Below are 72089 nucleotides of genomic sequence, written 5' to 3'. Positions count from 1 at the left end.
GTTTTCCATTTTCTCCAATGTACAATTACTATTTTTTCTTCCCTTGAAACTCACACGCAATCTATGAGGAGGCACTTTAAGGGCATGAAGATATCCTGCTCCTCATCAATACTTCCCCCTAGATTTAACATCTATTAATGATTCTTGACTCACACAATTTTTATCATTACCATTGCAAAATAATGATTTTCCAACTCCAGTGTTCCCTTCACATTTACCAGTCAGTCCTCAGAATTCTACTGTAAGCAAGGGCTCTCCTACCCTACCATATATTCATTCATTTTTTTATTTATTATGAGTGTGGACTCATAAATTTCTATTTTTGTCAATGGTTCATTATGGCTCTTATTTATTTTGATGCTCAAATTGTCCTAGATTTGGCCAGTAGGAGCCATGTCAAGTTAGTTCCTATACTCTATGAACTGTCCCATCAATTTTTTTCTTTATTCTTTCTTATTTCAGACATAACAAGGTGCTCCAGGCTCATTTTGTAACTATTAACGTAAAATTAATGTACCTCATTTTGTACCTCATACCTGGAATCAACCATTTCTCCAAGGAGTCCTGACTCTTTCATGAGAAATGGTATTGGAGATCTAGATCCAGGTGCTATGTGTGATCATTGTTCCTGGGATGATTGCTCTTTGACCCTCTTACTGCATAGAACTAGGAAAATATCCCTATATATACTCATATCTAAATATACATCCAAACATACATATGCACCTGCATATACATATGCATATAAAGAAGTATGCACACATATGCATATTTTAGAAATCATGGATCTGCAGTGGCACCTCCAATTTTCATCCATTTCCACAGGGTTCTCTGTTGCCTTCTACACGTTCCATATTCTTATGTCCCTTCTTCCATAGTGAGAACACGGGCTCCCAACAATGTCATCAGATTACTCATAGGTGCAATTCTATAATACATGTAAAATAGTTTAAAAATTGCTTCCTCCATACCCCACTACAATTAATACATCTTTTAAAAAGAAATCAACATTTGTTTGCAAATCTCCTTCTCTCCTCACAACCCTGCCCAAGACTGAGAATATATAGTCAAATGCCTTGTCCCTAAGCTAATTTGATTCCCCTTTCCTTCCTTCCTTCCTTCCTTCCTTCCTTCCTTCCTTCCTTCCTTCCTTCCTTCCTTCCTTCCTTTCTCTTCAGTGTGGATATGATATTCATTTGAAATAAAATTAAGTTCATTTATTTCCATTTGCTTTTACTTTTAGATTTTTTTTCTTCCTTATTCTTGGTGATTTGATTTTATTTTTGACTATGTAAAATATTAACATACATTCAAAAGTAAAAAATATTCAGAAAGATACACTCAAAGACGTGTCATTCCCTTCTATATCCTTTCCACTCTTCTCCTCCATTAGGTGTAACCAACTCATTGTTTTCTGTGTTTCTTTTCGGAAAGATAAGCAGACATATGTATGTTTTCTTATTTCTCCATCTTTCATACACACAAATGATAGCATATGTTTATACTATTTTGTACTTTGCCTTTTTTTACTTAATGTCTTCCCCCTGGAAATCACTCCATGTCAGTTCACAGAGATTTTCCTCATTCTGTTTTACATTTGCATAGTACTCACTTATGCATATGTAACATAGTTAATTCAACCTCCCTCTCAGATTGGTCACTGAGGGTAGCTTCCAATATTTTACAATTACACATAGTACTCCAATAAATAACTTTGATCATATGTATTTTCACATTGTTGGAGCCATGTCTTCAGGGTAAATTCTGAGAAGTGGAACTGCTAAGTTGAAGGGTAAAAATGCCTATGTGGTTTTTTTAGACATCACCAAATTCTCCTCCATTTGATGTTCTATCATTTTGCATTGTCACCAGCAATCTATTTCCCCCAGTCTCTTCATGAAATTTATATGAAAGTTAAGATGATGCTGTTCACATAACATTAGTTTCTAGTTTTCAAAAATCATACTCTATCACAGGCCCTTTTACATGTCATTAAAGCTCTTTGTAAATATGATTGTATACAGTTGCATTATAGTCCATTGAACAACTACTATACCATAGTTAATTTATTCATTTGGGGACATTTAGATTGTTTCTAAATATTAATATTTTACATTAAGTGACAATGAACATTTTTAGTGTATAATCATCTGTGTGTGTAAGACTATATCACTAGAAGAGATTTCTTATTTTTCACTCAGTATCCTCATTTTGTGACATGAAGGACATTGAAGCTTGGACAGAGAGCAAAAAGCTTTACTCACACGTTTGAGAAGTTCATGCATTCTATGAGACAACTTTAGCAGAAATATTTAGGTAAAACTAAACCATTTACACAAATCTATGGGCAGTAAAGTGTTTGTCAAGTATAGTCATTAATGCAGTGTTGAAGAGTGGAAAACTTTAAAAGAATCAACTGAAGCAATCCCTGTGCCCTCCACAAATAATTCAAAATGTCTTCTTTTTTTTTCATCTGAAAGTGCTGGGTTTAGTGAGCTTTAGGGTTTTAATAAAGAGCTTCAGAATGATTGCCAAGTACTTCAAGTGCTCTCCGAGTGCACTTAGTGTTTGCAAGGATTTTCATTTCACAGATTACTTTGTGCAGTAATTTGAGAAACTAAGTGCCTTCCTTTAAGCACCCAAAGTTACGATACAATCTGCATTGAAAATGTGTGGCCTTGTATTGCCTTCCTATCTTAGCATGGGTCACTCTTCTGAGAAGCAAGTTGAATTTTCTATAGAATTTGCATTTTCTCTAGAAACAGCAGGCTTTGAGAGTGGAATGCCTACTTCCATTAAAACTGCAACATAGCTGTGGCGATGGGAGGTTTTCCCTGTGGACACAATCATCTTATAAGCTACAAAATACTGGCATTTACGCTGAAAATATTGTGTCGTTCCTGTTTAACGACATGACTGCCCATCCCTTTGCTGCTGACACATCAGGCCTCCAGCCTCCCTTAGTGTCATGCTTAATAAGGCAGCCCGCATTTAAAACCTGCTGGTGTTTCTGCCTCAAACCTTGCACTGCTGCCTGGCTACCTATCACCTTTGCCCGGGATTTTTCTGGTCTTAAACCCAGGTTTGTTTGACAAAGCACCTGCCAACTTCAGTTCAGGCTGCTTCACCAATCTCACTCCAAGTTGCATATTCCTTGGTATATGTTACTATCCACATCAAGCAACTGAAATGTTTACATTTGGCCATGTCTGGGCCTAGATCAGGCAATTTATACCAATTGCTCACTGCCATGAGATAGAGGAGCTCACATGTCAAACTGCAGACTGCATCCAGCTGGCAAAGAGATTCATAACCTCTGGCTCTAGAACCTCAGAGCAGCTGTCCCAATCAATATTATAGGCTCAAATGTTGACCTGAAGAGGTTTTGACAAGGTTTGGTGCCCAGGCCACATATTTTTAAACCAAAGGGCCAGTTAGTGTGCCTTTACCACCAAGTTAGAGAATATATTCCTACCTCCCCAGATCCTCAACCATCCCCCTCAGTCACAGGCACACAAACACATACAGTTGCACTATAATTTAATTACATTCACATAATTTGTTAATGTGTGCTTCTCCCAGGCTAAACTGTGAACTCCTCGTGGATGAAAAATGAGTCTTATGCATGCTTGTGCCCTTGGGTCTAGCACATAACCTGGAATAAAGTAGTTTCCTAATTACTCTCTTTGAATGATTAAAGCCACAAATACAGGTGTTAATTCCTGTGAAATTTTTGTCACCAAGGTCAAACAGGTGTTCAAGAATTATTTCCAAGCTTGAAGAGTTTTTCAAAGACTGAAGCAGGAGGAAGACAAGTATCAGCAAATCCTGGAGCTCCTATCAACAGGGCTTCAACCTAATAGCAAATAACGACATCCCTTCTTGTAATGTTTATGAACTAGAGAATGGTCCCAATTGGTCAGTTTCACACAGGTCTGAATATACACATTTGAGTTGAATTTGCTCAAGAGAAGATAGCTGTGAAGGTGTTCAATCATATTTTTTAGTGGATCTATATTAAGAACTCATGCATTTAATTGTTCTAGAATTAGAGAGATAAACCTTGGAGTTATTACTGTGGGAAATAGATGAGGGTTTCAATTGCGTATAATATTAGAAGGTAACGCTGAGCAACAATGAGGTTTGAAATCATACATTAATTATGGAGTTCATCAGCCCATGACTATGGAAATCTTGATATATTTGAGCTGCAACAACAATTTGTAAAAACTCTTGAATACTTTCTGTCCTTCTATTTTCTCCTTCAATATAAGCCTACAAAAAGTTAAGGGTTGGGACCATGTCTTTGAATCTTTAATAAAAAACACACTCTCATAGTATGTATCCAAAAAACTATATTATTGATTGTTTCATATGTGGGTTGGAGAAATAAGAGTAAAAAGATTAAGCATGATAGAGATCTTAGTTCCCTGACCAGGGGTTGAACCCAGGCCCTTGGCAGTGAAGGCAGTGAAAGCACAGAGTCCTAACCACTGGACCACCAGAGAATTCCCTAGAACTCTTCATATTTCCATGATGGAGTAGCTGGTATCAGACTTACCTTCTTATCATGAAGTACTGTAACACTTGACAAGTTATTTGAGGCATGTGTCCCTGCATTGAACAAGGTAGCTCAAAACTTTGATACTTAAGAGAAGGGAAACACTTAGGGTGAGCCACTTTTCAATCTGACTTTCTGTCTGGGGGCATTTTCAAGATACAGGACAGGGAGGTGGAGCCCACGTGGACTAAGGGGGGAGAAACAATACAAATAGTGATTGATCTCTTACCAGAAACAATGGTTGTCATAACATTATAGAACAGCATCTTTAAAATACCGGAAGAAAAAGAGAAGGAAAAGACCCTTTCAATTCAGAATTCTAGATCCATTGAAAATATCCTTCAAAAAAGAGGGTGATAAAACATAAGAAAAATATTTGTGATCCTGGATTAGGCAAAGATTTCTCAGATACAACACCAAAAGCATGATATAAAAAAGAGAAAAATGATAAATTGAACTTCATTAAAATTAGGCATGTTTGCTCTTAAAAGACATTGTTAAGACAATGAAATGACAAACCAAAGACTAGGAAAAATAAATGCAAGTCACATATCTGAGAAAGAACTTATATCTAAAATATATTAATCAAAATAAATAAGATGAAAAAAAGCTTTGAACAAATACGTCACCAAAGAAGATATACAGATGGCAAATTAGTATATAAAAAAGATATACAATATATTTAATCATTAGGGATTAATCCAAATTAAAATGATGATGACCTATTAGAATGGCAAAAAAAATTCTAAGTTCTAGCAACGATGTGAAGCAACTGGAAATACATTGCTAGAGTAAATGTTAAATGGTACAGCCACCTTGGAAAATAGTGCAATGGTTTCTCATAAAGTTAAATGTACAAATTTACACAAGTGAAATGAAACTGTATGCTCACACACAAATCTGTTCATGTTTGTCTATGGTGGCTTTATGCATAATCAACAAAATTTGAAACAACACAAATATTTCTCAAATGTGAAATGGATAAACAAATTGTGGTATATCCACAGCATAAATAAATACTATTTAGCATAAAAAAGAATGAATCATTCTTTTAATTTAATTTTTATTTTATATTGGAGTATAGTTGATTTATTACCGTGTTGTTTTAGTTTCGGGTGTATGGCAAAGAGACTCAGTTACACATATACATATATCCATTCTTTTTCAGATTCTTTCCCCATATAGGTTATTAAAGAATATTGAGTACAGTTGCCTCTGTTATACAGTAGGTCCTTGTTGATTATCTATTTTATTTTTTTAATTTTTATTTATTTTACCTCTTTATTGGAGTATAATTGCTTTACAATGGTGTGTTAGTTTCTGCTTTATAACAAAGTGAATCAGTTATACATATACATATGTTCCCATATCTCTTCCCTCTTGCGTCTCCCTCCCTCCCACCCTCCCTATCCCACTCCTCTAGGTGGTCACAAAGCACCGAGCTGATCTCCCTGTGCTATGCGGCTGCTTCCCACTAGCTAGCTATTTTACGTTTGGTAGTGTATATATGTCCATGCCACTCTCTTGCTTTGTCACAGCTTACCCTTCCCCCTGCCCATATCCTCAAGTCCATTCTCTAGTAGGTCTGTGTCTTTATTCCTGTCTTACCCCTAGGTTCTTCATGACATTTTTTTTCTTAAATTCCATATATATGTGTTAGCATACGGTATTTGTCTTTCTCTTTCTGACTTACTTCACTCTGTATGACAGACTCTAGGTCTATCCACCTCATTACAAATAGCTCAATTTTGTTTCTTTTTATGGCTGAGTAATATTCCATTGTATATATATAAAGGGAACACTCTTGCACTGCTGGTGGGAATATGAATTGGTACAGCCACTATGGAGAAAAGTATGGAGGTTCCTTAAAAAACTAAAAATAGAACTACCATATGACCCAGCAATCCCACTACTGGACATATACCCTGAGAAAACCATAATTCAAAAAGAGTCATGTACCAAAATGTTCATTGCAGCTCTATTTACAATAGCCCAGAGATGGAAACAACCTAAGTGTCCATCATCGGATGAATGGATAAAGAAGATGATTATCTATTTTATATATAGCAGTAGGTACATGTCAATCCCATACTCCCTAACTATCCCTTTCCCCCACCCTTCCCCCCTGGTAACCCTAAGTTCATTCTCTTGAATCTGGCTCTATTTTGTAAATAAGTTTATTGGCATCATTTTTGTTTTAGATTCCACATATAAGTGATATCATATGATATTTGTCATTCTCTGTTTGACTTACTTCACTTTGTATGATAATCTCTAGGTCCATCCATGTTGCTGCAAATGGCATTATTTCATTCTTTTTATGGCTGAGTAATATTCCATTATATATATGTACCACATCTCTTTATCCATTCCTCTGTAAATGGACATTTAGGTTGCTTCCATGTCTTGGCTATTGTAAATAGTGCTGCAATGAACATTGGGGTGCATGTATCTTTTTGAAGTATGGTTTTCTCTGGATATATGCCAGGAGTGGGATTGCTGGATCATATGGTACTTCTATTTTTAGGTTTTTTTAAATCTTTATTGGGGTATAATTGCTTTACCATGGTGTGTTAGTTTCTGCTTTATAAGAAAGTGAATCAGCTATACATATATATATATCCCCATATCTCCTCCCTCTTGCATCTCCCTCCCACCCCTCTGAATGAGATCCTTGCTGGGTGAAATAATCTTGTTTGTAGGTTTTTCCCTTTCATCACTTTAAATATGTCCTGCCACTCTTTTCTGGCTTGCAGAGTTTCTGCTGAAAGATCAGCTGTTAACCATATGAGGATTCCCTTGTATGTTATTCCCTTGCTGCTTTTAATATTTTTTTGTATTTAATTTTTGATAGTTTGATTAGTATGTGTCTTGGCGTGTTTCTCCTTGGATTTATCCTGTATGGGACTCTCTGCACTTCCTGGACTTGATTGGCTATTTCCTTTCCCATATTAGGAAAGTTTTCAATAATAATTTCTTCAAATATTTTCTCAGACCCTTTTTTTTCTCTTCTTCTTCTGGGATCCCTATAATTCGAATGTTGGTGCGTTTAATGTTGTCCCAGAGGTCTCTGAGACTGTCCTCAATTCTTTTCTTAAGAATGAATTATTAATGTATACAGTGATTTGGATATATCTCAAAAGTATTATGCTATGTGAAAGAAGCTAGACTCAAAGGGCTACATAGAGCATGATTTTATTTCTTGGTCTTCTGGAAAAGGCAAAACTATAACGACAGAATATAGATCAGTGGTTGCTAGTGGCTGGTAATAGGAGGCTGGGTTAACTTTAAAGGGTTACATGAAAATATGTTTGGGTAATGGCAGTGTTCTATAGCTTGGCTAAGGAGATATTTGACTGTATGAGTTTGTCAAATCTAGCAGAAGTTTACATTAAAAAAGATAAACTTTACTGTATGTAATTTAAAATTTATTAAAAAATGAAAAATAATAGGGTATAATAGCCATGTTGAGATAAACAAAAACTTAGGGAATTTGTTGCCGGCACACCTAACTTCTCAAAGATGATAAAGAAAGTTCTTTTGGCTAAAGAGAAATGATATTAGAGAAAAACTCAGATCTACAGCAAAAAAATGAAAAGTAATGGAAATTGTAAATATGTGGGTGAATATAAAGGTGGTCATTTTCTTTCTTTTTGTTTCTATATTTCTTTAAGAGAAAAAATTTTATAGTATAAATAATATTTTACTGTGGGATGTTTAACATAACGGTGGAAGCTAACTGTTTGACAAAATAGCACAGGTATAGGAGGGAAAATAGAATTATACTCTTTTAAATGTTTTGAATTTTACAGTCAGTGGTATAATATTAATTCTAAGAAGACTGTGGTAAATTAGGGATACATATTATTATCCCAAGAAAAAGTAGGACAAACAGGTATCAATTAAAATCCAATAGAGATTATAAAATAAAAGACTGAAAATATTCAGGTAACACACAAAAAAGCAGTAAATGAGGACAAAAGAAACAATGTATGAGACAAATAGAAAACAAATAGCTTATAAATCAACTATATTCCAATATAAAATAAAAATTAAATTAAAAAAATAAAAATCACATACACAAAAAGAAATTATATAGAAAACAAATAGCTTAGAAGGTAGACTCAAGTTAAACCACAGCAAAAACTGTCATTTCCACAGACCTACTAGAGAATGGAGACTTGAGGATATGGGGAGGGGGAAGGGTAGTAAGCTGTGACAAAGTGAGAGAGTAGCATGGACATATATATACTACCAAATGTAAAATAGATAGCTAGTGCGAAGCAGCTGCATAACACAGGGAGATCAGCTCAGTGCTTTGTGACCACCTAGAGGAGTGGGATAGGGAGGGTGGGAGGGAGGGAGACGCAAGAGGGAAGAGATATGGGAACATATGTATATGTATAACTGATTCACTTTGTTATAAAGCAGAAACTAACACACCATTGTAAAGCAATTATACTCCAATAAAGATGTTAAAAAAAAAAACCCAAAAAAACTGTCATTTCATTAGGAAGACCTCACAGTCCTAAAAGTGAACGCACCAAGTAACAGAGCTACAAAATAGATGAAGTAAAAACTAACAGAACTAAGATAAGAAACACAAAAAGCCACAGTCATAGTTGGTGATTTCATTACCGCTCTCTCAGTAATTGATAAAACAAGTGAACCAAAAAATCATAAGGCTGCAGAATATTTAATCAACATTATCAACCAACTCAACCTTATTGACGTTTCTATATCACCTTAATAACTACTGAACACACTGTTCACATGCACGTGAAATTTCCATCAGGTTAGACCATATGCTGGGCACTAAATATGTACCAATAAATCTGAAAAGACTAAACAAACACTCACAGGGAATATTCTTTGAACATAACAATTAAATTAGAAATTAATAATAGTAAAATATTTAGAAGATGCCCCAAACTTTGGAAATTAATCAGCACTCTTTGAAATAACCCATCGGTCAAAGAATACATCACAAAGGAAATTAGAAAATATACCACACTGAATTCTAATGAAAACATAACATGTCAAAGTTTGTGGGATGCTACTAAAGCAATACTTAGAGGGAAATTTATACCTTTGCATGCTTATTTTATAAATAAGTAAGATTTAAAATCAGTGACTAACTTTCCATTTAAATGCCTTAGACTACCTAATTTCAAGGTTTTCTATGCTACAGTAATTGAGATATTATGGTATTATAAATAGACAAATACCTCAAATGAACAGAATACATCATCCGGAAAAAGACTCACACATACAACCAATTGATTTTCAGGAAAGAACTCAATGCAATTCAAAGGAGAAAGGAAAATATATTCAACAAAGTGGGCTGGATAAACTTAATAAACATGGAAAAAAATAACCTGACTCCTTCCTTACATGGTACACAAGAATTAATTTGAGATGGATTAAGATCTAAATGTTAAAGTTAAAACTATAAAAGTTTTTAAAAGGAAGCATTACAGAATCCTTGTAAACATGGAGTCAGCAAATATTTCTTAGAGCAGCCACAAAAGAAAACATTGAACTTAAAGAAAAACGATATAGTAGACTTCAAAATTTTTAAAAATTCTGTTTTTCAATAATTGTCTTTATGAAAATAAAAATTCATTCCACAAAGAGGTTGAAAATATTAACAACACACATACCTGACAAAGGACTTGTGTCCAGAATATATAAAGATTTCTCAAGAATGACATGTACACACTGCTATATTTAAAATAGATAACCATACTGTATAGCACAGAGAACTCTGCTCAATATTCTGTAATAACCTAAATGGGAAAAGAATTTGAAAAAGAATAGATACATATATGTATATAAGTGAATCAGTTTGCTGTACACCTGAAAATAACACAACATTGTTAATCAACTATATGCCAATATAAAATAAAAATTGAAAAAAGAATAACTAATAAAAAATGGACAAAATACTTGAACACATACTACATGAAAGAAGATAAGTGAATAGTCAATAAGTACATGTAAAGATTGTCAATGTCATTAGGGATCAGGGAAATGAAAATTAAAACCACAGTGATACCACCACTTTGGAAAACTGGTTGGCAATTTCCTCAACAGTTAAATATACACCACCATTATGATCCAGTGATTTCACTCTTTGGTATTTACTTAAATAAAAAGTTTTGTCCAAAGACTTGTATGAGAATGTTTGTAGTAGTTTTATTTGTAATGAGAAAAATCTGGAAATAACCAAAAAGTCTACCAACAAGATAGTAAACTGTGGCATATTCATGTAATGAAATACTATTTACCAATAGAAAATGAACTGTTAAAACACACACCAACATGTATGAATCTCATAGACATAATGTTGACTAAAAGATGACAGACACAAAACACTACCTATTTTATGATTCCATTTAGATGAAGTTCTAGATTTAACCCATGGTGACAGAAATCAGAACAGTGATTGCTTATCTGGGGGTGAGATATGATTGGAATAAGGAAACACCAGCATCTTTTGATTTTATCTTGAGTGGCTATAGATTACACGTGCTTATATTACATGTGAATGTGCACGTATACAATCAAATATCATTGAATTGTACACTTAGAATAATGTTTATTTCACTGTATGTAAATTTAACTTCAGTAGTTAAAAAAGTTACAAGTTAATTCTTTGAGAAAAAATACATAAATTGAATAATACAAGGGGAAGTTTGCTCAGCATGCAACATTGTTTTTCCTTCTCTGATTAGTTTGTTTGAACCACAAATATTTTATGACTTGTACTTGTGAAATCTCAGTGAAAACAACCTTCTGTTCTGTTGCTCTATTGTTAAAAGTTATCCAGGGTCACCAAAGAACATTTATTGATTCCACAGTCAACGTTAGCTTTTAAATAATTATACATAAACCATATAACTACTATTATTCCTGTGAATCTAAGTTATTGCTTTTGCGGGGGGGGAAGATTCTTCAATTTATTTTAATCAGGGATATTGGAGAATAGACCATGCAGGTTATTGAATAAATGCTCCCTAAGATACCTTGTAATCTGCAGTGCTGGATAAAAATCAGAGAAAAATCCTTGAACTATGTTAGTGGTTTGGGTAAAATGAATTCAAACTTATATTTAAATTACTTGCAGAGGGAATTCCTTGGCATTCCAGTGGTTAGGACAGGGCACTCTCACTGCTATGGCCCAGGTTCAATCCCTGGTCAGGGACGTAAGAAAAATTGCTTGGAGAATTATCCCACGCCTCTCCATTTAACATGTCCTGAAGAAGATGTGATAATTTGCAAATGTGGCTGTTTCTGGAGGAAATACCAAGTACTCACAACGATTTGCAGTACTTAGATACAGCAGATCAGAGGATTTTGACACAAATAATATGACTAGGCATGACATCAGTAATTCAGCACGGCAGGTTGCTGAAAATTTAAAGGGGATACCATTTTTTGTCCTGATTAGAATGCCATCATTCATCTGTTCTAGCTAATCTCAACAAGGAAAGGTATGGGGAAACTTAGATGTCTGCAGCTTTCAGAAATTGGTTCATCTGTTTCCAGGCTAAGTGAATTATTTATCAGTGACTCAGCACATCTCTAGTGTTTGAAGGCACATTGCACAAATTTAAAAGGAGTTTTTATTTCTGCAGCCAGGAAACAAATCCAATTAAAATAAACAATTTGGAAAGATTTTTATTTCTGAAAGTTATGAATAATTTCTTCAGTATAAAAATTCAGTGTCTGCATTTTATGAACCACTTTGTACTTGGACTCCAATGCATTTTTAGTACTTGCCTTTTCACATGTTGAATGGCATGAACTACTATTAAATGCCCATGTGTTGTAAATAAAATCTTGAAGATATTATTTTTTATTATTATTATATTTTTTATTTTGGCTGCACCACGCAGCTTCTGGGATCTCAGTTCCCTGACCAGGGATTGAACCCGGGCCACAGCAGTGAAAGCACCAAGTCATAACCAATGGACCACCAGGGAACTCCCTTGAAGATATTAGAATAGAAAATAAAACAGAATGGAAAACAGCTGAAGCCACACTTTCGCTTTCCTAACAGAATCTCAGTTTTGTTTAGGTACCTACTCCATTTCTAGCTCCAGAAGGAGTTACTTTTTGCCAATGGAATAAGAGCAAAGAATTTCTCTTGGTTATTCTTCTTGCTCCATATAGGCCATGTGACCTAAGTTGGACTTATCAGAATAAATTTTATTCCATGTTTTGAGGAGAAGTTACTTTCTTTTGTTTTGGTGAACAATAAGTACCCCTGGTTGCCATTGGCATTCTCTTGAAAAGAAGCTGTTGTTAAGGAGAACAAACTAGAGAGATGGATATTTTATTGAATCATTAAATCACTGATGTTTCTGTACTTGACCCTGCACTAACCTCTAGTCTTCCTGGTATGCGAGGATATACATTTCCTTATTGTTTAGGAAAGTTTAATTTAGTTTTTTTACCAAAAAAAATTTTTTTTCTAAGCAACATGGAAGCATCTCATTATCTGTACTTAGGCCTTGATTCACAGTAAAATACTTTGTCATTACACTGAGTTTCAGGCTAAAATAGGATATGCATAGTTCATGGTTCTTGTCTACATCACAAGCAACAGAAAATAAGTGGATATGTTTTGTTTCATATGCTGTAATCTAATTCTGAAGTGGTTTACCAAACCATCTCCAGGAATATCGGAAGATAGCATTTTTGGTAGCTGAGGGACTCTAAAATCCTCTAAATTATGGAAAACTTCAAGACAAAGAAAAAGCCGCAAATATTAAAATTTCGCACAAGAAACACAACTGTGGATTGAAGAGGGTTGGACTGAAGTATAGCAATTTTAGAATGTTGAGATTCAAGAAGTAATTTCTATTATATCTGCTCTCTGATTTTTGAATGGTCATAGATGGCAATGGCCTTATTGAAGTTTTCTGTACTGTTGGGGAATTATGATTCAGTTTCACTGCAGAGCATGAGATATTGATGAAAAACAGAATGGAGGGCTTCACTGGTGGCGCAGTGGTTGAGAGTCTGCCTGCCAATGCAGGGGACACGGGTTCGTGCCCCGGTCCGGGAGGATCCTACATGCCGTGGAGCGGCTGCGCCCATGAGCCATGGATGCTGAGCCTGCGCGTCCGGAGCCTGTGCTCCGCAAAGGGAGGAGCCACAACAGTGAGAGGCCCGCGTACCGCAAAAAAAACACCAAAAACAGAATGGAGATTTTTTTCTCTTAAATGTGAGAAGTAGGAAAATACAACCTGTGCTTAAAGTATCATCAATACAGAGATAATTTTACAATGTGAACTTAACCTTCCAAGTCAGGAAAATGAAAATCAGTCAATGCTAAATAGGAAAGGATTTAGACTACTGTGAGATGTACAGAAGAATAAAAGATGGGAAAGAAACAAAATCCTGAAGAAATAAAGCACAATCTTTATGATCCATGTAGCAGAATATCAAGACTATTATTAAAGCCATAAGAAGCGTTCCAGTACAGTACAAGATGGTGACGTAGGAGGCTCCTGAACTCACCTCCTCCCATGGACATCGGACATACAAATCTATAGCTACACACGGAGCAATTCTCTCTGCAAGAGATCTGGAAACTAGCTGAACAACTCCTACACACTGGGTAAATGAGAAAATACCCACATCACCCACATTGAAATGTATAGGAAAGGCTGAGACACTCTCGCACAATAAACCCCACCCCTGGCACAGAACCATACAGTCTGGAGGGATCTTCCAACTCCCAGCTTCTCCCTGGGGAGTGAAGGGTTTGGATCCCACACCTAATGCCCCCACTTTTAAGACTCCCGCATGTGGAACAGGCCCCCAAAACACCTAACCCTGAAAACGTGTAGGGCTTGCATCCGTGAGACCCGGAAGACTATAGTCAAAAAGAAGCATTTCTTGACAGGCTTCTGTGAACTTGCCATTGCTGTTTCCCAGGGCTCAGCACAGAGGGAGCAGGCAAAAAAAAAAATCACATTTCCCAGTCTTTCCCTGAAAGAGACCTATTTGCATACTTTAAAAATTGCCCCCTGAGGATCAGGCTTATAATTTAGCACACATCTAGGGGCTGACTACAATCCTCCCTGTTGAACAGGAAGGCCAGAGACACCACCTTTGCCTTATCACTTGTGCTGACAACAAATCACCAATATCCCCCTGAAAGGAGCTTGTACACACATCTGGTACAGCAGCTTTTGTGGCTTCTGCTCAAGAGACAGGCCCCTGGATCACCTATCTCTGATAGCCAATGGGGCTTGCATTCATGACTCGTGCGGAACTGTAGCAGACGAAAAAATTAATGGGTGCAGGAGCACCCCTTCCCACAGCTATACACCTGGGCCTAGTACAGAGGGAGTAGGCAAAAAAGCCTATCTCCCAGTTTCTCCTTGGACTTTACAATGGAAAAACCTGACAAACACTAGCTCAGCCAGGTGTGCAAGATTAACCTCAACAGTGACAAGTCATGTTGATAGTATGTACCCTGGATATAATGTGATGAGAGTGACACTTTACCTCTGTGGCCATCCTTCCAAAAATACATAGCCCTAGCCCTGTTATGAGAAAAACATAAGATAAACCCCAAATGAGGGAAATTCTACAAAGTACCTGATCAGTACTCCTCACACAGTCAAGATCATTGAAAACAAGGAAAATATGAGAAATTGTAACAGACATGAGGAGCCTAAGGAAACATGATGACTAAATGTAACATGGTATTGTGAATGAGCTCCTGGAACAGAAAAAGGACATTAGCAAAAGTCTGAGGAAATATTAATAAAGTACGGATGTTAGTTAATAATAATGTATCAATCTTAGCTCATTAATTATAATAAATGTTCTATACTAATGTAAGATTTTAATAATAGGGGAGACAGTATGTGATGCATGGAAACTGCTATCTCTGCAATGATTTTTATAAATCTAAACCTATTCTAAAATAAAAAAATTATTAAAAATCAGTGGGGTAGTAGAAAAAAGAGAGAAAGAAATAAGATATAGGAGAAATAAATGAAAAGAAAATAGGACAGGGGAGAAATAAGTCATTTAAGTACAACAAAAAGTGTGCTGTGCCCTTTTATTTTAAAAACATTTCAAACATTTGTGTTTAAATAACTTTATGTATCAAAAGCCACATTACTTGTTTTTTAATTCAACCTTCAAATCATGGATTCATTCATTAGCTGTTTTCTTCACACCTTTAGTCACATTTATGTCCCTCTTACACCCAAATTCTTAAAACCCTTGAAAGTCCTACTGAAAAATTCCTTTGCTTTCTTCTGCCTTCCAGTTCTTCTATTTGCACTATTTTACATTGTTTTAACACTCTGCAGAGCACAATGATCATTCTCCCATCTTTTCTGCATTTAAGGTTCTATGCCTTCACCCACTATCTTCTCTTCAATCCAGAAACAACCAACTGTTTTCCTGCAGGCCAAAATTAGTCCACATCATGCTTTAAAATGAATTGAATATAATATCAATACTACTAAGCAATTCAAAGTAGCAAACTACTGATGAATGTAACAACATGGATGAATCTCAAAAATATTATACTGAGCAAAAGGAGCAAAATCCAAATTGGCTGTGTCATTCCATTTTTATTAAATTCTTGAAAAGACCAAATTAAGTTCTGGTGAGTGAAATCAGTCGTTCCCTCTGGGGCAGGGGAATTGACTGAAACGGAGAAAAAGGGAATTTTTTGGGGGTAATGGAAACATTCTATAACTTGTTTGGGGTAAAGGTTACGTGAGTATATACATTTATCAAAATTTATTAAATTATATACTTTAAATATGTATAACTTATGTAAATTATACCTTAAAAATTTGGAGGAATGAGGACTCTAAGGTAAAAACTAAAAGTTATTATAAATTAATGTTTAAGTGATTTTTTAAAATAGCAGCCAACATTTTCAATTTAGAAATCTGTGTTTCTGACTTTTTATAGAAAATGGGAAAACCTAGAAATATTGAACCCACAGTCTTAAATAAGCCTAGAATCCATGACTCTGGTCTTATCCCTTTCATTCATTTAGGGCTTTTTTGTTGTTGTTAGATCCTTTGGTCTAAATTCTAGTCCTTATTCCCAATGTGACTGTTCTTGTATTTGGACAAACTGGCCGTATCCTAAGATTACACATACATACCAATAGCACATATGCAGTCTCATTGAAATGACAGACCCCAAAGTTTACCTGATAAAATATGCCGTAGACCTAAGCAAAGGCAAGTCATTACCATTGACTCAGAGACCCTGGAACTAGATACGTTTTATAAAGGTATAAAGATGTAATAAAATAATAAAAAATACACATTGCCTGTGCATAATGAAGACACTATGGATGATTAAACTTTCCTGGTTATTTCTGAGTTTAAATTTATAAAGATATCAAAGCCTAAAGTCTATATCATTAAAATCTCTGAGTGTGTCTCATTCTACAGCGACATTTTTTTTCAAAGGGCTTGCAATTAAACACAGAGCATGTAAGTGATTTTATTAATGAGATTTCCTGCTAATTTAAGGTTATTCCATTTTTAAGACTGCCTGAACATTTATAGGTCACAAAAATATTTTTTTAAAGATTCCTTAGTGGAAAAGTGACCGAAATAGGTTAGATCAAATAAACTTCACCTTCCATCAGAGACTAGACATGAAATATTTCCATTCAGAAGGAGGATTTGGGGGGGCTTAGATTCACCTGATGAGTGAGATATGAAAACCAGATTTCTACCTTAGCTGGGGAGTTTTATTTAGGAGACCATATTCCTCTCATTTCTATTCAGCAGCATATCCCGTGAAAACAGAAACACTGCAATTAGGTAATCATCAAGTTTCCTCATAAAAACACACTATGTTTCAGATGATATTAAGAGGACATGATAAGCAAGCCACAGGACATAGAAATATAACATACCAGCAGAATGTTTTGAAACCCATTGTCAACAATATTAACTAGGCATGGCAAAATAGGATGGAGGAGAAGAAAAGCAGTAATGACTGAAAAGGTCTTTTAGCAAACACCTGTAGATTGCAGTTTGAAAAGAAATTTTCTTAACATCAAAAGGAAATAAATTATAAGTAAGCATGTTATTTTCCTCCCTGTAAACATCTCCACGATTCACTTATCTGGGTTGCTAGCCAACAGGGTCCCAGTTGCATTGTGCATTGTAGCCTCTACAGTACAAAAGATAATAATTTGCATTACTAAATTAGGGAGAAAATACAAATTAAATTAAGCTAAATTTCTGCTCCTCACACTAGTAGTAAACAAAAGGAGGTCTGGTTTGAAATATGAGATTTGATTTTGGCCAAGTATCCTAAGCCCAAAGGGCAGTAAGGGACTAACAATGATACAATTTTCTTAGACATACTTGGAAGGTTCAGATAAATTTAAACTTTGAGTCATGATAGGGAAATGAAGTAGGGTGAGTAGGGAAAAAAGAGAACAAACAAGGTGACTTTGCAATCAATTGTGCATTGGTGTTTACAAATGTTGACCTGGATTTAGAGCTTTCGGGAACAGAGTTAAGTTGTACCAGGCCAGTGCCCTGAATGGCTTTGTGCAGTCAGGCACTTGTCAAGTTCCAGAATGATGCTTCCAAAGCGTTCATGGCCTTTCTCACAAAACTAGGTCAGTGGTGTTTGGACATTAACTTTGTTTTTTCATAGATATTAAACATCCTAAAATAATCTTTTATTCCTCTCTACATGAAATAGTCAAGGGAGAAATAAATTTAAGAATCTGGATTGTCCATATTGTTATCTAACTTTTCTGAATTTGATAGAATACAGTCAATATGTTTTTCAAACTTTCTCTCTAATGCAACTAAAGATAGTGATTTGAAACCCCCCAGTAATGAGCATCTACTGTACTTTGTGCTTTATTATTAATTATCTGATAGAATCCTCACTATGTCTCTATGAAATAAGGTTTACTTCTATTATAATTCCCATTTTACTTATGAGGAAACTGAGATTTTAATTTGTTCACAGTCACTATGCTAGTAAGTGGATGATTTGAGATTTAAATTCAGATCTGTTTTACTTCAAAGTATTTTAAAACGTATGTTGTGACACATTATTGCTGGGATACTGATCAAACTTTTTTAAAAATAAAATAAATTACAATAGAACAAAGCAGAGTAGAAAATATTAGACAGCAAAAGAGGTAACAACAGTTCACGAAACTTTTCTTTCAGGTGTGTGTGCAGCATGTGTATAATAAGCTAAAATTAAAATGAATTTCTTTATCACAGCAAAAAAAAGTTTGAAAACTAATGAGGTCTATACTCTCGACTCAAAATAATCTGTGGCAGTTATAATATGCAAAAAAAGGAAAACCCTAAAATAAAGTACTATAATTGGGAGATGTGATTGGTAACTTCCTCAGCTTTAGAGGCTGTGTGGGCTATTTTTCATTTTTTGTTTCACTAGATATATAAGCAGATATCTCTCAGATGGTTCTCTGGATTCTTTCTGCAAATCAGAGCTTGAGCAACAACTCTGCGGAGTTTCAGTGTACACAGATCTCATTTGATGACAAGTAATAGTGTGTTAGGGCTTATACAAATATTAAAGACAAGGACACTGAACTTAAATATCTTTCCCAAAGTCATCCAACTAGTACATGACAGAAATAGGAATCAACTCTGGACTCTGTGGTGTCACGTCCCCTTCTCCTCACACTTCCTTTAGATGACATACAGCAAGTGTTCCATGTACACACAGCTTTCAGGTTCAGAGCAGAAACAGGATGCTTAAGAAATGCTAGTCCTTAGGGTGTTGCTGGTGTTGATAAGGTGCTATGGCTTTTTGCGTTACTAATAAACGTATGTCCTTCCTGATTTGACAGCACCAACAAAATGCAATCATTCAATTTCAAAAGCATTAAGTAACAGAGTTCTGCAGTCTCAAAATGATCAGTTTTTCAGAGAACAAAGAGTCCTTTGATACTCCTGACCTTAGTGGAAATAGGTAGGGGGGATGAAATTGGGTCTACTGTAAATAAGATACTAGCTAACAGGTAAGGAGACTGAATTTAGCAGCAATATATGATAATGAGTAGCTTCAATAGTTTATTGCTCTTTGTAAATATTCTCACCTTCTGAGCTATATGAAATATAATTTGTAATTGGAGAAATAATTTCATTTTGATGTTCATTTAACTGACTCATCTGAACACACATAGGGAAATCAGTTGTATTGTAACCATATGGCTATTTACTAATCTAGTCAATAGATTGAGTAGAGGCCATCTGAAAGACAATACATGGAACATCTCTAGAAACATTGTGATGCACAGTTTAGTGTTAAATATGTAATAGGCACATATGTAAAAATAACCCAAATGTATATTTGTACATAATATGTCTGTTTAACTGGCTCAAATATAATGATATATGAATACAAAATATATGTGAAAAAATACCATGGCCACTGTGTTTAGGAAAATACAAGCAAGATGAGCATGAAATAATGTATTTTGCTATAACTCAGAAATTCTAAAGTGCTTTTGAGATGGCTTTTCTGAGAGTACTAATATAGCATTTAGCTACTACCAGCTTCATTTCTATTTCTAGGAGCTAGTAACCAGGAGATGGAATGCTCCGGGGTTAGTGTTGGCAGAAGACCAGGTGTTTCAGATATCAGTACTCACTGGCAGTGCATGAGGTTTATGAGGATAAAGAGTTGGGAAATTATGTCTCTGTGTTATATATAAAGTCATGTCACAGAATTATTCATCTATCACCAAGCATCTCAAAATGCAGCTGTAATATAAAAGAAGACAACTAAATTCAGAAGACTACATTGAAATAAAAAGCTAAAATTTACTAGCTGATCAACTTTGAAAATTAATTAGGCTTCAGTTTCTTCCACTGAAAATTATAGATGATAATTCCCTTTTACAGGATCTTGTCATAGTAATTTGAGGTTGAATCATATAAAATTGCTGATATTGATCATTGTTATCTACAAAAATGATAATTGCATTTAGATCAACTTAATAGTAATAGCTTCACATTTATTGAATCCTCTGTCTTATATGCTCTTTGCTATGTTTTACATGTTATAGTAGATTATAATGATGGCTTCAATTTTTTACCCTTCCCTGTATTTGTGCCTTTTGTAATATACATCTTTAGTGTCCTCCCATCACAAGTGGGCTGACCTTTCCTGTCTCTTGAGTCTGGGTCCAACAACTTTACTTATTTTGCCAGTGGGATGTCAGCATGGGTGAGCAAACAGAGGCTTGCAATTAACTTTAGCAACAGGGCTTCCCTCTTTTGACTTGAGAACATGTCCAGGACAGACTCCTGGAGAATGAGACATATCTAGAACAGAGTCAAGGTCACCCAGTTATTCTAGTCTAGACTATCGGCACTATTAATCTCACTGAACAAAAGAAGACACTGTGACCCAGAGAAAAGTTCAGTAAACTGTCTTGGGTCATATTAACAGACAGTAAATGACAGAAGAAGGGTTTGAAATTAGGGAGCCTCACTCCAGAGGACATATTCCAACCAGTACACAGAACAGCTTTGTTCTTGTAAAGATGAAATGAGATTATTTTTTGAAAGTGCATTGTCAGTGTTAAAGCACACTAAAAATATAAGTCATTATTATGAAACTGCAAAAGATGCTGTAAAATTCCAGCTAAGTTTTCCTTTGTCTCATAAAAAATTTTTAAAAACCCCAGGCAAGTACTAGCTAATTTAAAATGCACTGTTCTTTGATATGCCAGTTACATAGGAAAAACTGATAAATGGTGAAATTTAACATGCCACCTTCTTTCTGAATCAGTGATAGACTGCTGCTATTTGCTAGGCAACTACCAAGTAAACAGAAAAATAAAGCCACTGTTTTCGTGGCAAGTGTCATTAATAATAGATTAAGTTTACAGTAAATGTAATCTGTAGCATAGATCACACAGACAAAAAACCTGAAGGGGAAATGAAGGCATTAATAAGATATTTCTTAATTTTATGAAGCGTTATACACATCAGACCACTGAAGCAAAAAACCTAGGGAAATAGCAATGAAACAGGGCATTTATTCCTCAGCTTCGAGGATGCATGCAAGTATAAATGGTGCAAAACAAGAAGATGATTATGCCTAGAAATTGGAATAAACATAAAAAAGAAAAGTCTGGAGATGTTAATAGGCATTAAGTTCATGAGGTGTGATTTTATTTACATGGAATATTTTCTATGGGCATGAATTTTAAAAATTCGATTAATTTTTCATTTTTACATATATTGTACCCCCCAAAGTTATTATTTTCTTCAAAAATAAAATAAAACTAGATGCTGCACTGGGTGAAATGAATAATGGGGAGAACTGAAGGGAAACAGGACTCTGCATAGAAGTGTGCACCTAAGCTGAGTAAGGCATGACCCGAAGAGGGACTTCTTTATTTGGAAGGCTTTTGTCTGCAGTATTCCTCTTTTTATAAAACACAGAGATGACACTTTTAAAAGAAGAGAAAGAAGAAAATGAACTTAATAGAAGAAAAGAGAAGAAAAATAAAAAGAAACCCCAAAGAAATGGATTAAACTATAGGAAAAGAGTTCTGCTTTGGAAAGCATAACTAAGACTTAAATGATTTATACAAAACCTGTTGTTTCATAAATATCTCCCCAAAATCCTAGGTTTGATTTAACTGGCTCTTATTTTAATCATTTTCTTCTCCTTTGATGATTATCATCTAATTTTCTTGGTCCTTCTTTGAATAAAAAGGAAATTTAGAGGGAAAAGAGAAAGAACACTCAGAAGAGTTTTGCTCTTGAGTGTCTTTACTTTCTCTAGTATTCAGCTTTGAAAACAAACCATTCAGTCATTCATTTATTCACTTATTCATTAACTAACAAACATCTAGGGAGAAAAATTATGACTCCTTGTTAGGACATACACAATTCTGCTAAGAGAAAACTGATTGCGCTTGATGTAGATTTGGATAGCACTTATTTTTTGCTGACAACTACACCTTCATAAGATCCCACCATCTTTTTCATGTGAAATTCTGTAATACTTAGTCTCTTTATATTGTGCTTGCTCAGAAGATGTAGCTTTGTATAGTTCCTGCTTAATTTTACCTTATTGTCACTGCTTCATTGTCCTAGCCTGTCAATAGTTTTGAATCCTGACACCATAATCCTACAGTGCTATTTGCAAATTTTTATGTATTCTTACAAGTCATTGAAGAAGTTTTCTACAGGCCAGATGACTAAAAAAAAATTTGAAAAAAAAATTGGCACTCTATTATGTGGCAGCTGGGCATGGAAATTGATACCACTGCTTTGGAAAACTGCTTGGAAATACTTATTAAGTTGAACATGTGAATTCCCTATAACCCATCAATTATGTTCCAAGTTATAAATACACAACAGAATTATGTGCACAGTTTTATCAAGAGGCCTGTACAAGAATAATCATACCAAAATATTTGTAATAGTCCAAACTGAGAGCAAACTATATGTCCAACTATATATCCATTTATGTATAATGGATAAATAAATTGTGGCATCTTCATATAATGGAATATTATACAGAAATGAGTTGAACAAAGTACAGCTTACATGCAACAATTTGAACAAATATTAAGAACACAGTGTTGAGCAAAATAAGACAGAAACAAAGCAAATACTGCATAAGTTCACTTTCCTGAGTTCAGAAATCAGACTAAATAAAACTATATAGGAATGAGTCGTTAGGTGGTCAAGCTACTTTAAAAAAAAAGGGCACAAGAAATGATTGTCTCTAGGGTGGAGGAACTCGGGGGACAGTGATGAGAGGAGCATGAAAGATCTCTGAAATGCTGGCAATTCTGTTTTTTGATCTTGGTTATGATTATATGGTTGTTCTCTCCGTGATAAATTACTGAGCTCTACATACGTATTTGTACACTTTTGTGTGTATTTTATTTGACAATAAAAAAGATTAAGCAAACAAACAAGCAATTATAATTAGAATGTCATGTTTGGAAGCACCCCTATAAGATCATCTTCTGGTTCATCTCCATTCCTTTAGCCTAAGCTGCCATTAAGCATCATACTTTTTTTAATGGGTGCTTTTTTATAGAGCAAATCTTTCAAATAAACTGCTTAAAGTCTTCTCTAATATTTGTCACCATTATTATTTTGTAAATAGGTGACATATTAGCCTGGAATTGCTAGGCTGGAAATATATTTCAGAAGATATATAGATAAGTCTCCAAAAATTAAAGAAACTGAAAAATAATGACTATGACATATGACAAGTAACTCTTCTTAAATCTCAGATATTTTAATCATAACTAAGAGCTAATTCTGAAGTGAAAGTCTTTTAATCACAAATAAGTAATAACCATATTTCCTTAATCCTAAAACATATTTTTTCACACCTGTGAAATCAAGGTCCATCTTATAATCAACTGCATCCTCAATCTTTGTCAGCCTGGATCAAAGTTAAGGTCTTCCAGAGAGAATTTTCACTTACTTTTGCCAGCCAACTTCCAGCACTACCCACCTGAGACCATTTTAAATTAAATTCTCTGCTTGAAGTTCTTTGGACCACACTGGAATTGTGAATTCAGACCTCAAACTTGCATGAGTACCAACTAGTTGTTCAAATTCTCCACCCAGTGCCAAGATTGAGATATTAAGCTTCCCTTGCTGTTCTTTTCTCTGTGGCCACTGTATTGAGTAGCCTAGTTTTAAACTGAAACTAATATAGCCTTTGGTGACCCAGTTTTATTCAAAGGACTCCTGTTAGACCATGCCTCCGCCCAAACTTGGTTGTGTTTTTTCCTTTCTTATTAAAGTACATAAATTCTTACAATCCCTGGTATTTTAGATTATACAGGTAGAGATTTTCTTTTTTTCCCAAAAGAAAATATTTAGTCTACAAGTGCACAGAAAAACCCAGACTGATTCTTCCATGTATCATTCTGTTTAACCACATTTTAATTTTGGTCAAAATCTTGCTACATACTCTATATTGTTAGTAAAATATTAGGTTGCAATTAAAATTAATGAACTTACTTTGAGAACTGTAAATCATATCACCATGTGAGGCAGAATTATTGTTTCTATGTGCACACTTTGTGTTCCCTACTTGAATTATAAGACCCATGAAGTCTCAAATTATACCTTTAGTAATGTCCCATTGCCTTGTACGTTTTGGGCCCATATTAAAGATGCAATAAAACTTAGTTTGGAGGGCTGAAAAACAACATGAGGTTAGCAAGAAACAAACAAAACTTCCATAAATAGGGGGTGTGTGTGTGTCTGTGTCCATGTGTCTGTGTGTGTATGTGTGTGTGTCTGTGTGCACCTGAATGCAAAGTAAAAGTAAACATCTGGGCACAGAATCAAAGAAAGCTTCTTTGTTGGTCTTCATTATGAAAATATTTCAGCTTTGTCAGGATTAGATATTATGGAAGAGTGCTTGGGAGGGGATTGGGACTCCTATCTACAATACTTGCTCCAACAGATTCAATTCACAGCCTTAGCAGGTAATAAAAGAACTTTGCCTCTGGACCATGTAAGGGATTGCCCAGGCATAGCTAGGTGCACTGGCCATTTTATGTATTAATGCCAATCTCAAATAAATCACTTTTCTGGTCTGCTGTGGAAGGAAAGAGGATATTTCTGTCAGTAAGTGAATGGAGGATTACTGACTTGCCGACCTTTCCTGACTGTGATAAAAGATGACTTCTTTCCTTTTAGCAATACTTCAAAAATGGAAATTGCTCTTTTAAACGTACAATGTGAGAATGAAGTAGGGAGCCCGCTATTATTCCATAAATAGATCGTGGCAGAGGGCACCCCTTGGGAAAGGGAGAAATTCTCATTAGGGCTATTTTTCTGAGAGCTGTCAATATGCATGCGTTTGCATTTAAAGAATGGAGAAAGGAGGAAGCAAGTCCTGACCGGATGTATTTTTAAGACTCTATTCTTATTCCTGCAGCATTTAAATATAGTGTGTAAAATACAGCACTCCTAAATGCCTCATGCTATGTTTGTTCTGCAGATTCTTATGTCATTTTCCTGATGAAGGAGTCAGGAATGCAAAATTATTTTGCCTTGCATTGTTAGATCCAAATAAGAATGGAAATAACAAGGCATGCACTTTCCCTTGACCCAGGATATGTGACAGTTGCCTGGTACTTCACAAACAAATGGCTTTTGCTGCTCAGGCCACAGGAAAAAAGAATGTGCTAAAGGACTGGGCTTTTTGTTAAATGTGTTTGAGGGTCTTTAAAGGCCTGAGAAAATTAAACAAGTGAGAAAATAATGATGCAGAATATTTAGTGATATCAAATACTAAAACAACTCAAATGGTCTAGAAGTCACACCATATCTCTGGAGTGTTCTATCAATTAAGTCTTAAGTGACCTTTCTTTCAGTAGTACCAGTTGTCAGAACCACTCTTTTGTTTTATGTTCTGTGTGCATGTGGCTTCTCTGGACAATTTGAAGGTATTGTTCACAAAAAGCAAGGATCCTGTGTTATACCAGTGGATGCTTCTGGTGATGAATCAGTTTGTCTTAAGGGCTCGAGGCCACCTGCTGTCATACAAAATCACAGAAAAATGTGAAAGCTAAAATCCACATCAATCAATAGAACTTTGTTTTGAAATTAAATAGGAAAAAAAAACCTCTGAAAGTGGATGGCTTAGCCCCTGGATGAAAACTGTGGAGATGACAGATAATTTGACTGCCTATAACACTTTGCTCTAAGAACTAAAAAAAAACATGCTAGCATATTATTTAAACACCTAAATATTTTGGTCTCATCACAAGAAAGAATAATCCTCTTTTTGAAGGTATTTATCTGTCACAGTGCATCTGATATTGAAATACTTATTACATCAGTGAATTTTCATGAACAAGTAATGATCTTTTCTTAAAACACACACACACACACACACATTTGCCTTTAGGAGGATACAATAGCAAGAAGCAGGAGGGAGGGTTTCTTCCCACCTCTTGTTTAATCCTAGGTTGAGTTGGAACACATATGTGGAGGAGATTAAGTCCTTGACCTTGGGCTCAGTTGTCTGTGCTTGTGTATAACTGCTTTTTCATGTGTGGAGCCACCATTTTAGCCAAAGGATGATCCAAAAATAACTGGAACTGTTAGGTTGACTTGCTTAAGCAGCCATACAGATCAGGTGTCCAGAAGAGTTGGATGAGTAGACTCTTCTACCAAATACAATTAATGTGTACACTCCAGCATGCTTGATTCTAATTGGTCCTGATTCACCTGAGCCAAAAAAGTACCAGAGCGGAGGCAATAGAAACCTTGGTTGATAGTATTGTGTGTGTGAGATATTACTCTGAAATGCTCAAGAGAAGCCGTAAGTGCAAAGAAACAGGCAAAATCAGCAGGACCAGCATTCTTGGAGAATGCATGTGAATGGTGCTGTCTGGAGTTGTGCAGCACGACAGCTCTTATGGGCTAAGGTAGATTGCCGGTGCATTTGTGATGTAAGATGGGGGAGAAATTACCATGAGTGGCTTCAGAGATTCCAGGACAGTTTTCATGCCATCTAATAATTATTGATCTTTCCCCCTTAGCATATGACTTTGATCCTGGGAAAAATATACACACAGAAGGGAGTGTTTACACTAAAATATTTTCACTTCGTTATATTTTACTGTGAATGAGAGAACTGGGAGCAATTCTGATGGGGAAATAGGAGTGTTAGGCACGCTGGGGTGGGATAGGAAGTATGTCAAGAAATCTTCATGTACTTCCCAATTCTTTTTTGGAGATTTAGCACAACCTGAATATTAAATCCTCTAACAAAGGGTGCTTTGTCTAACAAAAGGTTCTATTGGCTCCAACTAAAACTAGTTTAATCAAAACAGGAAATTATTGGAAGGACACAGGAGTATTTCAGGGAACACAAGGCAGCTTGACCTTACTAAGAACTGGGACCACCCACTGTTATTCTCTCTGCGTCTTACAGGGTCCCTCTTGACTGCTTCTCTCTGCATATCTATTTCATTCCTTTATTCTCTGCAGTTTTTCTTTGCCTCCCTGCACGTACCCCCAAACTCCATAGTTTATGCATTTTATTACTAGCTACATGCAGAGACCAATTCCAAATCAATAGGCAAGGGAAACAGAGGGGACTAGCTTAAGACAGGAACCATCTCTGCTGTATGTAATCACCTCTGACCAGGGGTGCAGGGTCATGTGGTGCAAATATGGCTGCCTGCCAAGTCCTCTACTGTTCTCAGAAAAATCATTATGGGTGAAGCCTAGACTCCAAAGCTAATCAATTACATCAACCTGTCAGGTTTCTACTCTCATAACTGCACGGTCTTATACCACATAGTTATGACTAAATGATAAAACTTGGAAGATCCAACTGTTAGATCTCCTTGTCCTGTATATATTTTTCTCCAATCTTTATGCTCACTTTAACTTTGTATTACATAGATTGTAAATAATTCTAAAAATGCTCTGGTTCCAAAATAAAAAACATATATGCAAACCATTCTAAATATAAAAATGCACAAAATTTGTACATATTTATACTCGTAAATCAATACGAGCCTAACTTTAGGAAAAGAGCATGTCACATGTGTTTTCCCCGTCCAGAGAGCATAGTAGTCCAACAAGCCTAACTGAAGTCAAACAGTGCTTTTGATTTGAATGGGCATAAGAAGTCTTAATTGTTGCCTCAACTTTTAGAGCATTTGTGATTCAAACATGTCATGCAGTTAGCAGCAGCAGGAGGATGTTGATGTGTTTAGGCTCATACTTGAACTTCCTAAAGTTCAAATACCTGCCCAAATATGTACTAATATTTATTGACTTTCTGATACAAATGGGGAAAAATAATTTTATCCATGCCTGAAAAGAATGCGGGAAAGAAACTCAGAGCATTCCATGTCTTTAAAGTTGTCTGGAAGGATGTGCTAAATATTGAGGTTTGCAAAGAAATATTCCAAGAATGGATTTTCCAGAATTCTGCTTCATTAAGAAGCATTTAAAAATATCAAGGTCTTCAGAAAATATAACTGGAAATTTTATATGAAACATTATGCCTCCATATAGATTTCTGTATTATATCAAATTTATGCCAAATTTGTTCCAACAGTGAACAGCACCCATAGCTTGGAGTTGAATGAGAAACATACTTTTCATTCCTACTGTATAGCACAGGGAACTATATTCAATATCCTGTGATAAACCATGATGGAAAAGAATATGAAAAAGAATGTATATATGTATAACTGAATCACTTTGCTGTATAGTAGAAATTAACACATTATAAATCAACTATACTTCAGTAAATTTTTTAAAAAATATACTTTACATGATCATTAGTGTTAAATGTTTTATTACAATATCTCATTTTGCTTCTTTCAGACACACCATGGCTCAAATAAATGACACAACCATAATGGCTAGATAATGTTTAAGAAGAATCACCTAAAAGTTAAAAATGGTAAAACTTGTTCTTGATGTCAGGAATTGCCACATTACCACTGAGCAGTGAAATGGCCACAAAGGGGAACTTACTCTCCAAAAATGCTTTGATCCACAAGTTTCCCAGAGAGAGGCTGCCAAGCATGATAGCATTATCTGTATTTTCAGTTAACACACAGTATCAGAGGCCAGCGAAGCAGTGTTTCTCCTCCATTTAACCCTTAATAATTTAATTCCCCATTCATAATCATCTTTTGTTGTTGTTGGATTTTTTTTTAACATCTTTGTTGGACTATAATTGCTTTACAATGTTGTGTTAGTTTCTGCTTTATAACAAAGTGAATCAGCTATATGTATACATATATCCCCATATCCCCTCCCTCTTGCGTCTCCCTCCCTCCCACCCTCCCTATCCCACCCCTCTAGGTGGTCACAGAGCACTGAGCTGATCTCCCTGTGCTATGCGGCTGCTTCCCACTAGCTATCTGTTTTACATTTGGTAGTGTATATATGTCGATGCCACTCTCTCACTTCGTCACAGCTTATCTTTCCTTAATAATCTTAAGAGAAATGTCTTCTGTTCAGTTTTAAAACAATTTCTTTGAACTCTTCCTTGTGAACTACATTTTTATCAAAAAACTAAATAGGTTGTAAGATATTAATTTCTTATTTTACCTTTCTGATGATAAAGTCAAAGCAACCAAGGGGCCATCTTCAGTACCATCATGTATATGCAGTGTTTGAAGTTAAAGTCTATGCCTGTCTCTCTTCTGTGTATAAGAAATGCCTTCCGGTCACACAGAACATCCTCACCCATGCCAGAATTAGTATATAAATTATATACATAGTTTAGATACTATTTTCTTCATTAATCCACGTCACACGCAGAAATTGAAGTATTCAAGGTTTTTGCTGGTTTGATGACATGATTTTCCAGTATTTGTTCCAAGCTTCTTTTATAATCATTATTTCTATGAAGTCATTCAACTTGGAAATAATTGCTTGCCAAAACTGAGTTTCTCTGGTGAACCACTCAACACAGCTTTAGTTTTACAAAGAACACCATTCTTTGTATGCTGTTAATCTTGGCTTACAAACACCACATATTATCCTTCCCACTTGAACAGTTCAGCTCCTGTTCTCTTAGTTATACTTTGGAACCATTAGACTTACGGCTGGAATATAAATGTGTGAGTCACCTAGCTGGTGAGTCTTTGAAAACAGATTTTCCAAGTATGGATATATGGACCGTCTGCTCGTGGCAACATCTAGTAGTTATTAAAAATGTGAGGACTTCCCAGTCTGCAAACCTGCCTTATATCAGAAAAATTGTTGGCATTTTATTTCATAGAGTTTTGTTACTTAGTCTGATTTTAACTTTGACATTAAGTATCTATGACATTGTGTTCCCAATACTTGACACAGAAGTTATTCAAGTTAAATTATTCAAATAAATTAGTGCTTCCTGTGAAAATACTAAGCGCTTAATTCTCATTTTTATTTGCTCCTTTAATCTTATCTCATTTAAGGTTGCACTTCTGAAAAGCTATTAACAGAAGGTCATAACATGAAAATTTGACCAATAAATTAAAAATCCAGGTATTCAGTGGATTATTCTACAGAATACAAAATAATTTCGCTATCAGTTAATTTTTCTAACCAAAATGACTTAAAGACCACCAAAATGGAACATTGTGTTGACAAAGCATGGGCCTGACTTAATAAAACAAATCACAAACTGACTATATGGCCACTATGGCAAAGCAAATTAAAATTGTTTTCCTGTTTCCTGTTCACAATGAAATATCTGAAGGCAATGGATTTTCCCTTGTCTAATCCTAGTGAAGTTATCTCTCCATGTCTTCCAAATTCAGAGAAACTGGGTCATGGATAATTACCAGGCAGGACATGACTGTAAAGGTGTTTTGCCTGTGAGAATTCTGTATGAAAATGAAAGTACCTTATACTGAAAATATAATACATCAAATGAATGATGCTGATCCATCGAATTAGAATAAGGTCATTGAAAAGGAAAATTTCTACGATAGAAAATTTGTGAAAATGTTATAATTCATAACTTAAATGTGCATACTTTTGAACATCTGATATTAAATACCTCATAGATTTATGAATGATTTACAATATTTTTTCAGCAGAAAAATATACTGTGAACCTGTCAAGATTTGAGCGTTCATGAGAAATGAAAGGCATGACAAAAAATATATATTTTATATTCAAACTGATTTTATCAACACAAGAAAATTTGCTCAATTATATATGGCTCTATTTCTACCTTCCAGAAAATTTTCTGACAATCATACAAGTGAATTTTTTGCTCTAATATATATTTCTTTCCAAGTATACTTAACATTTATCTAATACACAAAGGGTGATGGGAAATTTGGACTTTATGAATTTCTACACATACACATATGCACATTGAAAATTCAGTGTCTAATTAAAAAATAGAAATAATGCAGGAAAGCCTGTTTTAACATACCTTGCAACTACTGAAAACTAAACAAAAACCAAAATAGAGTATCAAACCCTTCACTACTCCTCTTTCTACTTGTGTGATTAGACAATAGGAAAAAGGAGAGCCTACACTATATCTCCTCTCTGTGCCTTTTAAGATAGAAAGTTAAAAAAGACACTTAATATTCTTTCTTTTATTGTTCATATAACTCAGCTGCAGAAGATAGAAAGGATTTGGGAGATAATTTGAAACAAAATATAGTTAAAAAATTTTTTACACAAAATGAACATGTCATATCAAGCTATGTTTTCTAAATAACATATACTTTATAAAAGAGAAAATGAACTGAAGACATGTAATTTAGAAACCTGTTAAAGAGTCCACACAGTAGAGAAGACACAAAGTCAAACCACATCAGTGAAGCCACTTTTATTTTTATTTTTTCCACATAGATAACTTCATGTCAGCTACAAAAATCATGAAATTAAGAACTGATCGTGAAACTGCAAACTCAAAACCACTGGAGTGATAAACAGGTTCCCCCCAGAGGACTGTTAAAAAAACAATAACCAGAATAGCATGAATTCATATTTAAGTATTAAACATGTCATATATTTTAAAATAATAAATATATAACAGCAGTAGAGAAACTAATAGCATAAACAGCATGGAGTATATTTTATTTTTTAAGACAGATGAAATTTCTAGGCACAGTTTTAGGCATTAAAGAGGACACAGAGGCATAGGTTAGTGTGTGCTGCTCTGTACAAAAATACAGTCTGAATAAATTACATTGCTAGCCATACAATTAGACGTCACTTACCAGTCAGTTCATTGCATGTTTAATAATATACAGGTACATGCTAATCCATATATATCATTTATATTTCAAACACATAGGTCTCTCTATATTTATGTCTTTAAAATTTACATGTTGAACTTACAAAAAGCTAAATTGTTGTGCAAGAAATCCAAATAACTAGCCCTGCTGAGTACTTTATGCTATATGTATGTATGTATATCTCTGTCTCTCTCTCTAAGATAAACAATGGGATTGTAGTTAATAGTTTGGCTTGTAAGAAAACATTAAACAAACCTAAAGCTGCAAAGACATAATGTTATTGTGAGTGAAAAATTCACTTGTGTTGATTCTGATAGACAAAACAGTATTTTGGATGAGCAATGACAACTTTCATGTTATATTGAACTTGTTAGTAATGAAACACTTTCAAATATTAGTGATGGTAGAAATATAGCATAGGGCTCTTCACTGGGAAGGGGAAAAAAGTTATATAAGAAATCTACTTCTCAGTAAACAGCAAATATGTGTGCCTTAGCTTATACTATATTCTGTCACTTTCCAGCTTTTCATATTGACAGAGAATGAAAACTTTGTAAGACTCAAGATATGATATTGTTCTAACAGCACACTGCATCCTCTACTAGGACTAAGAAAAGTGCCTCATTGATGTCAGCACCAAAGTACTGTTTGTCCATTATTCAGGAATAAAGAGATTCTCTCCCAGTAAAGAGTGTTTAGTAGCTGAAATCCCTTTCCAACAAATACCGTTATTTCTCATGCTGCTCTGATAATATGCAATTAACAGCAAGATAGTCTGGCCCAGATTTTACTATTTCTCAAGAAAATTGCTTCAAAAGATTCTATAATAGTAATATCTTTCTGGAAAATTTCCACTCATAGTTTCTTATGATTCTATACAGAATTATATACTTTTATAAAGGTTTCTCTCTAGGATGCATTTAATCATTTTTGTCTGTCATCGCTAAAATAAGAATAAGCCTGGTTTTTCAAATTTACTTTGTGATTCCATAGAAAAGTCACAAGATAAGAGGGTTTTTTTAAGCCTTTGAATAATAAAATAGTTTTGTTTTTTTCCTGTTGTTTTGGCAACAGTTCTTAAGACAAGCTGAAAGCAGAACTCTGCTTTGGGAGGTAAAGCAAATTATTAAATACTATTGATGTGGTCCTGCTCTTAACAGATTTTGCAATATAACAGAACACAGGTACATTTTAAATGATTTCTCCAATGCTTCTTTCTGCAAGAGGGCCAAATAGTGTCTTTGTTAACAAAAATAATTATTTATAATTTTTATATTAGAACTGTATATTTGATATAAAAATATGTTTACAATTAAACTAACCAAATTTGTATATTAAACAGGATTAACACAAGTTTGCAGTGTAAGACTCGTTGCAAGCTTATTCCCTATTATTGATAGTTCCTTCCATTTGACCAGTCAATAAATGATTCCCTTACTATAAATCCATCATAATTGTGTGCACAAATCAGTTAGCCCATTAGTTAACTTCAGAGGACCAGGTGATAACCAGATGAATTCTACTCCTCTATTGACATTTAGACATTTATATAAATCTATCACTATTCCTTTATTTTTTAATGAAGACATTTAAAATACTTGGAAAAAAAGCAGCCTTCTATTTTAATGAATTTTAAACAAAATGATCATCCTAATTGCTACTCTTTTTTGAACTACAGGGCTTACAGAAGAATCATTAATTTTCAGATTAACACCATTTCAGTTTTTCTTCTTATACAATTCTATTAACACTTTCCAGTGAAACAGTAGAGAACATAGAGCAAAAGCTTTAGGGTATATGCACTTTTGTATGGTAAATAAGTGTGAATACCGATCTAAGCCTCTTAAAAATGTGTACAAGGTTAGTGTTCAAATCACTTCACTAGAGCAAACATTTATTTTATGTGCAAAAGGCAAATGCATGTGTAGGGCTAGGGAATAACTTATTACCATTTATACTAATGGTTCACCTTCTATAAAAATATTTAAGCTTGTTACATATGCACAACTGTTTGCTGTAATGTTTGGTAAGTGATTTAAAGGGTACTTAGGACAAAAGCAACTCATGCATATTTCTTTCTAGTTGCCCCAAGGAAAGTAGAGACTCAATTTTTCCTCATTCTAGATATGGCTGAGGCAAAATTTCTAACCACATAATGAAAAGCACATGTCTCCAAGTCTTGACTTCCTTCCCAGGGAGATGCTGATTGCCAAAGCATAACCTCCCTTTAAAACAAGTATTCTTGAAGGTGGAATATGTATCATTAACCAGTTACATTCAGAACCCCCATTAGATGCTGAAGGGAAGTTCACTTTTCAAGAGTTCACTCAAGCAAATAACCAACGGCCAATGTAGTCACTGGGTGGGATAAGCAGGCGATAAGGACTCTAACAGAGGAATCCTTGTCAGCACAATGGAGCTTCTAAACGTTGCTTATGCCAGCTGCTCCCCTGCAGGCAATAGAAGATTCAGGCATTTCTCATTCCAACTAGTTTCTCACAATGGTTGCTGTCATATAGACCCTTCACTTGTCAAGAAATGTGACATGAACATATTGGAAGTTTGCAGCATTTGCCTATGTCTAATCAGCTCTCTTAATTTGTGCAGGTCCCTAAAATGGATGTAAAAGCTGGTTATGATGTTGACAGCCAAAAGGCAAAAGATATTAAATCAACTGAGCAAACTGCTTGATGCTCCACAAGTGTTTTAGAAAATAGTGACTTAGAAAAGATGCAGATGTAATCCTTTTGTTGGATGGTTGATTTTTTTTAAAATTTTAGACTATTGGTTCTAGTAGTAGTCTTCGTAGTTCTTAGGGTTCAGGCAATAAAGGATGGCACCCCCAAACGAAAATATAGTTGCACCCCAGGCCAAGCCATAACCCCAATTGAACTCATGGTAAATTTTCAAGCTCACAGTTTCAATGAACTTGATTGGGTAAAGGACCAGGCTGCAAACCTGTAAAACAACTAAAAAAAAAGCAAATCAAAATTAGGAAAATGTTATTTACAGGAAATAAAATGATATACAAATATACATATGTATGAGAATTACACTTTAATCAAATAAACAAAAAAGCCAAAAAATTTGAAGCATTGCTTATTCTAGATGGTACACTTCAAAATATTGACAACTTTTTCTGTTTAACACTATTTCACAGTACAGTAAGAATTACTCTATTAATAATTAGCAAATCACTATAATAGTATTTGATGAAATAATTAGTGTAATATAATTTATATGAGCATACAAAATAATGGTTCTCACTTTACAAACACATATATAATTATCACTATTATGGCAAGTAGTACTAGTTTAGCTAAACTGTTTCACTATACAACACCTGTAAATAGCTTCCCAAGAATAGTGACCCCAAATAGCAGCTAAAAACCCTTGTTATTTATTTATACTCTTGAGAAATTGGGGACTTTGAATTCATCTGTACTGATGAAACTGGTGTACCTGTGATTCAAGATGTGCTTTTGTTGCTGTCACTTCTCAATATCATCTAACTCAGCCCAATATTCCAAGTCCTACCTTGATGTCCTTACTCTGATCAAAAACTATTTTTATTCTTTTCTTTTCATCCAGTCCATACCTCTCATCTTTTAAAATGGGTTCAAAAGTCATCTTTGTCAAGAAGCCACACCAACTTACACCCTTATTAGATATAACAGGTATAAATATATTATATATTTATTCCTCACCTACTTTCAAAAAAGAATTAAGTCTATGAAGGCATGGGAGGTAATCGTACTAGAAAACCTAAGTTAATGATGTCTACCACAATAGGGCACAAAACTTAGCTCTTACTTCTTAGTTAAATCTTAGTTCTTAGGCAGGGCTAAAGGGGAAATGTGATGAGTCATACTTAATAAAATAAAAGAAACCAGTTAATCGGGAAGGGGGAGGTGCTTTTTAAAAAAATATCTAAAATGCAGTCGGTATTTATCCAGTGGATATTTATATGGGAGACACTGGATTATATATGAGGTGATGTCTTCCATTCAAAATCATAACTTTCTATTGGATCAACTATTATATAATTTCTTTTTCTTTTTTTTTTTTTTTTTTTGGCCACGCCGCACGGTTTGTGGGATCCCCGACCAGGGATTGAACCCATGCCCCCTGCAGTGGAAGCACAGAGTCCTAACCACTGGACCACCAGGGAATTCCCTTCTATTTTATTTAAATCAATTTAATGAGAATTTATGGGATGCATCTGCCTTATTCTCTACTATATGATGGCTTCCACCCTCAAGAGACAATCTTCGCCCTGAAAAATCTGAGATATAGTAATATGTGACAGGGATTGGCAAACTACCAAATCTGGCCTGCTTTTTGTTTTTGAAAAAAAGTTATACTGGAACACAGCCAGGCTCATTCATTTATGTACTGTTCACACTACCATGGCACAGTTGAGTAGCTGCAACAGAAACCATGTGGCTCACAAAGCCAGAAGTATTTACTATCTGGCCTTTAATAAAAAAAAAAAAGTTTACCAACCCGATATATAACGTAAATTTTGGGTTAAAATAATTATTATTTAACTCATCTTAAAAATACCATAAATTCCAAAAATGTGAATGATTAAGGTGTAGGAGACAAGAATAAACTTTGACACAGTAAAAATGATACAGCTTATTACATTTTTTGAAAACAGCAAGAGGATGGATAGTGTGTTTAATTAAACTGGAATTTCCTGCTTTAAAATCTACTCTCATCTATTCTCAGTACCTGTAAAATATCATTAATACCAATATGACTAATGTTCCTAGAAAGTCTACATTAACAGTCATCTATCTCTGGCATAAGACTGATGAACTACAGAAAACTCATGAGGGGGCATGATTCCTCAAAATTATTACTTTCGATAACGCTCAGACTAGGGGTGAAATGACCTTTCTGGAAGCAGATATAAGAATTCCAAACATTTTTGCCATGTAGCTCAACACTGCTCTGGGCCAGCACTAGCCTACCATACTTCCACATTACTACTGACAGTGGATGGATAAGTAGGTCCATATAACAGGAGAATCTCTCAACATTCAAAACAGAAATCACACGTTGTTTATAGTTTAAAAATCTCAGAAAAAGTTTTAAGTCGTTGTTAGAACAATTAACAGCATATTATATAATCCACACTTCTATTTCCAGCCAGTAAGTGCTAAATGTGTATTAATTTAAAAACTGGCTGGCTCTGTGCCTTTGTGATGGAAAGGGTGCTTTCATGTTTTAAATGTCTTAAAACTAACAAGAAGTCAATTACTATCAACCATGAACTACAGAAAAAAAAAATCCAAAGTTACTAAGTAAATTAAAAAGAAAAGCATTTTTCTCCTTTGGTTTCTATACTCTGGTCACTAGTCAAATCATGACTGATCTTGCCAGGATATGATTGAAATATGAATGTGAATTAGAAACAGTAAAATTCATTTACTCATTCAACAAATACTTGAATGTTTCTAAAGTGACACAGTTTAAGGCACTGGTAACACAAGTTGCTACCCTCATGGCTAGGCACACCATTATCAGTAAATAAATATAGAATACGGCAGGTATTGCTAAGAGACGTGAAAATACAAGAAAGCAAGAAAACAAGACAGAGGGATGCAGGCTGCTCTTTTAGATGAGAGCTGAAGAAGGCCTCTCTGGGGAGGAGTCATTAAAGCACAGACCTGAATGAAGTGAGGGGTGTAGGTCAATGTAGTGGGAAGTGAGCGATCTTGGGTAGAGGGCACAGGCAGTGCAAAACTGATGCAGGAGCACACTGGGTACAGTGGAACATCAGTAAGGATGCTGTGGATGCAGTACAGCGGTACAGAGAGCAAGGAAGGGAACAGCATGAGATGAGATAGAAAAGACAGCCAGAGGCTCATTCAGGAATGGCCTTGTGAACCATGGTCAGGGGTCTGGATTTCATTCTAAATGTGATGAGCAACTGCAAGAGGAATGTGAACAGAGAAGTAAAAACTGATCTGAATTATATTCTAAAAGGATTATACTGCTTCTTTTGTGAATCAGCCAGTTCCTGGAGTGAGGTGTTCACCTATCCTGCTTTTAATATTCATTTCAATGTGTTTTATTTAGCAAATATTTGGTCTTCATGGTATAATATAATGATATAGTTTCCCTCTAGTGGGAAAAGTAGAAACACGACTCCATTAGGCTCCATTGGCTTCCTTCTCTCTCTTGAGCAGCTTTCTTAGAGATGGAACTTTATTGTGTTGTTTGCCAGATGAAAATAACCCTAAAATGCTTTATGCTTCTGAATTATTTTAATCCCTTTGGAATCACTGAGAAAAATGCATGTAATAGCAAAATTGAGAAAAAAATATAATCTTGCATTTGTAAATAATTTTCTTCATTTAATATAATATATAGATGCAGGTTAAAATGTTTCCTTGCCTTTCACAGATGCTGCAAAGGAAACTAACAAACACACCTAGAGTCCAGAACTCAAGAAAATAACACCATACTATGTTTCTACTTTACCACCAATCGATGAAACATAACAGGCATTGGCTGTGGTATTTTCTATGCTCTATCTCAGAGGCATAAGTAAAGTTGTATAGCGTTTTAGAATTTGAAGGGAATTTGAGGTTCATTTTATTCCCCCTCCCTACTTTTTGGAAAAGAGGCAACAAAACTACCAGCCATGAAATTGTGCAGACAGAAACATGACAAGAACTTAGAGGTTCTTGTGTTATTTCTAGTTTTCTTTAAGGGGATATTTTTCAATGTTTTCAATATTGAAATATTCAAAATATTCAATATTCAAATAGTCAATATTTTCTAACATGGGGATATTTCAATATTTCAACAAACATTTATTGGATGCCCACTGCATTCTAGGTGAAAGAGGTAAGACAGATAGGACACGGCCGTTGTCCTCTGATATTTCATACTCTATCGTGGAGACAGACACACAGATACAAACAAATGTGTTCAACAGTAGTAGTAGAGGCATGTTCACTTATAATCCGTTCATCATGTTTATTGAGCTCTAATGATATTCCAAGTACCACTTCTGCCTGCAGAAAGAAGGGAGGGCTTCAGAGACGAAGCACTATTTGAACTGGTTCTTGAAGGATGGACAGTACTCGGTCAGAAGAGAAACATGAAAATACCTCTAGGAAGAAGAAGCAGTTTCCATAAAGCTTGGAGATATAAAAGGCTGTGCCCATAGAAAACTCACATGGGTAGAATGAAGGGCACAGTCACATGGAGATGTTTGGTTTAGACTATAAAAGACTTATTAGCATGTCATAAAAATACAGACTGGTTTCTATAGGGAGACATTTCAGAGGTTATTTGAATTGTAGATGCTGTTGGTACCCTTTCCATATACTCTCATCTTCATAATTTCAGTATATGTCAGCCTGACTTTCGATTGTCAGCACCTGCACTTCTTTGCCTGACTTTTCCTCTGGCCACAAAAGCTACTTTGCCTGACTCCGAGGCAGGTACAGTGTTCTGGGAAATTACCATTGCTGTTTCCCCATCATCACCAACAGCCCTTACCAATGACTATCAGCATTTGCTTTATAAATACTCCAATTCCCTAGTCCTTCCAGTGAGGTAACTCTGAGGGGTGTGTTCTGCACTGGTTTCCAAAATTTTTCCAGGAAGATTAAGCTCCAGGTGCTTACAGTGACCACTGGTTTGATAATGTACTCTTTATTGGCTGCCTTCTCTTCCCTGTCTCACTTTCTTTCCATATCCCTTCTTTTACCTCCCAGATTAAGTACTTGCACTTGATTCCTTGCTTCAGATTCTGCCTCTGGGGAAACCAAAGGAACAAGTGACAAGACCAGATTTGTATTTCAGAACTACATCTCATGTGTTTGTATGCAAGACAGCCTAAAAGGGAGGAGACTGGAGGAGGACAGGCCCCTAGGAGGTTAGTCAGTGCATGGATTCCTGTGCACAGTGATGACTAAGGTAACATCAGTGGGAAAGGTCAGGGAAAGTAAAGACTATAAAAGAAAAACTGAGTAACTGGATTCCAGGAAAGGGAAAGGAAGGAGTCACATAGACAGTTTAACTCAGACGTTACCACAGAAAAATAAATTAGGGGGAAGTTCAAATTTGGGAACTGAGATGTTGCACTTGAGGAAGAGTTATATCCTCAACTAACTCAGTAATGGTGGTGTATAAAAAGAAACTACAGACTTAGAAGATAATTTAAAGACAGAATTGATAGGACTATCCAGCCAAGTCCCCTAAATATCAAATTTACATAAAGGAAACAATATTTGTAGAATAAAAAACATTTGCCCATGAAAGGTTAACATGAAGCTATCAATTTCTCTCCTTTTTAATTTAATCTATAACTACTTAAAATTAAGCAGTACATATGAAATGAATTTTGATGGTGATACTGTAAACTGTTCTAACCAAAGGGTAGTTTGATATGGATAAAGATCTGTGAATAGAACTCCTTTTTAGTTTGAAATATAAGCTGGACACTGATTTTTCTGTCAAAATCTAGACTTGAAATACCTCCAGCCATCTCCTTGTGCCTGACAGGATGGAGAGGAGGGCTGCAATACACAAGCCTCTAATCAGAGATGGAAAGCAGGTGCAGGACCCCCTCCCAAAATATCCCCATTCTGCATAAATAATCATTTAGAGGAGGCTTTCTGCAGATATAACAGAAAGGAACATCGTCAATAATACAATTAGTGGGGATTCTGTCATTTAAAATCTGAATTATGAAAGACTCAGATTTTTCTGCAACTTGTCTTAAAGGCCATGGGGGAGAAAAAGGAAACAATCATCCTAAGTCCCAGTGGGGCATAAAAAGATCTGCAAAACCATACAATAAGAGAAAAGGACCCAGAAAAAGGCAACCCCTCTAATTTCACCAAGTCTTTAGTGAGAACTAGATGTCAGGTATCAGAATCTCCTCATGCATTATCTGTCATTGTCAGTTACACAATAAAAAACATGCTATAGTCAACTGTACTGGACATGTGCACAGTTTTCATGATGTACTATGTTTCAGTCATGCTGTACTGATCAGTTTGTGGTCTTTGTGACACCTTGAGTTGCTGCCATCCTTCAGGTGTTGCTCCCAAGAGATGGAGTAACTGGAGTTACAGGATGGACTCCAACTGCAGTACACAGTTGGCAGCTGAATTAAAAATTCAAGGCTGGGGCTTCCCTGGTGGCGCAGTGTTTGGGAGTCCGCCTGCTGATGCAGGGGACACGGGTTGGTGCCCCGGTCCAGGAAGATCCCACATGCCGCGGAGCGGCTGAGCCCGTGAGCCATGGCCGCTGGGCCTGAGCGCCCGGAGCCTATGCTCTGCAACGGGAGAGTCCACAACAGTGAGAGGCCCGCGTACCGCAAAAAAAAAAAAAAAAAAAAAAAAAAAAAAATTCAAGGCTGATTCGGCTTTTATTTTTCTATGTGTTATATGTACCCAAGTACAGATAACTCCTGAAACCTCACTTGGGCTCTCAAATTAGAGAGCTGCCCTGAATTGAAACCCTGGCTCTGCAACTTACTAGCTGGACAACACCAGACAATTACTTAACCTTTCTGAGGCTGCTTCTTCACTGATAATATGAGGAAAATAAATACCTAATCTTAAGACTGTTATAGCAGAGATAGCAGTGTGCTACAGGTCTAGCAGTATGACACATGGTAGGTGCTCAGTTAATTATTATTATCATCAACAGTATCATTATAGATAACATCTTATTCTGAAGTCTAAATTTGTAGGACCGAAGGTAGAAGAGTTGTGGAACATAGGACAATGTTTTAGATGGGTTGCAGCGATGGCTGCCTCTTAGATCTTCTAGCAATTATTCAAGCAGGTAGCAAACCCACCCTAAATCAAGGACCTCAGAGAAAAAGAGAAGACAAGAAAACCTCTAAAATTTGTCTGGCTGTGTTTATAAGACTTAATCATCAGCTTTTAGTAAAAACCCTTTAAGAGTATATTATCTAACACCAAGATAGTGAAGTTGCATACTATAGGCACCCAACATACATTTGTTAAATAAATGAATGAAAATATGGATATATGAAAAATAATCTTTACAACTGTTACTTTTTTGAGCTGTTTTGGTCTTAGATTTGTGGTCACAGGGAATTTGCTGCTTCATAAATTGCCAACAGAGAAATGGTTTAAGAAAAAACAAATTACAGTTAGCTAGCTGTTTTCATGCCTGTTTTTCCCTATCAGATTATAAACCACATTCCTCAGTCTTCTTTCCGTCATTCACTCAGCTATTTACTGAGTGCCCCAGAGTACCAGGCACTGCATATGGTACTGAATTAATGATGTAGTTCTGCGTAGAAATGTTTCCAAGTGGTAGTGCTATGTCTGTTTTGATTTTATGTACTGCAAGTTTCAGCAGAAGCAAAAAAAAAAAGAATATTTCTTAGTTGAGATAAGTATCATTCCCTATGTGTGTGAATACCAAGATAAAGCCTAATATTATTTGGAGAAGAAAATATTGTGAGAAAAGTGGAGAAATACAGACCATTTTCAAGCAGACCAGGATGAGTAAAAAGGGAAAATAGTCCCAAATACACATTTACAAAGAATCACTAAACTGGTGAGACAAGCCAACCACTCGAATAAGTATGTTTCCTAAGAAGCAAGCAAGATAAACAACCATGATTTTTAGCTAGCATTGTTTCAAGTAGGCAGATTTTCCAACTTTGTTAATCTTACATCCAAATCATAAATGGATTATTAAGTTTAATAAATATCTTTTCCAGAAGTCAGCTACAGGCAACTCTTTAATGGCTTTTGCAGATGGGAGAGAGAAATTTTTTCATGACATGTTTCAAATAACCAGTAAGTTTTACCTTGCTTATATGCAAAGTGAACGCTAAACTAATGGTTATTTCAAGAAAAGCTTCCATAAGCAGTCTCAAAAGAGAATGAGTAAAATTAAATCTCAGCACATGTACAGTTTTAAAATGTAGCAGTATAATGCTCATTTTCGGTCTCGGCAGGTAGAATAATACTGTATGAATGTTGCTTTAGGGATTCGTCTCGTTATTTTATAATTTACTAATATTTGTGGCAGCGAGAGTTAAATCAAAATCTTTTTTTGACCAAATCCATTACCTTTAACTTATACTCATTTACAATATGTTTTCTGTTACAACCAGTGCTTATTTTCACATTTTCACAAATTTTGCTATACTTGGGAAAAACTATAGAACTTTTTAAGAAAAAACTGGAACTTCCAGTTATTTCTGTAAGAATGTTTATAATAGGTGCTTTAAACAACAGATTTCTTTATAGATTCTGCATATGCCATTATAGAGTAAGTTAAAGGCTAAATGGGATAGTAACTAGGTAGCACAATAATACTGGATATTTATAAGAGAATGTCTAGACTGTCTCTATATCTTCATAAATCAGAAATATGAGTATTCTAAAAATTATTCAAAACATAATTCCAGTTTTAAAGAACTGTATATCATTTCAGAACAATTTATCAAGAAATTCTATTATAATTGACTCTAATCACTATGTTAATAAATCCTAGCTGCAAAGATAAACTTATACTATAATTAAAATATCTAAGTTATTTCATTGTAAAAATAGGAAAAGAGCCGTGGCAAATCCATGAACTGAGAAATAAACTGCAGAATGATGGAATCTTTAGGAGAATCTTCATGTTATACTAAATTATTCACAATAGAGACCTTTATTACATGAGATCAACAATATAATGATATTGTGGCCACCGCCTAAGACTTCAAAATATTTTTTGTAATAGTGTTTTCTACTCTATTAGAAAGTATCTGTCATGCTATTTAGCCAGTTTTATAGGTGTCTCAATATAATGTCCAGTCCATAATAGGTACCCAATAAAGAGTGAATGAATGAATGAGGGATCCAGTAGTGAATGAACCACCCGTTTAGGATTCAGTAGCCTCCTAGCCCCAGGTCCACCAGTAACTACTATGTGATCTTGAGCACATCACTTAAGAGATTTTAATTAGATCTATTTCTACATTCTTTCAGCCCTGTGGACCGTTGTTTTTATGACCCTTGCATTCTGACCAGTCTTCATGGGTATAAGAAGATGAACACAAACAGCAGGGGGCAGCAGAACACTTCTGATTTTATAATTTTAGACCAAATGACCCTTCAAATCCTGAGAAATTTCATCTATTCCCATCTTTAAACAGCTTTAAAAAATCCATCTAACAGGCTAGATGGTTCTCTCAGTGTCTTCATTGTTGACAGTCACAGGGGCTTATTTTGCAGTCTTCAAATCAGATATGACTGACAGGATAAATTGAAGGCACCAACAAGAATATTTCAGTTTCAGTCATTTATAAGAATATTTAAGGAGATCCTTATAAATGAAACTTAAACTCATATCAAATAATGTACTGGGCTTTTAGTCTTATAAGCCCCTTTTCTAAATAGCTCCCTGACTTTTAGTAAAAGTTCCATTTTACCTGGGTTGATATTTTAATCCAAGCTGTGCTTCATAGAAAGATGGGTTGCTAAATTAATGAATATGCCATTGAACTCAAACGATTGAGTTGTCTGACGGGTCACGTTAAACATTATGATTTTTCAGTATAACCATGTTTATTTCAAAACAGATTTATACCTTTAAGAGTACACATATTGGAATTTTTTTTCAGTTTTATGTCAGAAAAAAACAATTTTGCCTTAAGATCAACAAGGGGGCAGTAAAAGGAGGAAAAAAATACTGGATGTGAAGAAAGACTGTTGGTAAACACATCTGCTGCAATTCCTAAGGCAACAGCCCTTGTCAAGAGCCATTATTTATTCGTGTTTTAGTTCGAAGTTTAGAAATTGCCACTGTGCTCTGTGAAATGCTTAACACATTGCAAACTGATACTATGATAAACCTGTAGCCAATTTACCTTAAAATATAACAAATGCCTCTTGATCTGTAGGTAATACAGCAGCCACATTACTGTTTCTGCATGAGAAGGGAGGATGGTAGAAAGGTTCATGAAACTTTAATGTTTGAAAGTAATGAATATATTTACCTGCTGCAAAAAGCATGACAGCAACAGGTCTGTAGAAGCGCCTTCGAGATCCCACGCAGATGGAAATCAAACCCACCAGGAATGCAATGAGAATGATGGCAGCACCGCCCAAGAGTAAAGCCAGAGTAGCAATCTGCCAATCTGGAAAGAAAAAAGAAAGGCATTGCTTTTTTCAAGCAGTACACTATGCTCAGCCCGCAGTCACCTTGCTGCAGCTAAATAGACGTGATTTTACTGCATACCAAGCATCCTTTGGGATTTGAGATGTTTTGCAACAAAAATTACTACAAATGTCCTTATTCAGAAAAGTCTCCTACACTAAGCTAAACACAGTTGGGTTTTTTTTAAAATCTTTTTTATCCATGTACCCAAATCTCACTTATCCTTCCAGACCCACCTTGAAATCTTCGCTAAGCACAGTTTTTAGACCACAGGTTTGCCATGCTTTTCTTCCAAGGACTCTATTAAGCATTCATGCTAAATTGGTGCCCCCTGCACAACCTATTGTCATCATTATTATTATTTAATTTTCTATTGAACTGTAAAGTTCACAAATCATAAGTATAGAAAGTAGAGGACTTGATGAATTTCATGTATATTTACACACCCACGTAACCACCACCCAGATTAAGATAGAGAACATTTCTATCACCCAGAAAGTTCCCTCATGCCCCTCCCGAGTCAATTATCACCCTTCTACCCAGGCTACGAACCAACATTATTTACGTATTAGATTTGCCTTTTCTTAAACTTTATATAAATGGTATCAATTCTTTGATGTCTGGCTTTTAAGTCTGTATTTATTTTCTGTCTGGCTTTTATGTCTCTGATATTCAACCACGTTGATGCATGTGGCTGTAGTACATACTCTTTTTTTTATTGCTGTGCTTTCTTAGAAAGCCTTCCTTTGCACACACACACGAAAAACCCAACTTTTTAATTGCCTTTCTCTCCCTCCCCGGCCCCCAACTAAAACAACTCCCCCAGCAAATTAGCATCAGGAAGATTTGTTGTTTGTTTTTTCCTCTTCTCTTTCCTTTCATTCTAATCTTACTGTTGTATTTACCACCATAGGGATGGTTTCTGAAAGTAAGTATTCCCAGGGTGCCAGAATGGACTCTAAGTGGCTCCTTGGCTCCTTTCTTCATTCACACGCGTTAACAGTAAGCATATACTAACCACTTACTATGTGCAGGCTTCTGTACAGATACTTTGAGTCTCCCATGCCCTGAATGAAACCGAAACCTCACTGAAATGTATTTGTTATTTCTTATAAAATAAAGATTTAGAAAGAGTATGACACAAAACTGGCCCATTTTCCATTTTATAAGAGTAGAATGTTCTCTAAGAAGTAAAGTGAATATATAAAAGCACTATCCAGCTTAGGAAGCATCACAGAAAATGACACTGTGGAGAACATTCTTTCGTGGGTTTTGTTTCAAAGTCCCAGGCTGCCTCTTCTGGTCCTCACTTTAATGTATGTGCAAGAAATAAAAATAGACTTTAACCCATGGTTAAATTGCAATGCAGTCTATCCAAAGTCAAGAACTCATGATATTTTGATGCTGCACTCTGAAATTATCCCTCCAGACAGCTCCCAAAGTGCACTCTTTACCACTGCAGGATAAGGGACAAGTAGAGGAACCTACAATGCCCTAAGATTTCCTTCTTTTATTCACACTTGTATAACCCTGCCTCAAGCATCCCCTTCCACATCCTCTCCTCCTAATAAATTCTGGAAATACAGCTGGCACTGAACTAGAACTCGCACAGCATTCAATAAACAAACAAACAAGGGAGAAAACAGAACAAGTCCATACTCCTTAAAATATAAAGATGAATCACAAGAAAGTGGAGAGCATTTTTTTATGCCATCTATTTGTAACAAAGCAATGTAACTTCAAACAAAAGTATATCTAGCTTTCAACTAGAGTTTAAAAGGATAGCCATACTGTGGGGTTTTTTTGTTGTTGTTCCATAAAAGCATGTAGCTTTGAATTAAAAAAACAAAAGAACAATCCTTACATTTGGAAGTCTCTAAATTTCTTTGAAAAAGTTTATGCATAGCACAATTTTATTGCACTTTAACATAATAAAAATCCTTCTGAAAAGTTATAAGTTGAAATTTCTGAATAATAAATCAAATTTTCATTATATCTAAATGTTTGAGGTACAAAAAAAATAATAATAAAATCAATCCATCCAGACATCAATCAAATTCCTGCAGGCTTTAAGAGCCAATGCTGAACATTTTCTTGTTGGAGTATTACTTTCATAAAATGAGTATTGCTTTTAGCAACTTACTCCAATTTATTTTAAATGAATAAGAATTTTGAAAGTATCAATTTTGTTTAAATCAAGATACAACTTATTCACTCACTTTAAAAATATCTTAAAAATAAAAGCACAAGATTGCTTTTTTCCAATCAGCTCTTTCACATAGCCCAAAAGGCATAAAATGCCATACATTTGACTATTTCTACTTTTCAATCCAAAATAAAACAGGAATTTTGATCAATTTTCTCTACTTTAAATATCCTCAAAGAATAGCTAAAATATATGTATTTATTTGCATTTTGTAAAGAACAAGACTAAGAAAAAAATTGGCAAACTTTCCCTCTAAAGGGCCAGATATTAAATATTTTCGGCTTTGTGAGTCATGGTCTCTGTTGCAACTACTCAAGTCTGCCGTGTTGTGTGAAAACAGCCCTAGGCAGTATGTAAAGAAAAGGAGCATGGTTGTGTCCCAATAAAACTTTATCTACAAAAACAAGTGGTGGTCTGTCAGGCAATAGTTTGCTGACCCCTGGTCTATACCTCATCTATATCTATATCTATATCTATATCTATATCTATCTATCTATCTGTCTATCATCTATCTATTGATTGATTGATAGAATGTGTTTTTTTAAATTTATTTATTTATTTTTGGCTGCATTGGGTCTTCGTTGCTGTGAGCAGGGGGGCTACTCTTCGTTGCAGTGCGCAGGCTTCTCATTGCAGTGGCTTCTCTTGCAGAGCATGGGCTCTAGGCACATGGGCTTCAGTAGTTGTGGCACATGGGCTCAGTAGTTGTGGCTCGTGGGCTCTAGAGCACAGGCTCAGTAGTTGTGGCACACAGGCTTAGTTGCTCCTCGGCATGTGGGATCTTCCCAGACCAGGGATCAAACCCGTGTCCCCTGCACTGGCAGGGGGATTCTTAACTACTGCGCCCCGCAAGGAAGTCCTCATGTACCATTTTAAAATGTTGAATTTTCTTTTAGGTAAAGGCCTCTCAGACAATAATAATTTCATAATGAAGTCAATTTGATTAATGAGTAATACAGGAGTGGAAAGTGATGCATATCCAGCATAACAGTAGAAAACTGCAAAAAAAAAATCCTAATTTCACATGTTGAATTTCCTTAAAATAGTAATACTTTATTTCATACCGAAAGCCAATAAAATGCAATAGAAGCTACAGGAGAATAACAAGTATTAAAAGGGACTAGAACCTAATTAGGAGGGGAACCTCTTGTAGCAAAGGAAATAGTTCTAAAAAGTAGATGAATACAACCAGTTCTGATTTTCTTCTATATGTCCTGTATTTAATTTTAAGTATTGAGGCTGTGACTAATGAGAAAGTCACTTTAGACATAAAGTCAAAAAGGAGCACCAGTCACCAGCATCTCCACAGTTATGATATTGCTACCCTTCCCTTTGGTCCACAACCATAGCTATGCCTGCTCAAACAGAAAAGCCATTTTATTTTCCAAGAGACTAGAATTGGGCCACATATGTCTGCCACTGTCCTGGCCAGAAGCTGGGGCTTAGACTGAAGTATTGAGGCTATATCTCTGGTGGACGGTGCCAAGTTTCGGGATTGCTGTCATTATACCCATTTGGAATGATTCACTTGGGCAGGTTGCCCAGGACCAAAGCTTTAACTCGCTGACCAGTTGAACATCAATCAGTAAGCTGAAAAAGCAGTTTGAAATGGCTACCATAGTCAAGGAGGCTCAGGGTAGTTTTCAAGGTTCAGCACTAGGCACATTGGAGCTGAGAACAGTGCACGTGGCATTGTGTCTCTTTCAGTAAACAGCAACAGAATCCACTGTCCAAATATTAGGACCTGCCTCACAGATGAGTTAAAGCCAGGGACTATGCAGATAGGTCTGATACCATTTTCCTCTTTCTTACTGAACAAGACTAGGAGATGGGGAATAAAACAAGTCAAAAATACTTTTAGAGATACCTACTAATGGCCATTAAAATAATAGGCTGGGATTCATGTTTACAAAGACATGTATTTACTTATCTACCAAATGTAGATTTAACAAGAATATATACATATAAAATATTTTGCTATATACTACAGGACTCGGGCAATTTTACATTAATACTATAATAAATGGCTGGAAAACTATACATGAATCGTTTTTTCCATTAGAAGGTTTGCATGCCACAAATACTTGCTATCCCATATTCAGTGTTTGCAAAACAAAATGTCATAAAATTCTCAATTTTCAGCTCCATTTCTTCAAAAAAAACATCATTTTAAGTTCTCATAATTTGTTAATTTCTATATCAATCTTAGTCCCCCAATTTTATAGCCCTCACAGTATTTAATCAGATGAAGTGTTAAGAGTCCTTAGAGATTTATTACTCGGAATTAGTTTTATACATTTCTATAAATGATATACTGATACTGTAGTGGAGCAGTGAACGTAAACCAGCTCTGCAGAACATCAGTGGCCATGGTTCTGTTTTACACACTGCAGTGCTCTGCACAAGTAAAATTGCTCATTGTTCAAAGTTGGGCCACCTGATTTGAAATCTGAGTTTGGTTTCTAAGACCTGAGAGAACAAGTGATAATAGGTTTGGAGGAAATAATGTACAACCTTGGTCCATAAACTGGTTAGGTCTCAAGTGGGCTGGGAGGGATGTTTTGGATCCGGAAATGAAACCTGAAATGAGGCTGGCATAGTATCTGTCAGGTTCCACTTAAGAGTATTTTGGCAAAACTGACACAGTGACACACCGGATGCATTGGAACTGTACCTACAAAAGCCAAGGCTAAAGATAAGTATGTGCTTCCCTATGACAGCTTTCTCTAACAGAAAAAAGATAAAAGGAAAAAGGAAAAAAATAATTAAAATAAATAAATATATATAGATAAAAGACAAACACACAATGTTATACTTTCCCCCGCAGCTACAGAACAAAAATTGGGCAGTCCATATGTCAAAACATCAAGTCCAACATTAATGTGCAACTCAGGAACTAAATTCAAATCCTCTTTCTAAGTATTTTTATTAGCGGGTGCCACAGTTTCCAATGTCTATAAATGCTTTAGTATTCTGCAGAATTGTGCTGACTTACTTTACAATCTAATACATGAGACTGGCCTGAAATTGCTACTGCATTATGAAAATTCTATGGGCCACATTATAACTGCCAAATTGGAGAATTCACATTCCCTTGGGGAATTCACGGTCAAAATTTACTTCTGATTTTCAGGAAAAGCAAAATCTAAATGATGATACATTTTCCACACTTTTGAGCCAAGGTCAGTGTACCACACCAGTGCCTAAAGCTTTCCTCCACCCGTCTCATTTCAAAACCTTTAACTCATCAGACACTGGCTAATTTATTTACCTCTGCAGGTATTGTTTATACGCTGAGATTAGTTCTACTGTATGTAAATCCTTGAGCACACAATTGTCACTTCTTCTAGGAAATTAGATATAATTAAAAAGCAATGAAGAAATACATTTTTAACCTTATAAATTCAAGTCCCACAGCAGGAGTGGGTGGTACTTCCCCGAGTGTATTCTAATATTTTAATGCACAATTCTCACTATTCCTATAATTCTCATCAGAAAGTAAAATATTGATTTTCATAACTTTTATAATCACACTGAAATGTGCCAGAAAGGCACTTATATTTTTACCTTTGGATTCTCCAAAAGAATATTCACCAAAATGATATCCATAACTGCAATCAAAATCATTCACTACTCAACCTAGAAGAGTAATCTTTTCTGTCATCTTGACGCTATCTCACAAGCCATCCACAAGTTCTCCTTAAAGTTACTCTGCATGTGGCAGATGAAGTGGAAAATCGGAACCATTTGTGAGTGAGTTTAAACTTAGTTTTCTTGGCTAAGTTGCATCCTGACCTAAATCCGTCAGCATTGCGTTAATTTTCCACTGTTCCATGGGATACAGACACAAGCAAAGGCAGCCAAAAGAAGAATCCGGATTCTCATTTCAATAATTAAAATGACCATCTCCTTTTTCAAACAACTAATATCAAAACTAACATTCACATGCAAACAAATATTTATGGCAAACAACTACGTCTTTCATAAAATGACAAACAGTATAGACACTGTGTACACCGAGCTGCACACAGTCAAGTGGAATGTCAGAGAAGCACCTACTATAAAACCCATGTTAAGTTGGCAACAATATGATTTAAGTCTCACTCTTTAGGCCCATTTATGGATAAAAAAATGTGTCAGAAATACAGCGCCAACCTGATTTTAAGCACATAAATTACCCCAGGTAACCATCCAAATACATAATGCAACAATTTTAATGACCAAAGTGCAGGTCAATTTTACCAAAATTTTGGAAAATTCTGGGGGTCCAAGAGTGCCAAACAGGTTATTAATTTTCAATCCATGACAATTTCATTCAAGACTTCTGAGTTGTTTTGTGTTGATGTTTGAAGAACACACATACTTTTTTCTTTACAAATAAAGGGGCACTTTAGCTGCTTCACAGAATTCTATCACAGAAAATTTGGGGAAATGTAATTTATCATCTAAACACCATAACATAGTGGTTTTTTCCCCAAATAAAACCATTGTATACACTGCTTAGCCAAAGCCCTGCTATTAAAGTATGTTTCAGTATTTAGACAAAAAAGAAAGACACCATCACTGCTAATGGCTGCTGTTTCTTACCAAGTATTATATTAAAGATTTCGTTAGCATTTGATGGTAACTAGTATTATCTAATGGGTACTGGTACTTCTCAATAGTAATTCCTAATCATAGTACATATATAAACTTGTGATGTGTTTGTTACATCAAACATTGTTCTTCTCTACTCTTTGGAAAAAACCTAAGAAGGTTACAATTTGGAAAACTTGGTTATTTGGAAAAACGAGAAGAAAACCCATGCCAAGACTAGGAGTGGGTGACCTGCCTCTAAGCAACTAAAAAGCTTTTGTGATGGGTTTAGCGTAGCTAATAATAAAGAGCAGATGGAAGGCAGCCAGCCAGTCACCCACGATCAGTATTAAAACACCCCCCAGTAAATATGGAGGGATAAATTTGGCAAGCTAGTGCCCCCACCAGTTCCCTGTTAGCAAGCTTCTTTAGATGAGAGCCCTTCTTCTACCCCCCTGCAGAAGGTGAATTTATATTTATTTCCTCCTTTATAGTACTTCGTACATTTGTATTATTTCATTAATTTGTTTAAAAGAAACTTTCATTCATCACCTTGCTCTCACCACCAGAACGACTAGCTGATTTTGTACCAGGACAATGCTTACTCCCTGCTAGGAAATCAATGAATATGTTTCAATGAAGTTAACTACTTGGATACATACGAGAAGATAGAAAAAGGCCTCCTGGGACATTTCTATCTCTCTTTAAGTCACCTACTAGTGCTAGGAAAAGACTCCAGGTTGCCTTCACAAAGCACTATGCATTATGATGAACATTTGGTTTCAGGACCATAAAACATGACAGAAATAAAACTCCTTCTGATGGAAATTTGAGTCCTTTTGTGGATGTGCCTTTTCATGCATAGAGAATATGTGACTCGGAGTCCCAACTTCTATTTTTTTAACATCTTTTTGCCTAATACGCATATATTTTGAAAAGACGATCAATATTTGTGACCTTATCTTGAAACATGGCTCATTAAAACTATCATTTTAAATCTCACAACAGTTAATAAGCTGGTAGAGATAAAAATGATCTAGATATTTTTTTCCTGGTTTTCTGGAAACCATGGATGCTTCATTTTTGTAGGGGTTATTGTTTGTTTAGTTTTGTTTTGTTTTATTAATAGGAGTCTTTGGTGCCAAAGGCAAGACTACAATAGAACAGAAAATTGATGGTCTACTTATGTCTCAAAATCCCAAACAAATATAGGAGCAAAAAAGGGTAAGGAAGGTGTCCTTGTCTAATTTTCAAGGGAGATGATCCAATACTTTAAAAAGACTGGTAAGATTTAACTGTCCATGCCTTTGACATGTGAGGATGAAATTCTGCTTAAGGAAAAATCTGTCTCATAAATAAGTGTATCTTAAAAAAAAAAAATAAAGCCAGAACGCAATAATAAGTGTTTTTTGTTTTTGTTTTAATCTTTATTTATTTTTTGGCTGTGTTGGGAATCCACTGCTGCGTGTGGGCTTTCTCTAGTTGCAGCGAGCGGGGGCTACTCTTCATTGCAGTGCGCGGGCTTCTCATTGTGGTGGCTTCTCTTGTTGTGAAGCATGGGCTCTAGGCGCGCAGGCTTCAGTAGTTGCAGCACACGGGCTCAGTAGTTGTGGCATGTGGGCTCTAGGGCGCATGGGCTTCAGTAGTTGTGGTGCGCAGGCTCAGTAATTGTGGCGCATGGGCTTAGTTGCTCCGCAGCATGTGGGATCTTCCCGGACCAGGGAGCGAACCTGTGTCCCCTGCATAGGCAGGCTGATTCTTAACCACTGTGTCACCAGGGAAGTCCCCCAGAATGCAGTAATAAGTTGATAGGAAAAATCAGTCTCTTGATAAATAAATGTATCTTTAAAAAAAAATAAAGTCAGAATGCAGTAATAAGTTGATCCAGTGAAATTTATATGCATATAATCAAGTTAAGAAACTTACATGGCTGGCTTCCACAGACTTTTGGAAGTGTTTTTCAACTTAAAATCAAGCAGTTGTTTTAAAGAACCCTATCATAGAGAAACTTAAAGAAAAAGAAGTTTTCATTGATTTTTAAGGACTAGCCACGGTAACAATGTAAAATTTGATGATAAAAAACATCTAAAACTTAATGGACTTGTCAACATAAATGAGTCTATTTGAAGACTCTTTAAATTCTATGGGAAATCAAATCTTGGATGATAAATAATCTTCTAAAAAGTAGACAGCTGTTTCACATGCAGTCCTTAACTTCTTCATCGAAAATTCCGTACATGATAGTATTCAACAATCCTTCAAATACCAAGAGATAGTTATCTGCAATATTACTGGAAATTCTGAAAACCCACCCTGCAAAAATACTATGGCTAAGTACAATCTCTCTATTGAGTCTTTAATATTCTGTCTTGCCTTATTTTTCTTGTCCATGCAATAAATTTAATCGGGCAGGATTATTTTTTAAAATCTTTTCTACTCCAAATGTGCTGTGATTCTGTGACTCAACATATGGGCAATTATCAAGAGAAGAATCATGTTATTAAAGTAGTGAAAAAACAAGCAAACAAAAAACATCCCTGCAATTCTCATACCTTTCTAGCACTACAAAACTTGGCTCCTGTATGGAATTGTTACATTTTAGTGTTCATGTACAAACCATCTTGTCAGACTCATACAAAACCTTCTAAGAAAGGCTAAAATTTTATCATGAAGTAGCAAATTAAGAGTTCAGATTCTTAATCAGTTTGATCCTTGATCATTTGAGACTATAATCCAAAAATGACCTAAGGTTGAATATATAGAGAGAAAAACGTTCTCTATTTTGTAGACAGGTTAAGTTTTTGAGGTCATTTGATTCCAAATCTAGAGTAATCCCATACAAGCGACTAATCATTAAAGCCATGTGTTGGTTGAGGGCAGTTTTTGCCCCAGCCAAATGTTATTTATACAATTGATTCAAAGTTCTTAAAGAAAGAAGCTATGTAGTTGTCTTGGTTCTTCAGAGGCAATAAAGAAAGAATGCAGATTTCCGGCTAGACTCCAGTGTCAGACTATACTTGCACATGTGGCCCAAGAGCATTTCCTATCCTACATGCTCTTCTACAATGTGACCTTGCCACTGCTCCATCAAGAAGTAGAGCCCAATTCTCCTCCCCTGGAATCTGGACTATACATATGGCTCCTCTGTGATTTCCCAGGCTGCTTTAGACAGAGACTGGTTCTCTTTGAACCCTTGCTCTCAGCAAAACTACTCATCCTGTAAGAAAAGAAGTCCAACTATGCTGAGACCATCATGCTAGAAAGGCCAGTCCCAGCTGAGTCCAGCCTCCCAGCCATTCCCAACAATAAGTCAAACCCCATGAAACCATTTGGAAGAAGATCCTGCAGTTCCAGATGTTCTAGTTTCCAGCCATTCAAATCACCCTCAGCTCCAGCTCCACACATCCTGGAGCAGAGACAAGCCATCCTCATTATGCCCTATCTGAATTCCTGACCCACAAAAGTCATGAGCATAAAAAAATAACTGTCATTTGACACCACTAACTTTGGGGTTGGTTTGTTTTCCAGCATTAATAACTGGAACACTCTTGGAGAAAACCTGTCCCTACCACTGATTGAGAACTTGGTAAACTTACAAAAATACCTGGTCTCCTCAATAATATATAGAGATAACATTAGCTAAACTGCAAGTTTATTCAACACTGGGAATAATAGAGATGTCTGGCCTGGAGTAGTACTGAATAAAAGGTAGCTATTAGACAATAAATTTGTGATCATGATTTACCAAGAGCACTGTTAAATGCTGGGAAGTACATATCAAAATTTAAATTTGAGACTAACAACACACTTCATCATTCAATGCAAAAAAAGTTTACCACTTAAGGAGGAAAAAGTCCTCAATTATTGAAAAAAATTATCACTTTGGGTTTGCTTCTCTGAATATATAAGGAAGAAATGCAACCCTAATGAGCAGGTATGTTTGCATATTTAATCTTCATGACAAATCATCTGATGACAGTAAGCTGTATGAGGTCATATGATTGGTAAGTGGTCAAGTTCAGGGCAGTTTGAATCCAAAGCCTCATATATTCTTCACAACACTACTCTGCCCTCCTAGAGGATTATGTTATAATTTATCAGAGTTCATAAAGAAGTTTACTGTGATATTTAGGTAATATAATCCAGGGACTTATTTTGGAGCACCTAAAATCCTTTTCACTAATATATCCAGTAGTACTTTGCGGTCTCACTAAGTGGGCTTAGTATTAAACAGAAACCTGAAAGTGATTCTTCAAATTTATTCCTGACAGCGGGCAAAATCTATTGCTTGAGATATGCTTTTGTTTGTTTTGGTTTTGTTTTGAAAGGTTTTATGAAAGGCCAGGCTTCTCACATATTCATCAAATCCCTTAGCTGACAAAGATTGATCTAAATGGCTCCCTGGAGATTACAATCATTCTACAAATGTGAACAAAAGAGGAATTATATCTGCCCACAGATTAAAATGTCCTTTGTAAAAATCAATCTGGGGAACTTCAGAGTCTTAGGAGACCTTAAAAGGAAATCATCATCAAGATCTTTAAATGTTATACTGGGTTTTCTCTGGATTATTAATCAAGAAAGTTTTGGTGCTAAGTGCTGCTCTTTGAATAATTTTCCACCAGTCTACGCTGTATAGGTTAAAAAAAATTCCATTTGTTCTACTTCTGTTCTTTCTTAGGAAACGAGAATAGAGTATAACTGTTGTGACCTCCAGGCTTGCTGAGTTATTTGTAAACATGCATCAATATCAACTCATTTCAAGCAATAAGCTGAACTTTCCGTGGAGTAAATCACATTGCAAAGTTTTCCAATGAAATTACGTTTCCCAATTAAGATATGGATTCAAAATATGCACAGATGATACACATCTGAACTCAGAATCACTGTATCTCAGATTTTCTAAGATTTGCAGGTGTTTAGGCAGTTCCGTTTATCTTAAACTACCACCCAAGACAGGTTTTCTTATAATGCCTTTTAAAGTGGATTTTTATATCACAGTTTTTAAAAAATGAGCTACATACAAAGCACTCTTAAAAGAACCCCTTGTCAACTGAAAATAATAATATTCACCTGTTATTAGCCTACAGCACACTGCCATTTCAAAACTGCCAGTGACTCGTTACAAATGCAGCTATTTTTAGGACAGTGCGCTAATGTTAATATTCCTTGAAAAAGGAACCAACTATTTAATCAAGTATTTTGTGGATGGAAAGCTGGATAAATGCCACTTGTTATATCCCAAAATTACTCTCAGTAAATTGTGTTCATTTGGCCATCTGCACACCCTTACATTTTGCTTAGTCAGTAAATAACACAGACGTCAAAAAAGCAATCTGATTTATATGAAATAGCTACGTATTTATAAATTTTAAAGAAGTATAAAATTACCCTAGAGGTTATACAGTACATTTGAAGTCAAGTTTAGGGTGTCAGCTTTCTATATACACTTGAGTAATCCTATTTGTACTAAGGATTCTCTTATAATTGCTATGGCTGTGAAACCCTGTAATTATATTCTAGGAAAAAAGTTATCAAAACTAAATGCGACTAAGCAAAAGTCTAAAACATTACTATCATTTAAAAATAATATTTAAGATGTATTAAAAGGCTGCCAAAATCATCCTTAGAAATTCTGTGGCCAGCAGCCATGTGAGTACTTCCTATTCTAAACTTCCTAACAAGCATACTTAATTAATTTATTTTTTTCCTGTTTCCACCGCGAATGACAGTCTATTAGCCATTTTCTCATTTGTCTTTTTGGGAAATTTACAGCTTAAGGATGAATGCCTGGATAGTCCCCCATACACTGAATTGGGACACCGGAGAAAAGCATTACAGTTGACTGACACCCGGATTACTGGTTCGTACTAGAAGTGCTGACGCAACCTACAATACACCAGGACACAAAAGGAATGGTTCTGCTGCTTTTGCTTAAAACCATAAAACAGGTTATAAGCGGCAAACGATGCACATTTGGTACCAAAATTAAAATGCGGCTTTAAAAATAATGGCTATGGGGAAAGTTTCCCTAGGAACTGGGCCTAAGTAGGACATATTGTCATCGGTAGAAACATTCCTGAAATTTCCCTTCTGTATTTACAAGCTTGCCTCTTCACGGCAGTTTCAATTCTAATTAAGACAAAGGTTTTTAATTAAGCCCTGAAGATGCTGGTAAAGGGCCTTCAGTAAAACTGTCCTTGGTGGTTCCTCCTGAGGTAATTCATTTCGAGACAAAGAAGTGGATCTCTTAAAATCTTCAGAGAAGACATTTCCCTCCCTGCTTTCTGCTATTCAACACAGCAAACAGACTGAGAAAAGCTGCCTGCCCTTTGGAACGGGCAAGGAAAACATTGTTCGTTTCACTTCAAGCTTCCCCCTTGTTTCAGAATACTGGTGCACAGAAGCTTCAAGTGCACCGAACACTGTAAGAAAATAGACTTTGTAAAGTGGGGAGATGAGCGATTTTCCAGATTTTGTTTCCTTTCCTCCTGCATCCTCCCCGTCCACCACCACCTTGGGGAGGAAAAATGAACTGCTACTACCATAAAGAAAGTCAATAACTTGTTCCAGATAGCCTCCAACAAAACCATTTCCACCAGCCCAATTTGCTTCTGAAGTGTACTTTTTCTAGGAGGAAAACTATTTTATTTTCAGGAACGCAACAAGAAATAAATGCTGCAGTATGAGTTTCAGCAAGAGGGTAGAATAACGGGTTTAGAAGAAAAAATCAGAAGCTGTACCAGCCTCCGATTTTTACCTTGCAGAGTCCTATTACAACTATATTTGCATTAAGCTTGTGCTTAGAGAGGAAAAAAGCAAAGATAAATGGGTATGGAGGCAATGAAGGAAAGATTAGCAAACACTGCAGACGCGCCACAAACTCGAGCTGGCTTCTCCCCATTCCCCACATTCCTGGCCGAGAGAAAAGGATACGGGCCTGAAAAGAAAATGGGAGTTGAAGCTTGTTTCTCCTACCTATCTGAAAAGTCTTTATGCAATCAGGGGGCTATTATTTCAGGAGACAGAGAAAAAGGGGCAAAAGATTCACGTTGCTAAGGAGACGTGCTGGAGCTGGCATTCCTACATAAATTTCCATTTCTATTGGAGAGGGGAAAGAAAGCATATTTTCTCCAAAGTTTATTTGGATCCCCTGGTTACTGAAGAAAGGCATTTTACCAATTTATTTTATCTTTAGTTGTAAACAACCAACCCTGAAAGAATTAAAAGACCTAAATGTTGACCTCCCGCTGCCAACCAGTCCCCTCCACAGTAAATTAAGCAACAAAGACGAAATCCTTCAATAGAAATTTTGAGGTAATATCAAAGAAAAAGCCTTTTGTAAACAGACAAATTTATGGAAGAAACTAAACCAAGTGCACTAATTTCTTTTATAACAAGAAACCAAAGACAAAAGCAAATCTGATTTTTGTGGCTCTTTGTCCTATTTCAACTTGCCTGGAACTTGACACGTTTCCAGTAAGGCTTTATAAATAGTCCCAGAGAAGACAGGGAACTGTCACGAAGGAATTTAATGAGTTTCTCAGGGGTGCGCGTGTAAGTGTATAAAATCACAGCCTGGTCTTCTGCCTTTTATTCCCCTTTCTCTGCACTGACACCAGCAGCTCAAGAATCAAGATTAGCGAGGAATAGGGGTTTGCAGCAAGAAATCGGAAGTTGTCAGATTTCTGCTAAGGGCGTAACATTGGGAGGGCAGGGGAAGGCAACCGGGGCTCAAGGAGAGAGTAAAGTGTTTGTAAAGGCCCTCCGTGACTACCTAATTCTCCGTCGTCCACCCCATCCCTTTGCTGTTTCCAGGGCTGGCTGAATAAGCCACAACTTTCCAGGCATCTGTGAGTACCTCATGCAGAAGAGCAAGAAAGATCTGGAGGACTGAAGAGGCATCTGGAGTGGGAAAGAAAGAAGAGCAACTCTCAACCAAGGACGGCGTCACCAAAAAAGGCAAGGAAATTAAAGCCTGTCCCTCTCCCAACTCTTCACATCGCTCAAAAATTTAAGGAACTAAAATCCAAACCGAAACTCACGGGAAAACCCAGGTAAAGTGGAGTAGAACAGACAGAAACGGGGGCACTCAGAGGTAAACTCAGGCACATTCCTCCTTGAGAGAGAAGTGGGGAAGGCAGACAGAACCCACAGCATCCTGATGGGAGTTGGGGCGCTTTTGCTTGTGTCTTTTTTAACGCGGGTGTGGAAGGCGTTGCATTTTCAACACAGCCACATGGTTCTCGCCTTAAATGATAACAATTACCCAAAATAGCATACGTGTTACTCCAGAGCCCGAGGAATGGCCACGGGAGGAGAGGGCGTGGGACATTGTACTGGGTTTGGCGACCGGGATTGGGGAGAGGTGAGGGGTGGAGATCAGGGAGTTGGCTGGAGCCCGAGGATCCGCGAAGGGCCAGGATGGAGGGGGCGGACTAGGGTGGGGGACACACAAGGAGAGGCGGGTAGAGGCGGTAGCTGTCCAGGCAGCGGGGCGCGGGGAGGTCCGGGGCGGGAGGCAGGGGTCGCGGCGCGCCGGGCCCTCACCGCTGCTGAGTGTGGACTCGCAGTGCCAGATGTCCAAGCTGGCGGGTTTCCGGCAGGACTCCCACAGGGACAGGTAGTACTGGTGGTCGGCCGTGACCCAGGCCGGGCTCAGCACGGCCCCCAGGTCCAGACACAGTGCCAGGAAGATGCACACCAGCCCGACCAGCTTCAGCGGGGTCAGCACCGACACGCGCACCTCCTCCATGCCGCTGCCCGCCGAAGCCATGTCCCGGGCGCCGCAGCCGGCCCGCCCCGCCGGAGACTAGGATGCCAGGCGGGTCCGGAGAGCCGGGAGCCCGACCTCCCACGGAGGGAAGCAGCCGAGCCGCCGCGCGCGTGGACTCGCTCCCTCGGGGATCCGCGCGCTTTCCGCCGCGCCACGAAGGTGGATCTGAGGGGCGGCCGGCCGGGGACCGGGTCGTAGGTAGCCGCAGCGACGCCGTTCCCGCCGTGGACCTTCGCCGCCGGCCCCGCGCAGCGCTCTGCCCGCGCCCGCTCCGCCCCGGCGCTGCCCCGCTCGCTCGCTCCGCCCCGGCCCCTCCCCGGCTGCGGGAGGCGGTGCCGAGCGGGGAGGGGCAGCGGTCAGCACCCGGGCCGACGTCAGGCTCCGGCTCCTGGCTCCAGGCTCCCGGCGCGAGAGGCTTGCGGCCGCCCCACCCCTGCCCGGTGCGCGCGGAATGGGTCCGCTCTCTCTCTGCCCACCGTGCGCTGTGCGCGCGCATTGAGTCCTCTACCCTAGTGTGCTGCGCCCACATAGCCCCATGCGAGCCCTCCGCCCCAGAACCGCTGCGCGGGGCAATTCCTCGAAGCTGCCCGGCCCCCGGCCCCGCCCCTGGCCGCGCTCGCTCCGGGGTCGCCTGGCTTCCCGCCCCCACCCCCTCCCGTCACGTGGATTTCCTTTTCTTAGCGAGCTGGGGTGGGTCCTTTTCTAGAAGGCGTCAGCTGTAGATTCCTAGGTTTCTTGGGCTGTGGCCATTGGAGCAAAGAGAGGTTCTCTCTCAGCGATGTAACACACCCCCTCCCGCCCCGCCAATTTCTCATCCCGGGGGGATTTGGAAGAAGGTGGAGAAAAGTGACAAAAGGCATTTTGTTCTCTTTTCAAACTCAGGATGGACGCAGTCTTGGACGCGATCTCTTCCCCCCCCCCGCCCCCTCCCGCCAGTTTTCCCTGTTTCCTAACTTTCCCCGCCGGCCTACTGCGGCTTCTATTCTCTGGGCTCGCCTCCTTTCGCGCCCCCTAGGAAGGGCGGCGTGAAACGAAAGAACGCAGGAGCTAAAATGGGAATGAGAGCTCCCACCAAATGTGATGTAAACCGTACTTGCTTCCCCGCTGCTGTGTTCTTTGTACGTTATTTAAAACCTTTATTCATTCGGCTTTACATTATGCCAAGTGGGATCTGAATCCCTCCATTGCATTAACCTTTTCCTGTGCCCCGAAGACCTAGCCCAGGGCCTGGCATAGGAAAAGTGGCATATCTTTAAGTAATGAATCTACGCATATTTACTGTGTGCTTGGGGCTAAGGATTCAGCCCAGTTCGACCTTGTCTCTGTTTTTAAGGAGACGCTCTATTTTTTTCCCCCTGTACATGAGGATTAAACTCCCATTGAAACTGAATTTGCAATTTGTAACTGACTATAGTTCAGCTTGTGATTGGTAGGTTATCTGTCTCCTGTATCTCTGACTACTTGCCCTTTTTCCTATAAAAGAAACAACTTATTGATAGTTCATTGGGGGTAGGGGTGTTCCCAGATCTTTCACTGTCTGAAAAAGTTGGGAAGAAACCCCAAAATAGTGGTTAAGATCTGAAGAATGGAAGAAATGCCTTCTCTCTTTTAATGAAACACCATCCTCAACGCTGCGGGAGTTCATACTTTTTGCGGATAACAGTTTCTTTTCTTCTAATCACCTTTCCATAGGGCTGACTACATTTTGACCGAAGCAACATTTTGAATGCAAGAAACAGTTGAGTTAGTGTCAAATGACGAGAATAAGAACCAACTCAATGTGAAATAAAAACCCATTGTTTTCTTACATTTGTTCCCCTACCTCTCCATCGTGATATTTACCGCACTTAACAAAGAATGCTAGAGCACTCTGAGCTCCGGAACCTCTAACTTCCAACAGGATTCTTGGCCTCCCAACCTTCCAAGGAGAAAGAAGCTTACATGCTTATCCTTGAAAACAGTTCCTAATGGAACACTGCAAAGTTATAAACCAGGACGATTAATAGGGAGGACCAGGCTTGGAATATCTTTCTTTTACCTGGATATATGTTCGTGGATTTATAAGGTACATTTGAAAATAATTTTTAAGAATATTTCTTGACTATGCCCTCAAAGTTATCTTTTTGTTCTCCAAGTTCTATCACTTGCCCTTTAATAAGTTCCAGTCCCAGTCTGCCAGTATTTTCTTTATCTTCGTTCCATCTAGTTTGGGCTTCCTTCCTCCTCCGGCCCCACCCTCCCCTTGCTTCGTTTTTCCGGCTTGTACTAAACTGCTTACTTGAACAACTCCATCCTTCATTGTACCACCTATAAAATTGTCTCTGTACTGTCTCAAAAATTAGAAAAATAAGGCATTTTTAACAACAAAAAAGCCAAATTCTCCTAAAATACTCCATTCCTCTTTTAATATGTCTAGAATTTGCACAGCATAATACAGATCACCAATCCTTAATCCTCATTTTAAAAATACAAAAAGCTCTCAAGACAGAAGGGTTTTTTTTTTTCCTTTTCATAAGTTTGTAGCAAACTCATTTGGTAAAAACAAACAAATAAAAAAACAAAAAACAATTACAAACTGATGTGAGGCTATGTATGGTTTTGGTTTATCCCACTTAGTGTGAATAAATATGGAGCCACAAACCCTGTTGGGTGTTGTCTAATTTACAACATATGAACCATAGCATCATTCAACAATCTGAAAAAGTTCCTCAATACAGCTGGCCCCAGAGGTTTCATATAAGGGATAGTGGGCCTGCATTTACTCTAAAAAGGGAAACGGTGGAGCAGAGATTCATAGTTAACATTGAATGAAAACCTACCAAAAAACAAAAAAGGTATCTGGCTGGAAGTAGGATGGGAGGTGACAGCTAAGGGGTGTGTGTGTGTGTGTGTGTGCGTGTGCGTGTGCGTGTGTGTGTGTGTGTGTGTGTGTGTGTGTGTGTGTGTGTAGGAGGGGAGTAGAAACAAGAATTGAAAAAGACCCATATCTGAGGGACTTCCCTGGTGGTCCAGTGGTTAAGACTCCGCACCTGAATGCACGGGGCCCAGGTTGGTTCCCTGGTCAGGGAACTAGATTCCGCATGCCTCAGCGAAGATCCCACACACGGCAATGAAGATCCTGCATGCCACAACTAAGACCAGCACAGCCAAATAAATTAAAAAAAAAAGACCCATAACTGAGAAATGATATGGGCCTACATTGAACTGTGAAGAAAGAGTCCCTTGCTTAGGCAAATTTACTAGAGATCTCTTGGAAGTGATGACTTTTTGGCCCTTCATTATGGTGCCACACAAAGGCCAGACACCCCCTCTTTCACCTGAACCTAGCCTGGGCACCATATCACCATGGTCACCCCTCTCCCTAGACCTCAGGGAGGCAAAGGCTAAGGGCCCAAATTCTATCCCATGGTATAGGAGCTCCATGAGAATTGGAGTCATAGAACTCTGACGTGGAACTCTGCCTGAGTTGTATAGCCAGGGAAAGGCAGGAAGGAGTCATTCCCAGACTCTGAAGTAAAGGAAGAGATCCGCCTCAGGCTTGCATCCGTCAGGCCAGAAAAACAGGGCAGCAATGTGAGAGGTGAAGTCAGATGGAAGAGATTGAGAAGTTCATTCAGAAAAGTAGGGAAGCGTCATGGTGGGAGGTAGAGGATATGGAAGAGATGGGGGGGTGAGGAGGGAGCACATTCCAGACTTTGAATGTGTCTTGAGAGAATAAAGAGGAGTAAATGTCACATTGTCTGCTCACAGCCTGTCAGCAAGGGCACCATCTCTACATTTGCTTAGCAGTTGAAAGGTACAACTACTAAGGTTCAGTCCTTTGGGATCACTCAGAAGGGATGTAATCAGTTAGGAAGGGAGAAATGATGTACTGTTTTCAGGAATGATCCCAGAAAATCTCATACACTCTTCAAGTCACCAAACTTGTCACTGTCACAGCCGCCTCTGGTCAATGTCAATCCTGTGCCCCTTCTTTAGGTAGGCAGTGGGGAGGTGTCATCCAGTTTTTCTGAATCCAGGTCACCATGCATATAAAGTAAGCTTTATCCATCAGGGACAGGGCAGTTTGGCTCTGCAATTTTAAGTCATGCTTCTCTTTCCAGCTGCTGGAAAGGTCTTCCTAGAGCAGGCACTAGTTTGCTATAGAGAGGAAGAAATAGAATGGAGGAGAAAATTATGAAGCAACCGTTAAAAGATTAGAAATATCCACCAGCTGTTTGTCCAGTGTAACAGATAATAATGTTGGCAAAATACTTTAGAAATTAGAAACAAAGACTACTTCAGTGGTTTACTCTCTTTACTATAATTCCATTCTCGAGGTCCATGCTAGAAGGATTCTGATGTGAGTGAAACCACGATATAATAAGTCCTGCCTGCTATTTATGATAATTAATAAGGTCCAAGAGAGTTCCAGGTTATGGTGTGTTCTGTATTGCATTATTGAGATTTCTTCTGTTGTCACAAAATTGTTGGCTTAGAGTTATCACAAATAATTGTGACTAATAATTACAACTTCTGCTCTTTTAAGAAAAGAATATTGATGACGATGAAGAATTCCACATCCAAATAACTATATTCAATCATTTTCTAATGTCTTTTATGATTTAAAAATGTATAATATTGAATCTGTTAGATTTAAGTCAATAAGAGCACATCCATCATTTCACATTATGTGTGAGTTTTGACTTCAAGTTACTTCTTATTTCATAATAGCGCCTATGACCATAATAATTTACTTGCCCACAGAGAAAGGAAATAAATCATGAAAGGGAAAACACAAGAGGCCACTGGAGTTGAAGGATGATTAGTTTTAAAGTAAATATGTTTATTGTAATGAAAGAAGTGTGTCAGATGCCCGGGAACTAGAAATACAGGGAAAATCAGAATATTCCCAGTGGGATTAATTCTAAATGCCTCTTCCATCTCTTTTTCAAGCTTCTATTTTCTTAACAAAATCAATTATGGTACAAGTTTTATTCCACATTTATATTTTATTTGTATTCACTTAGAGCTTTGTGGAGAAATGACCAAGTAAGTATAAGCACTTCTTGTACTTCATGACTGCATTTTTTTTTTTTTTTTTTTTTTTGTGGTATGTGGGCCTCTCACTGTTGTGGTCTCTCCCGTTGCGGAGCACAGGCTCCGGACACGCAGGCTCAGCGGCCATGGCTCACGGGCCCAGTTGCTCCGCGGCATGTGGGATCTTCCCGGACCGGGGCACGAACTCGTGTCCCCCGCATCGGCAGGCGGACTCTCAACCACTGCGCCACCAGGGAAGCCCCATGGCTGCATTTTTAAAAAACATTTTATTGGAGTGTATGCCTGCATTTTTAAACTTCTGGTTTCTTTGTTTCTACAACTATAAATTGAAACTTTCAGTTACCCTGAAGCAAATGCATGCCTACCCACATATTCTCATCCTAGTGGCATTTCAGTTATCCTTGGCCATCATCATCAGGATACATCATTTCTACATCTCTCCTGGTGTGCCCCACGCTTGAGGACTAAATCGAAATTGGAACAATGGAAGCCTCAAAAATAAAGGGGTAGGATGACCAGGTCTAGATTTTGCTTGGTGAAGCTCGAAGGGGACTAGTGTTGAATCATGACTTGGGTTTGACTTAAACACAAGTCAAGGGAAGTTAGAGTAGAGATGGATCATCATCATTAGGAATCATCATGGGAAGTTGTTCACATTTTCCATTGCTCTCTTTGGAACCCATTAGCTAAGCTTTCTCTGTGACTTTAGATTTCAGTCTAAAGCCATCTTTGTGCACTTCTTGCTGGGTTTTCAGAGCCCTTTTACTCTTGGACATTTAAATGAAGACACCTGTGACTTGATGGAAACATTCTAAGTGCCTGCTTAGAACCTCCCCTCCCAAATTAGACTGCAACAGTGTCAGTTTTTCATCTCAAAAAAAGTTTCATCCATGATGGTTGGCACTGTTTTATCCTCTCCCATGTGTTTATTTTTTGTAACATAGATGGTCTTAAAATTGTTGTAACTGGAAGCCCTTACAAGCGCTCTCCTGATAGGGACTCTGTAGTGTAAGAAAGTTCTCTTTCATTAGAAAGTGTGGATCCCTTCTCTGTTTTGTGGCCTGAAGTACTCACACTCACGATGGAAAAAAAATTAACCCGAATTCATACATCTCAAGTATAGCAATGGCTCAAAGTTAATTGAAGGAAAGGCTGAAATTAAAAAAGGATTAAGTAGAAAGGAGGGTACCTGGAGCAACTTATATTCACACTTCCAAGTAGAAGAAAGCAGCTAAGCGATTTCTCTCTGGAATTTCCAAAAGGTGGTCTTAAATGTCAGTAATGCTGGGGGATTGAGGCTAGTGGAAAAAAGATCCTCTTAGGAATTGTATTCCAGTGTAACTCTCAGCTCTAGATTTCACCTTTTAAAATGTGTCGGTAAAGTTAGTGAGTACTGCATGATTCATCAGTAGTTTGTCAAAATTCAAAATGTCAGTTCATTCAGGTCCAAACAGATATTGGTAGAAATATCAGAACAATATGAAGATCAGAGCTTTTTATCATTCCCTGAATCATTTTTTTCAACTTTACCTGTTTCACATTTTCCCCTCTTTCCTTTCAGGCTTTCTGGTCTTTGGTAAACAAGAATGGGGATTGTTTTGATTCAGCCAGACCAATGTTAAGATAATCACTCTGGAACCTACTGAGTGTATGGATTTGGGCTTGCCATTAACGTCAGATCCCTTCTTTATAAAATAGGGTGATACCTATGTCATCGAGTTGTTGTGAGGATTGATGAGGTAATCTATATAATGTGTAATGTCTGGCATATGGTAAGCACTAATCATAATTATTATATTAGCATAAGCCAGATGTCAGCTAAGGCCTTCTTGTCCCTAGGAGATTTAGGGAAACTTTGTTTAACTCTATAATTTCATGATCCTTCAGAATCCAAAATCCTTTCCCAAATCCTTGCTGCTTCTGTTCTTCTCTGTATCTGGTTCTGCATCTAGTCAAATGCTCAATTCTACCCCTAACCAACCTAGGTGCAAATGTCAGCCCTCAGCAAATTTCCAGGAAAAACACATCAAGTAGCACCGTATAGTTTTGAATTTATGAAACTTTTCTGATGACTTATGGAGTCATGAGGAAAGGGTGCTACACTGTAAAGAGGAAAGCCTTCCACGTCTTGCTTGTCTCATCAGAGCCCGCATCTGTTCTCTCTTCTCTCACTGTCAGTCCCAACCCTTCCTTCTCTATCCATCTGCTCATTCCTATGGCTCTAAATCCTTGCCCCTCGAACTGTGGTCCACAGATGCCAGCAGTACTGGAGTCACCTGAGAATTTACTAGAAATGCAGATTCCTGACCTCTCCCTGGACTAACTGAATCAGAATCTATAGTTTAGTGGGATCCATAGTGATCAGTGTACAAATTAAAGTTTGGGAAGTGCCTGATCTACATCATCTTCTCAGGTCTCTCAGGGCTCAACCTCTACTGCAGGTAGCAGCATGAAAGCAGCTGCTAAGAGAATTTTTAAAAATCACCATTTTCTTCCTTACTCTTCAATGCATTATGTGGTGACCAGGAGAATGGAGTTTCTTTCAGGTCCACTTCTCAGCAGGCTCTAATTGTCACTGATTTTGATCCCACTGGCAATGATTACTCCATAAGGGTCATCAGGGTTTTCTTGATTCAATAGTTCTAAACCACCTTTTTTTGTTGTTTTTTCACCTGCTTCTGAGAGCTGTCATTCTCAGTGTAGTCCCAAGAGTCTGAAGATGTGTTAACTGACTGATGAAGACAAATGATGATGCTTCTTCAAGTGCACATTAAAAAGCAACTTTTAAGACTGAGGAACACTAAGAGTGACCCCTGGCTTTTTCTGAATTCATTTTGAGACATTTATTGCAACTTCACAGCACATAAATAAACTACTAAGGATCAAGAAGTGAAAGGCAAAAGTTCAATTAGCCTAGTCATCTGAAAGAGCATCGTAGAACAAAGTACAGCAGGACACTGATAAAGACCATCAAATACAGAGAGTCACAGGCCTGGAAATGATATGTGTAGGTAAAGAAAGAGGATGAAGCTGCATTGTTGTGCTTTCAAACTCAGGCCACTTTGACATTTGATCTCCAGACTCTTTTTAAATTCCTTATCTTTAGCCAACCCAGTTATTAGATTTGGGAAACTCACATATACTATTCTTAATTGATGAACTGACAAACAAAAAATGGTGTGCCAGTGAACAGTGTTGAGAGCATAAGCTGCCTGTGGAGGCGAGAGTAAGCTAAAGATGTCATTTGGGAAAGTTTATCCAGGGGACATGATGTGTGGAGTGAATGGATACAGGATTTTTCAGTATGATGAAGAGAAAACTAAAGTGAAAGACAAATGAAATTTACTTTAAAAATTATAAAAGCTCAATTATATATGAATGGTTGGCAGGTCAGGGGAAAAAATAGAAGATAAATAAAAGTTATTGATTATTAGAATTGACAATTGAGACTGAAGGACAGGCTAGTAACCCTTGTAGGGACCAATTTTTCATAGCTGGCATAGAATTGGGGTGATTGACGCCACCATTCTATGTTTTGACACCATCACCCTACAGTGAACTAAGTGAAGCTGTGATTTCTGATAACCCTTTATTATTTCTTGACAAGATATCACCAATTTTGATAAAGCAAGACAGATAAAGCAGATTCTTAAACACATTCAGAGAAGTACATTTTTCTAATATATTCTATTCAATATCTTTTGCAATTTTTCTCAACATGTTTTGAACCTTTTTACCAATTCACTGTCACTTTCATATCAATTTCTGGACATTTCTTTGGTCATACATTTTAATACTTTGTGTGTGTCCAGGAGGGAGAGCACATATTTTGTGTGTGTTTTTTGTGCTTTGGGTTTTTAAATCTTTTTTAACATATTTTTTCATTGACTGAATTAGTGTGTGCTGCTGTTTCTCAGGCCTTTCCTGGAGTACATTTCTCTCTTAGAAACAGGCTTCTTTTTAGGAGAAAACCCAAATCTGGTTTTCATTCTTTGCGCAAGTGTCTGAGTACAGGATCAAATAATGTAAGAAAAAGTAAATACATTAATGTTGTTCTTTGGAGTCAGCAAAACTAAAATAGAAATTATTTTAAAGGGTGTGATTTTAAATATTGATAGACTTGCTGCAAAATCCCTTCAGTTATGCCATGCTTCTTAATTCTACTTTCATTTATCATATTCTTTTAAACTCATGGTGTTTTCCCGATGTTTTTTGGTGTTTACTCCCTTTCCCTAAGTCCAGTGAGAAAAACGGAGAGAGTGGTTAAAACAGTCAAAAGGCATTTCTAAAGTATGTGTACATGATTTACCTTTTCCCATTTTAAAAATCTTATCTCTTTTTATTTCTTTTTCTGCTGTTGTCATATTTAGTCTCTCACATGATCCACATTCTGGCTTATTATTTTTTTTAATAAGCAAGCAGTAAATCAAATTGAAACACACACACACACACACAGAGCACCACACAGCACGCACAGCCCATACTCAATTATTTGTATGACATCAAATACTGGTGAATATCCTTGTCTCTCCCCAGGAAATATGTAGAACCTTCTTTCCCTGATGTACAGTCAAATTTCACTTGGGTGTGAGCAATTTCCCCAAACTGAAAACTGTCTGTGTATTTTGGGATAATATTCCTACTGCTGTTTTACTGAATATGGGGCTGGTTTTGCCATTACCAAGCCAGATCCATTCCAATCAACATGTCATCAAACCAAAATTTAGTACACAAGGTCTGACCAACTAAGTGTTCTAAAGGAACAACAAGGCAAAATATTAAAAATCAAGAGAGCCCTGCAAAATCCAGACATAGGATTGCTGAATCTGTAGTGCAAAATGTTCACTCTGTCTTTGATCCCTGCTCTCAGCCAGACTTCTTCACTATTGAAGTGGCTTTTTCACCGCTCCATTTTCCCTTCACTCTTTCAAATGGTTTTCCAACTATGTCCAAGTTTCTCATCACATCTGCTAATGCTGCAATGTTTGGTCTTGTAATGGGTTTCTTGCCTTCCCATTATCCCTTCTGGGTAGTATCAGAACAAATGGTAAGATAGTAAATTGTGTACATAAACGAGGATAGTGTTGGTGGTAATCATTAATGGTGCTTTAAATGGAAAGAGATCAGAAATAGAGAAATTTCTCTAGATTTAGTTAGAGTTGACTATACTTTCAATAATATATTTGACAACGACTCCATAAGAAGAAAAAAGTTTGGAAAAGCATTATATAGAAAAACATGCAAGGCCTGTTTGGAAACAACCAAGGTATGTGATACTAAAGAGTGAAGAGTTAAAAATGATTCCCCAATTTAAGTCTGTTTGAAAAAAATATGATTCAAAAGGCAACTTACAGAAAGTAGAGTAGTGGTTGCCAGGGGCTGGGAGGAAGGGCGGCATGGGGAGTTACTGTTTAATGGATTTAGAGTTTCAGTTTTACAAGAGTTCTGGAGATTGATAGTGGTGATGGTAGCACATCATTATGAATGAATTTAATTCCACTGAACCATACACTTATAAATGGTTAAAATGGTAAATTTTATGTTATGTGTATTGTACCACTATAAAAACATTGGAAGGAATAAAAGGCAACAATTTTTTTTCTTTCCTCCAACGCCCCTTTAAACATTTTTAGTGCAGAGTAATCTTCCTCCACTCTTTGTTGAAAACTCTTATAGAGCTCATAGGTGTCTGTTCACTTTCATGTAATAGCAAGTCCCACGTCAGTTTAGGTGGCAAATATAATTTTGATTCAGCAATTAGAATGTCCAGCTGTGGGACTTCCCTGGTGATCCAGTGGTTAAGACTCCCAGTGCACGGGGCATGGGTTTGGTCCCTGGTTGGGGAACTAAGATCCCGCATGCAGCACAGTGCAGCCTAAAAAAAAGAATGTCCAGCTGCAATATATTAATCAAAGCTCCAAACTTCATTTAGCATTAATTCTTTGTAGATTGGACGTATAAAGCCACTCTTTTTATAAAGGGGTGCTGCTTCTATTCTAGG

The 72089-nt window shown here is 37.0% G+C and overlaps 1 protein-coding gene across 1 annotated transcript; it reads right to left on the bottom strand.

Annotated features, from left to right (window-relative positions):
* Nucleotides 1-31891: 31891 nt before the first annotated feature.
* TMEM47 (transmembrane protein 47) lies at nucleotides 31892-61184 on the bottom strand. The gene is made up of 3 exons (XM_060138003.1): nucleotides 60823-61184; nucleotides 45331-45471; nucleotides 31892-35287 (listed from the first exon to the last, which is right to left on the bottom strand). Exons 1-3 carry the CDS (start codon nucleotides 61046-61048, stop codon nucleotides 35109-35111), a joined length of 546 nt encoding a protein of 181 aa, XP_059993986.1. The 5' UTR covers nucleotides 61049-61184; the 3' UTR covers nucleotides 31892-35108.
* Nucleotides 61185-72089: the final 10905 nt, after the last annotated feature.

Source organism: Lagenorhynchus albirostris, chromosome X (genome assembly GCF_949774975.1).
Source record: "Lagenorhynchus albirostris chromosome X, mLagAlb1.1, whole genome shotgun sequence".
NCBI lineage: Eukaryota > Metazoa > Chordata > Mammalia > Artiodactyla > Delphinidae > Lagenorhynchus > Lagenorhynchus albirostris.
Note: the sequence above shows the minus strand (reverse complement) of the source record. Positions and strands in the feature narration are given on the sequence as shown.

What these genes read in the sequence shown, in the direction of transcription:
- TMEM47 (XM_060138003.1), bottom strand. Translation starts at nt 61,048, where the DNA reads ATGGCTTCGGCGGGCAGCGGCATGGAGGAGGTGCGCGTGTCGGTGCTG. An exon ending in CGAGTCCACACTCAGCAGCG is followed by an intron (nt 45,472 to 60,822) that starts GTGAGGGCCCGG and finishes TTTTCTTTCCAG; the next exon opens with ATTGGCAGATTGCTACTCTG. An exon ending in TGTCATGCTTTTTGCAGCAG is followed by an intron (nt 35,288 to 45,330) that starts GTAAATATATTC and finishes CTTTTTTTTTAG; the next exon opens with TTGTTTTACAGGTTTGCAGC.